The sequence below is a fragment of the Azolla caroliniana genome, unplaced genomic scaffold, assembly GCF_043228905.1.
Source record: "Azolla caroliniana isolate FFs.n. ecotype wild unplaced genomic scaffold, voAzoCaro1.0.p SCAF_14, whole genome shotgun sequence".
NCBI classification, from domain to species: domain Eukaryota; kingdom Viridiplantae; phylum Streptophyta; class Polypodiopsida; order Salviniales; family Salviniaceae; genus Azolla; species Azolla caroliniana.
Window position 1 is genome coordinate 2,402,687 of NW_028230449.1, and position 72,089 is coordinate 2,474,775.

A 72,089-nucleotide genomic window follows, 5' to 3' on the forward strand; every position below is an offset into this window, starting at 1 on the left:
GGTGAGATTTGTGACAAGCATAGCCTGGCTCATTATCATGATTGATTTGGTTGACTCTTACCTTTTACTCCTCGTTCGGGTTTCTTCTGCTCGGTCACTTGTCGTAGTCCCATCTTTGTCCTTAGTGTTCCGAAGCGTTGATCTAGGAGTGGCTTCGTCAGGCAATTGACGATGTTCACCTCAGTGTCGATCTTCCGGAGTTCGAGCCTCTTCTCGGTTATGAGCTCCCGGATGTGATGATACCGCACCTCAATATTCTTTGTCTTTGTGTGATAGACAGGATTGTTGATGTGGTGTATTGCACTTTGTGAGTCACAATAGATGGTAGGCATTGGTTGATTGATTCGGCCTATAGCTGAAAAATCGGCAGACAATCGGTGCAGCTAGAGCGCTTCCTTTGCTGCCTCTAATGCTACTATGTACTCGTCCTATATGGTTGATAGGGCCATACACTCTTGATGTTTCAACCTCCATGATATAGCACCACCACCATAGGTGAAGATATAGCTAGATGTTGACTTCCAATTGTCCGTATTTCCGGCATAGTTGGAGTGAGTGTAGCCTTCGACTTCGGCTGAGGTTGTCAAACCGAAAGTCAGTTGTGTATCTTCGGTCCCTTGCAGGTACCTAAAGATGTGTTTGACGGCCTCCCAATGCTTCCGTCTTGGGTTTGACATGTACCGGCTGACCACGCCTACGACATAGGTTAGGTCGGGTCTGGTCGCCAAGATTGCGTACATGATACTTCCTACTGCCTCAAGACCTTATGGATATAGTTGGACTAGGAGAGTTGAAGAGTCCTGGTCATCTGATTTCACTCGATCCTCATGCCCAATATGTGATGGGCTTGTCCGAGTTCCTTCATCGCAAACTTGTCATGAAGGCTCTGCTTCAACTTTCTAATCTCTGCTTGAATGCTTCCTCCAATCAGCATGTCACCGACATATAGGATCAGATAAATCCTAGACTCTTCGGCCAGTTGCCGAATGTACATACATGGGTCGGAGTCTAATCGGTGGTATCCAAGCTACCTGATGTAGGAGGCAAATTTTTGGTACCACATCCTTGACGCTTGTTTCAAACCATAGAGGCTTTTCTTCAGTCGATATACAAGGTGACTTTCCTCCCCCGTCGTCGTGAAGCTTGCCAGTTGAGACATGTAAATGTCTTCTTCCAAATCCCCGTGTAGGAATGTCGTCTTTACATCCATTCGCTCAAGCTCCAGGTCATCTATTATAGGGTGGTCATTTTGACTACTGGTGAGAATATCTCGTCATAGTCGACCCCATATTCTTGTCTGAATTCTTTTCTGAGGAGCCGAGCTTTGTACTTGGGTTTTTCTTAGTCAGATACATACTTGTATCGGAAAACCCATTTGCAAGGTAGTGGCTTTCTCCTAGATGGTAGTTCTGTCGAATACAAGTGTATAATGGACGTATTCACACTATCCCTTTAGGCCATTTGTGTAATTAGCATAAAGGGTAGTTGCCCTAAGTCGGTCACTATATATATTGACCTTGTAACCTTTTTGTAAGGTTGGGTGTTGTATTATTGCTTTGTGGAATAAGAAAGTCTTTTTGTCTCTCTCTCTCTCTCTCTCTCTCTCTCTCTCTCTGTGCAACGACCTAGAAACTGTCATACGCAGGTATTCAAACACCAATCGAATGCTTCTTGATCTTCCGCATAGACGACCTCGTCCCCAACATCTGGTATCAGAGCCTGCACAGTAGTCGGTCCTTCAATCTGCTGTCGGCCGTCGTCTCAGCCTGCACAGCATTCGGTTTCCTGCGTCATTCGAAGAAGAGAGAAGAAGAAGAGAAACGAGGCTTGCATCTCATCGCGTTAGATCATCTTCGCTTGGAGTAAGCCAGTAGGTTGTACTCTGTCCCTTGTGATCGTAACCACTCGAGGTGAAATCCCCTTGTGCAACATTGACACGATCGTGCTCCACCCGGTTAAACGGCATCCGAAGAGGTAATCAAAGGCCGCTCGTTGTAACCACTCGGTGCAGATCGGTCTCAAGACAACAACCCCAAATTCGTGCTTCATCTGGCTGATCGACATTCGGGAGGATCAGTTGGATCCGTCTCTCTCGTTGCTGCAGTCAACCGAAGCAGAATCGGTCCAGATAATCGGTTTCAATAATCGGTATTCGGCATATATATCCGAAGCGAACCGGGCTCACTCCGACTCGGCAACATTCGGGAAGACCAGTCGGTTCTGTCCCTCAAGCTACCGGAGTCAATTCGAGCAAGTTCCGAAGCCGAACCGACTCGGGTTCAAATCCGACTAGAGCGATATCGGGTGAGCCAACCGGCTGCACTCCAACAAGGCTCGTAGTCAACTCCGAACCGAGCTTCGTCAACCGAAACCAAATTTGATGGCATCAACATCCGGCTCGTCAGAAATGAGTCTACGAAAGTTCGATGGATCGAACTTCAACTTCTGGAAGGAACAAATGCAGGACTATCTCATAGTCAAGGGGCAAATCGATCCCATCGAAAATGAAGAACCTCCAGAAGGATACAAACCAATTGAGTGGCAGAAGCTGGACAGAATCGTCCGCGCCACGATTCGGATGCACCTATCGGAATCGGTATACTTTACGGTGCAATCGTGTACGACAGCATTTGAACTGTGGAAAACACTGTCGGACACTTACGAAAAGAAGGTCGCCGCAACAAAGATGTTTCTGATCCGGCGCCTCTACAACTTGCGGATGAAAGAATCCGACTCGGTTCAAGCACACCTCAATGAGTACGAAAGCATAAGCTCCCAAATCTCGTCACAGGGGACGGCAATCGAGGATGAACTCAGAGCAATGATACTCATGAGCAGCCTTCCCTCATCATGGGAAACTTTCGTTACAACCGTGTGCAACGCGTCAACCACGGCTGTTAAATACTCCGAAGTCACGAGCGCAATCCTGACCGAAGCAGCTCGGAGAAAGTCTTTCGCCAAAGACTCAACAGACGACGCTTATGTAGTACAAGGTTCGACAGACCGATCGAACATACGAGGAAGAGATTCCTCACGACCGCCGAACAATCAACGAAGACGGAGCCAGTCACGGGATAATCGAATCTGCAACTATTGCAAGAAACCCGGACACATCAAAGCCGACTGCCGCGCACTCAAGAACAAGAACAACAAGAAGAGTGGCCGGCATGAGGAGATCAATTACGTCAGCTTCTCAGCTGATGTGCTACCAAACGACCCGAATATACTATCAATCGAAAATCCAGTCGGATCAGAAGTTCTGCTCACGACTGAAGAATCGAGCACATGGCTCTTAGATTCGGGTGCGTCATTTCACGTGACTCCTCATCGATCCCAATTTCGGCAATATACGATCCGTCACTCCGACTCAGTTCGAGTCGGCAACTCACAACACTGTGACATCATCGGAATCGGCACAGTAGAGCTCAACCTTGCAGGTGGCTCTACACTTGTACTCCACAATGTCCGACATGTACCCGAGCTCTCAAGGCCATTGATCTCAGTCGGACAACTAGATGAAGACGGCATTCGTGCCGGTTTTTCTTCGGGAGGGTGGACACTCCACAGGGGGAACCTCCTGCTTGCTAGAGGACCCAAGATACACTCACTGTATCCGTTACATGTTACGCTCAGAGAGGGTAACCTGTTTTTGGTGGATATTCCTGTGTCATCACTATGGCACAGAAGATTAGGACACCTCAGCAAGGCCGGCATTACGCATCTATCTAGAGCCGGATACATCCCTAAACTCTCCTTCTCCGACCATCAATTCTGCGAGCATTGCCAGTATGGCAAACAAGCAGCCGCATCACACCCGACATCAGCACCAAGAGAAACGAGACCTCTCGATTTGGTCCACTCGGACGTCTGTGGCCCAATGCCGCATCAGTCTCTCGGCGGTGCCTCTTACTTCGTCACTTTTATTGACGATTCGACTCGAAAGGTGTGGGCGTATCCAATTCGCACCAAAGATCGTGTCTTCTCGATCTTCTCAGATTGGCTCGCTATGGTAGAAAATCAAACTGACCGAAAACTGAAATGCTTTCGGACCGACAATGGGGGAGAGTTCAAATCAGAAGAATTCGTCAAATTCTGCCGACAACGCGGCATCCGACGTGAATTTACGGCACCACACAGTCCGGAGCAAAACGGGATTGCAGAACGAATGAATCGGACAATCCAAGAAAGGATAGTTTCCATGCTCCAACACTCCGGACTGTCGGATGGCTTCTGGGCAGAGGCTCTACTCACGGCAGTACACATAATCAATATGTCGCCAAGTAGACCTCTAGGACTTCAAATTCCTCAGGAACTATGGATCGGCAGTAAGCCGAATTACGACAAGCTGAGGATCTTCGGATGCGAGGCGTACGCCCTTATTCCGAAAGATGATCGCCGAAAACTTGCACCTCGGTCCAGGAAATGCATTTTCCTTGGATATGGATCAGACGGCGAAATGGGATACCGACTCTGGGACCCCGAACGCAGACAAATCGTTCGAAGTTCGGACGTTGTGTTCAACGAGTCGGCTATGAATCCATCAGTCGAAAAACCGATCGAAGTCCGAAGGGTAACATTTTCCGATGTGCCGACCCTTCAAGAAGGCCCCGCTCTCAACACACGGTCAGCTTCACGGGTAGCTGAACCTTACACTACCGACTCGGACAACTCCGACTCGGCACAGCAGAACAATCCGCTTTCGGACCATCCGACCACGATACCCGATGCGACCAGTCCAATCATACCTCGACGATCCGAGAGACTGTCGCAACCTCCGGAGAGGTACTCTCCTGGAATTTTCTTCACCGACGCCGGCGAACCGACGTCTTACGAAGAAGCATCGACATCTGTCGATTCAGCCACCTGGCATCTGGCGATGGAGTCGGAAATGCACTCCATTCGGGCAAACAAGACTTGGGATCTGGTCGAATTACCTAAGAACCGACGTGCTCTTCCTTGCAAGTGGGTTTATCGACTAAAAGAGACGTCTGATTCGACCACCCCAAAGTACAAGGCCAGATTAGTTGCGAAGGGCTTCCGACAAGAATATGGCGTCGACTTCGACGAGATTTTTTCACCAGTGGTGAAAATGACAACCCTTCGTTTTCTACTCGGCGTAGTGGCAGCCGACAACTTGGAGCTGATTCAGCTAGATGTCAAAACAGCCTTCCTCCATGGTGATCTCGAGGAGGAAATTTATATGGAGCAGCCAAAAGGCTTCGTGGCAACTGGCCAAGAACATCTAGTCTGCCGACTCAGGAAGAGTCTATACGGCCTCAAACAGGCACCACGACAATGGTACAAGAAGTTCGACGACTTCATCCAATCGATCGGCTTCTCCAAAAGCGATGAGGACCATTGTCTCTTCACCAACACAGCTCAAGATGGATCACCCATCTTCCTCATCATTTACGTGGACGACATGCTAATTTCTGGACGCCACGCGGGCGAACTTGCCGATCTCATTCGGCAACTGCGGTTGAAGTTTGCCATGAAGGACCTCGGTCCGGCACGACACATACTTGGCATGAAGATTAGTCGGCATCGCGACAAACGACATCTTTTTTTGTCTCAGACCGACTATATCGGACGTGTCTTGGAATGCTTCAACATGCAATCAGCCAAATCTGCTTCAACCCCGCTCCCAATGAATCTTCGGCTCTCTCAGCGAGACTGCCCGACATCCGGCCCGGAGGGGGAAGATATGAAGTCGGTACCGTATGCACCGGCAGTCGGCTCCCTTATGTACCTGATGGTCGCGACACGGCCTGATATTTCTCATGCCGTAGGAGTCGTTAGCAGATTTATGCACAATCCTGGCCGATCGCATTGGAACGCAGTCAAGCATGTGTTCAGATATCTGGCTGGCACAAAAGACCATGGCATTCTTTTCGGTCCGAACCGAACCTCAGGCGTAGTCGGTTACACCGACTCGGACTTCGCCGGCTGTATAGACAGTCGGAAATCAACAACCGGATACTGCTTCAAATTCGGCAATGGAGCAATCTCGTGGAAGTCGAAACTTCAGGAGTGCACAGCGACCTCAACGACCGAAGCAGAATATGTAGCTGCGTCCGACGCAGCAAAAGAAGCTTTGTGGCTCGGTCGGCTGGCGCACACGTTTCGACAAGTCGACCATGACTCGGCTCCAGTTGTCTACAGCGACAGTCAAGGTGCTGTTGCCTTGTCGAAAAATCCGGTTCACCACAACGCCTCCAAACATATCGACGTTCGATATCACTTCGTTCGGGACTGCGTCATTTCAGGGAAAATCGGTCTAGAGAAAATATCCACAACCGACAATGTCGCAGATGGAATGACCAAGTGTCTTTCGGCAGACCGCTTTCGGTTTCTTCGGCATCAGATGGGCGTAACGACAAACCAGTCCGGTTAGAGCCGGACACAGAGCAGGATGGTTCCCGACAACCGACATCAGTTCCTTAATGATCGGCTTCAACTGTTCCGACCCGACCAGTTCGGTCTTCTGCCTTCGGACCCTGCCGACTCGAACAAAGCTGATATGTCCGAGAACCTAAGTCTATACCTGTAATCTTAGATAACCCATGTATACGCCCATTACGGGGGAGTGTCGAATACAAGTGTATAATGGACGTATTCACACTATCCCTTTAGGCCATTTGTGTAATTAGCATAAAGGGTAGTTGCCCTAAGTCGGTCACTATATATATTGACCTTGTAACCTTTTTGTAAGGTTGGGTGTTGTATTATTGCTTTGTGGAATAAGAAAGTCTTTTTGTGTGTGTGTGTGTGTGTCTCTCTCTCTCTCTCTCTCTCTGTGCAACGACCTAGAAACTGTCATACGCAGGTATTCAAACACCAATCGAATGCTTCTTGATCTTCCGCATAGACGACCTCGTCCCCAACAAGTTCGACCAGTTCCCATGTCTAATTCTTGTGAATCAAGTCCATTTCGGATTTCATGGCTTGCAACCATGTATTGGTATCCGTTGTGGCCATACCTTCTTCATAAGTGCTTGGTTCTCCAACATTGGTTTAGTTGACGTAGTCGAGGCACGGTTGAAAAAACTCTATTGGCCTTTGAGCTCGTCCAGATCTCCTGGGTGCCGAGATAAGTGGTTCAGATTCTTCGATCGATATTTGTTGAACCATTTGTGTTAGGAGTCTTGTTAGGTGACCCGCCCCCAAGATTGGATTTCGGTGGTGTCACGTTATCCTCCCCTATGGACTTTGTCGACTCGATTCTGTTTCCTACTCGCATCTTGTTGACTTTGCCTTGTTCAACTTTAGACGAATCGGCTCAATCTTTGATGGCTTTGCCTTCGAGTTCGACTAGTGGACTTCCTACCAATTCAGAGTCGGTAAGTATGTTGTCCGGCTTGGTCGAGTCCGACCGTTCTGCCACTCCATTCTGTATGGGTGTGTAAGGAACGATCCTTTGATGCAGGATCCCTTTGTCAGAAAGGTACTGTTTGAAGGCTCTGGTGGTATATTTTCCTCCGTTATCGTATCAGAGTGTTTCTCTCTGTGTCCCAACCAGTTCTCCACTTCAGATGTCCACTGAGTGAAGACCTCAAGCGCTTAGTCTTTGGACTTGATGGAGAAGGCCCGAACCTTCCGTGTACAATCATCTACAAAGGTGATGAAGTACCGGGAGCCTCCTAATGATCGCTCTGGCATGGGCCCACATATATCTGTGTGCACGAGCTCTAGGGGTTGTTGTATCGTCTCGCAGTGGAGAGTGTGCGGAGTTCGAGTCTGTTTCCCGTATCAGCAATGCTTGCAGAAGTTCGTCTTTGCTTGGAGTTTAGGGATGTAGCCAACCGCCGATCAAGTCCGGCTTGAGACATATGGCCGAGTCGGCCATGCCATAAGTTCGGGTCAGTCTTTTCGGCCACATTCATGGCCGCTTCTAGATTGATCGCCAAGTCCGGCTTGAGACATATGGTTGAGTCAGCCATGCCATAAGTTCGGGTCGGTCTTTTCGACTACATTCATGGTCGCTTCTGGATTGATCGCCATTAATGGGTACAAGTTATTGTACTTGTGCCCACCTCCTATCTTCAAGTTTCCTCGGTTGATCATCCATGTTGATTCACTGAGAGTCGTTTTTTACCCATCTTCGGCTAACATGCCGATGGAGATCAGACTCCTTTTTAGATCGGGTACGTGTCGCACTCGGTGCAGAATGATCATGTTGCCATTTCGCAATCTAATGGGAACCTCTCCGGTCCCTATGATTTTGCATTCATGCCCGTTGCCTAGTCGGATTGTGCCACTGGCGTCGACTGAATAGTTCCAAAACCAATCAATATTAGGGGTCACGTGAAATGTGGCACCAGAATCCAATAACCACGTGTGTGCATCTTGTGCACTTTAGAGGACTTCTCCGATCACTGAATCCTGTAAGGAAAGGATTTCTCCTGATCGGGTGTCGGCAACATTGATTTGGTTGCCTATAGGAGAGTGGTCCAAGTCGGGTCGTCCTCGATTCTATTTGGAACGCCGACCACTCTCTTTCCTCTTGATTGAAATTTTCTGCAGTCGGAAACATTGTGGCCAAAGTTTCTGCAATGTGTGCAGAATTCACCTGATCGGCCCGTTCTCGACTTCGACCGTTGATAGTCTCCCCTCGTCTTCGATCGGTTGGTGTTACGACCGGTTCTGTCGGCTTGTATTAATGGAACTCGGTGTAGGGTTTTTATGGGCACTTACTTGGTATACTTGGCACCTAGGTTTATGTGGACAATTTACAACTATATGTCCTGGACCGCCACAATACAGGCAGAGGCGATGTGCTCGACGTCGTTGCTTCTCAGCATCTAATAACGGCCCACTTTGTTGTGTTGACTCTATTTCCATTGGAGTTGGGTCATCCCTTGTAATGGGTCTAGAGACTTGTGGAGCCTTTGTGACTACGGAAGTGTAAGTCTGTTCAAGTTGGTGGTGTAACATTTGTTGGCGCTCAGAATGTCGCTCAAATAGGCGATTATCACATCGCATGACTCGACTAATGGCGTCTGTAAGCGACTTCGTATCTTCAAGGAAAGTAAGAAGAAGATCTTTGACATCATTTCACAAACCTTGATGGAATTGATCCATTAAGGCCACCTCATCCCGAGGGATATCGCATGCCAAGAGACGGAAATCGGCTACGTAAGCTGACGCGGGACGATCTCCTTGTCGGAGCCTAGTGATGTCAGTGTCTCCGAAACTAGCTTGAAACTCTTTAACAAATGCCTCGAAATCCTCCATAAATGGTGATTTCTTCTCGAGAAGTTGTGTGAACCATGCTAATGTCGTACCACATAGTAAATTTCTGACTAATCCCACACGAGCAATGTCGGTTGGATACCGATTGGGATGTAGCTGAATAACCAGACGAACATGATTCAAAAAACCTCGAAATAAAGACCTTGTACCATCAAACTTGGCGGGGAGGCTAATCTTTGGCTCTCTAAGGGAGTTCTGAGCCCCCAACACTTGTTCTCGTAATGACAATATAATCGCCTCGAGTTGATGAACCCACTGTGATAACTCTTCATACTATTGAGCTTTTTCGGTGCTCACTTGTTGTAGGTCTCCAAGTAGCCTTTGATTCTCATGCTCTAATGCCACAAATTTATTCGTGAGCATGTCGAGATCAGAAAGAACACACATGTATTCTTGTTTGCTCACGGACTCCATAGCTTATGAGGGGAGAGGAGAAGGAAGAAGAGAACTTGTTAGGGTTTGTGGAAGATGAAGAAATGAAAGAAAATTTGGTTCAAACTGTCAAGAGAGAGAGAGAGAGAGAGAGAGAGAGAAAGAGAGAGAAAGAAGAGAGAGAGAGAGAAAGAAGATAGAGAGATAATTGAAAGGAATTATTATATTGAAGAGTAAATGGATTACAAAGAGTAGGCAACAAAGTACTACAAAATGGCGTTGAACCAATTTAGGTTTGGGATAAGTAATAGAGAACACTCTAGAATATTCTAGGTTATCCTAGAATGTAGAGTACTCTAAAATATTCTAGAAGGTTCTAGTGTATAGAACACTCTAGAATATTCTAGGTCATTCTAGAATGTAGAGTAATATAGAATATTCCTATGATATTAGATTTCATATTCTAAAAATTATACATACAAGAATATTAATACAATGGCTAAGGATTTGACATGTGTACAACAAGGTCGTGGGTTCAAATCCTTTAGAGGCATAATGTGAGTGTCATGATGTGAGTGTTATCATGACATGTGGAAATTGCAAAATACATCGTTTGTAAATGTCTTACAAACGGTTTGTAGATGTTAACGCACAGAAGCGTTAGACAGAACCGGCTCAACCGGATAGCAACAGAGAATAAGATGAAGGTTTAATGGAGAAACTTAATACACAGAGAATACACGTGAGAGAGAGAGAGAGCAGAATATAAACTTAATTCAAAATAACACTCTGAAAACTCTGTGTACATACAACGTGCATAAAGGACTGACAAAAGTACTAACAAGTATTTCAATATTCCTACGTGCGACTGACACTAACTACGAGACAATGATTACCTAGTAGTCTAGGCTACTACTAGGCTTCCGGTTCTCGCTTGAATCCGTCTCCCCGATCCGGTCGGTTGTTTTCGGATACCGATCCAGCTCATCCTTCCGGATGCCGATCCGGCCCAGGCTTCTTCAGTCGATCCAGATCCAGTGGAGTTGGCTCACTCAACACTACCCCTCAAGCTCAACTTGAGGTCTGATCATGGTGTTAGTGTTCGTCGCAGCCGGTCCTTCCAGTTGACTCCTGCTAGCATCATCACGCCTTGCTCGCGCTCCTCATCCGGTCCGGTTCCACTTCCCGCGACCCGTCCGGTACTGCGTGCCTCGACCTCCTCGGTCGGCTTGTCTGCTCAACAGGCCCATTTCAGCTCCCTCATTGTTGTGACTCCAGCGCTTGTCAACCCGTCAATTCCTTCGTGTTGGCGTCAACTTCCGCGGCGTCCATGTCCGCTTGGCCTTTAGTTGATCCGGCTTCTCCGAATCTTGAACCGAATCAGTTTCCTTCAATTCATTCCAGCTCTTGTCTGAATCGGTGTTCTCCAACTCGTCTTCTAGTTTCAGTCCCTTCACCATATGAGACCATGTCCGGGTCTTGGCCTTCTTCCTCTGGTCGGCTCTATCCTTCTTGACTCTGCCGCCGCTGCCGCTCGTTCCAACTTGTTCGGATGTGCCGACTTCCTTCGTCGACTCGGCTTCCTTTTTCCCTTTGTCTCCCCCTTTGTTGGTTCTTTCTTCCTCTCCGACTCCTTGTCCGGTGCCATCCGTTCCCTTTCCTTTTCTCCCCCTCAAGTGTGGCACGTCGAGATGTTGAACACCAAGCATTTCGGTGAAGTGTTGCAACTTGTCCGATCCAAGCGGTTTGGTGAAGATATCGGCAACTTGCCGATCTATCTGAACATACTGAAGTTCAACTTCACCGCTCAAAACCCGCTCACGCACAAAGTGATAGTGGACTTCTATGTGTTTCGTCCAAGCATGGAACATGGGGTTCTTGGCAAGCTGTATGTTGCTCATGTTGTCGCAGTAGATTAGGATCGGGATTGGCACCTCAATCTGGAGATCTCACAGCAGTCTCTGAAGCTAGATGGTTTCATAGGTGGCATTGGTAGTGCCCCGATACTCAGCCTCAATGCTCGACAGAGCCACTATTGGCTGCTTTTTGCTGCTCCACGCAACAGCCGCGCTACCTAGAGAAAACATGTAACCGGACGTGGATCGGCGATCCGATGCATCACCGGCCCAGTCGACATCTGTATATCTGACTAGCTCTTTGGTTATACCATGCCGGTATAAGAGTGTCGGCCCTTTGTGCCGCTCACATACCACAATATTTGATGTGCGCACTGAAGGTGATCCACGATTGGCTTATCACACCGACCTGATAACTTATGTCGGGTCGGGTGATTGTCAAGTATATCAGGCTTCCGACAATTTGTCGAAACCATTTCTCATCGCAGGTTGGTTCGAAGTTGGGACGGAGCTTCTGGTTCCGATCCAAGGGTGTGGAGACAGGTCGGCATTCCGTCATGCCGAACTTGTATAGCATATTCAACACATAGTGTCGTTGTGAGAGCAATATGTCGTCGGGGGTTCAGATCACCTTGATCCCAAGAAAATAATGAATGTCCCCCAGGTCCTTCATTTCAAATGCGTCTGACAGCTGGGACTTTGCTTGGCCGATTTCATTGAGTCTAGGTCCGGTGATGACTAAATTATCAACATAAAGTAGGATGCAAACCAGACCATCCAGACCTTGCCAGATGAACAACGATGAGTCGGATTTAGAGGTCACAAACCCCATCTTATGCAACCGGTGCGTGATCTTCGCATTCCAAGCTCGAGGGGCTTGTTTCAGACCATAAAGCGACTTCTTAAGCCGGCAGACCACCGACTTGTTCATCTCTGACTGAAAACCAAGAGGTTGGATCATATAGACCCGTTCTTCAAGGTCACCTTGAAGTAACGCATTCTTCATGTCCATCTAGTGAAGAAGCCACCCCCTTGCCGTAGCAACCGCCAGTACCACACGAACCGTCGTCATCTTCGCTACCGGAGCGAAGGTCACATTGTAGTCAATTCCGTGGGTCTGTGCATATCACTTCGCCACTAACCAGGCCTTGTACTGGTTAACCAAACCGTCGGCATTGTACTTTACCTTGTACTCCCATTTGCAACCGATCGGTTTACAATGTCGGGGAGGGTCAACGAGGTTCCATGTGTCGTTGGCATCGAGTGCCTGCATTTCTTCCTCCATAGCGGCAGGCCAATTTGCATCCTTTGCCGCTTATGTGTAGCTCTCCAGCTCACGCACTTCCGCCACTTTGGTCATGTACGCATAGTGATGCGCCATGTACTCATTGTACCCGTACCCTGTAACGGGGTTCTTTTGGCGGGATGACCGGCGTAACTTGTCATTACCCGGTTTGAGGCCCTTCTTGGCCGATTCAGACTTCCTTTATGAAGATCCGCCTTCTTCCTTTCCGGAGTCAGATTCACTCCAATCCGACTCAATGTTGTCGATTTCGTATTCCGACATCTTCTTCTTCCCCTTCTCTTTGCGCGTGAACCTTCTCCTCGGTTCCTTGCGCGGGGAGAGCACGACAAAGTCTCCACTACTCGCTAGTTCCTCATCCGACTAGTCATCTCGACTCATCCACTCATTCGGTCCACTTAGCCGGAATGAGATCGGACTCTCTTCTAGAGTGAAGAGTTCTTCATCTTGTACTTGGACCTCTTTGCACTCACTAGCCTCATCTTTCGGAATCGGGAGTACCATGATGCTATCTCATCAAACTCGACATCTCGGCTTACTCGGACCTGCTTAGTCCAGGGGTATAGCCCTTATACCCCTTTTGCTCATGCGAGTAACCGACTAGGATGCACTTCTCCGACTTCGGATCCAGCTTCCTCCGCTTCTCATCCGGTACATGCACATATGCTATGCTACCGAATATCCGAAGGTGTCTCAAATTCGGCTTCCCCCTAAAATACAACTCATGTGCTGACACCTTGTCATCGATCCGGTTTTGGATGTAGACGGCCGTCCGGACCGCCCCAACCCAGTAGAAATGGGGCATGCTCTTCTCCTCTAGCATTGCCCTTGCCGCGTCGACAATCAACCGGTTCTTCATTTCAGCCACATTGTTTTGCTCCGGCGTGTATCTGCAGCTGAATTCTCTCTGAATTCTGTTCTGTTATGTTGAATTGGCCGGAAAAGTATTCTTTTCTGCCATTTGACCGCAAGCACTTGACCTTCCTCTCCGTTTCCCATTCAACTAAGCTTTGTAAGTTCCGGAAACGTTCGAAGACTTCACTCTTCCGTTCAATGAGGTAGATCCACGTGTGCCGGTTGTAGTCATCGATGAAGAAGACGAAGTATCGACTCCCGCCTACACTAACGTTTTGTGCCGGCCCCCATACATCCGAATGGATTAGGTCGAGCTTGTTACGGCTCCGGTTTCGTTCGGTGGGGAATGGAAGCCAGTGTTGCTTCCCAACATTCTTCCTTGTCGTTTCCCTTTTGCAATGAGCTTTCCATTTTTCTCTATAAAGCATCCGCTTTGCTTAAACTTCACTTGCATTCCTTGCTCCACTATCTGTCCAACAGAAATCAGATTTTTTGCAAGGTTTGGAACATGCATCACATTCAGCATATACTTTGTTTTTCCTTTTTCTTCCCACAATGGGATATCTCCAACTTGCTCTATTTGATGAGTAGTATTATCACCTGTCTATACATAACCAGGAATCTCTTATTCCCTTAAACTTTCAAACCAGTTTGCATGTCCTACTCTTCATTGCATCTCTGTGAACATTCAGCCACTATTGTTGTTTCATGTTGCATCACAAATGCACCATCTTTATCACAGTCTTCACTAGTTGAGGCATAATTATTTTGTTGTCTCTTCCCTCTTTTTTCATCATTTTGCTTTTTATAGCATTCAGCTTGTGTATGGCTTGGTTTTCCACAATACCAACAACCATCATCATTCAAATAAGTTTTCTTACCTCTACCTCGATTGCTCCCCCTGCCTCTAATGTTGTTTCTTCCATTTAAAGCCTGTTGTCCTCTTCCTTGATAACTATTGTTGTTGGTTCTAGGTGAACCAAATCTTCCATGGCCTCTTCCTCGGCCTCTTCCAGCACTATTGTAGAGGGCTTGCCCCTTAGTCTCAAAGTTTCCTTTGTTTACATCATCCATCTGATTTCTTTCTTCCACTACAAGCATTGAAACCAGATCTGGAAAACTTGGGATGTTATCCCTTGTGAGAATAGATGTTTTGAAGCTTTTGTATTGAGGTCCTAAACATCTTAAGCATATTTCCACCTTATCATCATCTTCACATTGATAGAAGCAAGTGATTCACATATGCTCTTTATTTTCAAAGCATGCTCATTCACTAACATCTTACCTTTTTCCAAGATATTTAGCTTAGTCTTCAACTGAAGCTTTCTAGCCTTTGTGTTCACTGCAAACAATTTTACTAAACTGTCCCAAACTTCTTTTGGAAGCATAGCATCCTGTATGTGTCCAAGCATCGAATCTAAGATGCTAAGTGAGAGCCAATGCAATACCTTTCTTGCCCCTTGATTCCATTCCTTAAATGCTTTAATCTGTACAGCAGTTGCATTTTCTTCAGGGATCTCTGGAGTCTCTTCTAGGTCTCCTTCAATGTAATCCCAGTATCCTTTTCCCCTCAGGAAATTTGTCATTCTCAATTTCCGCGCCAGGAAATTATTTTTATCCAACTTTTCTATGACTATTTGGCTTCTATTTTCTGTAGCCATTTTCTCTTCCAAATTAGGGTTAACTTCACAGACAACTCTCTCTCTGATCCAGGTCAGCAACTAGAAACAAAATTCACATATATGTATTGTTCTGATCTTCTTTATGAGCAATTCAGCGTTAATACCATGTTACAAAGGCACTACGGCTCTTCTGTGTGCATAGCGGATCGTGATGTGCTAGATCGTTTAGTGCTCAAGACAGAAAGGAGAAGGGGAAGGAGACTTACCTCTGCACAGTCCAAAAACTTCTATTCCATTACACGCAGAGCTCAACTTGCTCTCGTCTGTTTTCTGTTTTCTATTCATACAACTCTCTACACTACTCTCACTCTTCTCACTTTTCTACTTCTACACTTACATTTTACCTAAGTATATAAGTGACTTATTGTTGGGAATATGTCCCTCCAATGGGAGGAAGAACCGACTGATCGGAAAGCCGACAGTCGATGACAGGGAAGATCCGACTGTTCGAAAAACCGACAGTCAAAGAGTCGAAAATAGTGAGACGATTGTTTGAAGATTCGACTATTATTATTATAGTAATAATGATGATGTGTGGAAACAGATCTCTCCGGACAGGGAGAGAGAGGAGCTAAGTAGATGAGGGACTCAGTCGAGGCCGATAGCTTGAGGCCGAAACCGAAATCGTGTAAATAGCCAACTCGGGAGACTATAATTGTAAATAGTCTAAGTGTGCGCCCCACGAGGGCTAGGTATGTAAATAGCCAGAAAGTTGTGTAAGTATATACGCAACTAGGGAAAACTTTAATGTAAGTGGAACAACGTGACGAACAGAGAGTCAGAGAGTGTGCAGAGAGTGAGAGTGTGTGAGAGAAGAAGGAAGAGTCGCGCCATAGCTCTGTGTGTGTAACAGCAGATGCACTCGTGAGAGAGAGTGTTGTAATCTTCTCGGCATTGTATATCCACTATTTGTATAGTGAAGAATCTGTTCCCGTGGTTTTCCCCGTTTTAGGGTTTTCCACGTAAATCTCTGTGTATACTTTTGTTAATCTTGTCTTTCTGTATTTCTGCAATTCGTATTTCAGTGCATAGTTTGTTCATTGTGATTTATATTCCGCAACGATTTCTCAACACTTATATATGCAGTTAATTAGCTGCAAATAGCTAATTAGCTTACTGTAGCTAAATAGCTATGCATAGCTAAATAGTTGTTTCACCTTTATGTCCACTAGTAGCTAATTAGCTTATAGCTACTATACCTTATTTCTCACTAAGCATCACATACCTTTGTTGAGCTTGCTCCTCAACAGTGAGCGCACCAGCACCAGGTACGACTCGACGCCACGGCGGTGGTATGGGACGTCGATCGAGGCTCGAGTCCGTCTCGATCCCTTCGCTCGGGGGTGGTCGGGTGGATCGGCACCTTTCTTTCGCTCTCTCCTTTCTTATTTCATATATCTTTTATCCTTATCATATGCTTACATTCAATCATCACTCTAACACCGGATAGCAATAGAGAATATGCACAGGTTTAATGGAAAGCTTAATCACACAAAGAGTACACGGGAGAGACAGAGAGGGTAGAACAGTAAAACTCAATTTAAAATAAAAACACTCTATAGACTCTTTACATACAATGTGCTCAGTGAGCACTTTTATACAAGTCCTTAAAAGGACTGATAGAAGTACTGACATGTAATTCAATGCTCATACGAGCGACTTACGGTGACTCCTAAAAATATGCCTACGTAGTAAGCTAGATTTCGTAGGCCTCTAATGGCCTACCGGTTAATACTGATCCGAATTACGATCCGGCTCCTAGTTCCGGATACCAATCCGGACATTGATCCGGTTCTTTGATCTGAACTCCGATCTAGCTCTAGCTTATTCAGCCGATCCGGATCCGGTTGAGCTTGTCCGCCCAACAATATTCATTGAAGACATGTCATTTTCTTGAATTCATTATTCTTCCAATGAACATCAATTTTATTACTTTTTAAATAATAATAAATAGAAATGACACTTGTGATGAGTGCTACCCAAACTAATGGGTACAAACTAGCTTTCCATCTGTGCCAGAAAATATAAAGTTTACCAAAAAACCAGATAGTGGAGGAATACCTCCGAGGGATGGTGGACGGAAAATCGAAGAGAGTGTTAGAACATGATCCTTTGTATATGATGGTGTATAATCTCGAATATTATCAGTTCCAATTTGCAAACTAAATAGAGTAACACAAGCAAAAGTTCTAAGGTTAGTGAGTATATAAATAAGGATATAGGTTATAGTACTTGCATAACCATTTTCAGGGTCTGTAGCAATTATTCCAATCAAGATATAGCCAATTTGACTTATATAGGAGTATGCTAGCATACGTTTCATGCTTCTTTGTGTACGATGCCATTATGAAACACCAATCAAATCATTGGTTCGTTGGTCTGGTTTGAAGTAGGGGGGATATTGATTACCATAGATCTACTTATGGTTTTTTTATGCATGACAATAAAAAAACAAAAATCTGTTAGAGTCTCATTTGCAAAACCAAATTTTTAGGAATAACATTGGTCATTAAAGGACTATGGTTGGAGACTCCAGTAAAAGAAAATCAACTATGCAAACCACTACAATCAAATATCTTCAAAGATAATATATCGTGCATATACTTCACAAAGAATCCAAAGCACTCAAAAAAAATGAATCATGTCAATGTAAAATACCACTTCATAAGATAATTGACTGGAAAAAAACAATATTGTATTCGAGTTTACACTAACAAATGATACATGGGTGGTTTCTTGACAACCTTATATCTTGACAATTTAGTATTACAAAGAGTATTGTTTACACTATTGCATCAAAGTCATGAGATTGAGAAAACCCAAGTTTGATCCTTACCCAAAGATCAACCTCATTTCATAGACACAATGACCCTCCCTTAGACATTAAAAGTCTCTGTCATATGCACGCACACTTCCATATTTGTATAGAATTAATTCAAAAATATGTTTCTTTTATTTGACAAAACCACTAATTAATAAGGTGTCAAGTCATACCAAATCTTATTGAAAGAGCTTAAATTGGTCATATTACAAGGAGTGGATTTTGAGATTTTGAACAAGAGACAATGAGTTCAAAAGGTCAATAAATTTGTCGATAAGGCATGGAGGCAAACTAGCAATTACATAAAAAAAAAAAACATAACTATGTTTAAAAGACTTATTCCCAAAGTTTCCCATATTTATGTGTAAATACGCCTATGTTTTCAATTGTTACTATTGAGGCCACTCTTACTCTTTGATTAATGTTAATATCTCTTTGATTACTCCAATTTGATTAACCAACAATTACTTGTTCTAAGGTTAGAGCCAACAAAAGTAAATGAAAAAGGGTTATTTGGGGAATTTTTAGAAACCTAGGGATATCCTATTAGATATTGGACACCTTGAAGCATGCTTTAAAGGTTAACATTTTTAGTAAACAATGTGATTATCATGATAGGTTAGTTTCCTAATTAATTTAACTTTAGTTTTCAATGCCGGTTGTTTACTTGATAACTTGGAAGTAGTAAAACTGAGGGAGACATGTATGTGTGTTTACTTGCACAGACAAAATCAGATGACTATAAAACATGAAAACGAGTCATGATAGAATGATGAACACAAATCCCAAGGAAATACAACCCCCCAAATGTCATAAGGAAAATCCCTTGGATCCAAACCATATGATGCAAACAAACAAGAACAAACACATGAACAAGTGCGCGTAAAACATGCGGTATCCCTCATTTTATAATGTTCTATGACAACAATTGTCAAAACACAAGACCAAATGGATTAGCAAGAACGACATATCATTTTTCTATAGTCGATAAATCAAGGGGAACAATTCTCTGGGTAGCCAATGCCTAAAGTACCACAGGTACTTGAGGTTTCCATGAACGAGTACTAAAACAGGAGAGTTCTAACTCATCATACATTTAATGTTTTATTTCCAACCTAGATTTAGTTTTATGCATGCAAGCTCACAAGCTATGTACCTTTCGGATTGTTTAATATAACGAGAATGATGCCTTTCAAACCATCACTTTGGGTCCCATATTTGATCAATCAAAGGATGCCTTCAAATTCTTTCACTCTGCCAATGGAAGCTCTTGATTATAAGACATGTTTGAGAGTTGCGAAAATATAAGCATTTTGATGGTTCATGACAAAGGAGCAAGAGAATGAGCATGTCAATCTATCTATCAAATTGATTGTCCATGGCCCCACATTTTATCAATTGGAAGGACAACACCGAATCCTTTTGCTCTACCGATGGAACCACTTGCTTATATAAGACAAGTGGAGACGTAAGCTTGTTGATAGTTCACCAATTGGCAAATGGAATCATTAGAACTCCAACATCGGTGGAGTTACGATGTTTTTCATCTAATTAGCTTAGTTTCTATGTGACCCACTTTGTCTTATGCAATGAACACTCTATAGTGATGTACAACCAATATATTTATAGTTGATCATGTTTTCCCAATCCAAAGCAAGACCATGAACATGAAGCTTTGGGTTCCAAATCATTGAATGACATGCACATTTTAAAAAAGAATACATTAAACATGAGGTGTCCAATCTAATCTTCGACAAAGTGACTTGTTATTTCTCATCGTGTTCTTTTCATTTTGGAAAATGGTCAACGTGTAAAAAATTGCAAAAGAGAACTTTGACCATGAATATCAAGAAAGTTCTTGTAGAAAGTATGCAAATGGACTTTTTGATGTTCATAAGAGTCATACCTATCAAATGGCGAATAATCAAATCAAACATATGGGGCATCAACAATGCTCCTCTCAAAATTGATATGACCTTCCTTTTAAGGAATTTATCTCTAAATGTTATGATTCTACTTGCTATGTCCAAATGTTTAAAGGTTAGATAAGATTAGATATTTTTTTGTGTTCACTGAGAGGCCAATAAAGAGGGTAAATACCATAAAAATTCTTACAATTGGTAAAAAGTGTTTGTATGATACCTCAAACTCTAAAAAACTTGTCACATTCTTCCAAACTCATGGTTAAGTCCCTAATCATTATGTAACTTCTACTTTAGTCCCGATTTATAATGCTCACAGTCTTAATCCTATTAATTTCCAGATCACATATCATGGTACTGAAACCATCTTAAATCACCTCCACTCCATGAATCGTTATAACACCTTAATTAATCTCATCTTTATCGACATATTGTTGTGAGACTAGAGGAGTTTCTAGTGATAAACATTCATCTTAATTCACTTGATTGATTAAATTTTATTTTCATTAAAACAACATACAGTTGAAATGATGGGGTACCTTATTCATAAACTATGAATAGGGAAAGAGGATATTGTTCCCCTTAGACATAAGTAAGTTTGGTACAAAACATGAAGATCGAAATTGAAGAACATTTTTGGACATCACAATTAAGCATTTCATGGATACCACTTTTCGTGGTCATTCCTCAAAGAGTCACATAGAAAATAGGTTTTCATGTGAGTCTATAGAGAGGATGTGCCAACAAAACATTTCTTTAACTTATTTTGAATGCAACTTACAGTTCACGACACTTATTAATTGCCCCGCACACATGATGGAGCTTTTTTTTCTTTAGGAACTTCGAGGAGCTTATGTGTAAAATGTGCTCAAGCCATCCCCAACTTGTTACATTCTTTGCTTTTGAGAGAAATTATGTTATTCAAGTTAGAAATCGGAAAGATAGGTTTGCAATATGCTTCATTCGTCCACATTGGAATCGTCTATGACCTAATGCTTCTGCTTCATAAAGATATTTATAATATCCCTCTTTGTAAATCACTAGACTCTAAAGTCAAAAATGCAATGAGATTCGATTTCCAAAATTCCATCATTCTTGAGGTTATATTTCTCCCACGACATGCGTCGAAGGTCAGCCACATAACTTCTAAGAATTCGAACATTGAAAATTTTACAACCTTTCAAGTATGAAGTGATGGTTCTTCCTTGACACATATTTACTGTTAGGGGGGTCCATGATGAGGTGCTTTTTTGATGGTAATGCAAGAGTGACCATGATGAGGTGTCGTGCTCCATTGACAAAATGAGGAAATATTGGAGGATGACACAAAGACAAGACTATCTTACGCGGAAATGGGCATTGATCATAGGCAAAAGTATAGTAAGAATTATTCCACGTTGGTCCAAGTTTGTATTCGATCTCAGTGCAAGTGGTATAAACAAATAAGGACACTGATAAGTTTGATGCTTAACCCTACAAGATCCTTTGTATAGCCTCCACTCCACGTAGGAGAGATATGACATTGATTTTTCAATTATACCATCCAACATATGTATAGTCGGTCATCAAGATGCACACGTGGTATTTTACGGTGCGTGCGCATGGGCCAACTATATTTACATACTAAAATCAAGCTTGGCCCATTCATTGGTTTGTGTCTAGTTCACATTCCCCCCCACCCACCCATAAACCTTAATTGTTGTCGCGTGGCTTACCAAACACCGAGTCCAAAAGGTTGTGAAGAATGCCATCCCTCCCAACACCCGTTGTCCATTAGGCTATTGCCCCATCGGATGCGGCACGACGAATGCCAGACAGACATAAACAGACACACAGGCACAGGAAAAGAGAGGTGTGAAGAATGAAGTTCTCAAGAGAGTGAGAAGAACATTCGTGCGCGCTCGGGCTCCGACTCGAACTCGAGGCCGAAAGTCGGTTTCTGAGTGCTCATAGGCTCAAATTTTAGGGTTTGGAGAGAGTAAGAGAGAGAGAGAGAGAGAGCTAGAGGGACCCACCATGTCTAAACAGAGTGAGAAGAAGAGGAAGAAGTAGAAAAAGGGTAACATGTGGGGCTCTCGAAATGCTCACTCAACTCTCATCTTTCTCTCTCTTTCTCTTTCTCTCTCTCTCTCTCTGAGAGGGCAACAGGTAAGCAAAATCACTCTAATTTACAGCTGAGCTACCACTGTGTATAAGAGAGAGAGAGAGAGAGAGAGAGAGAGAACACCCTCAGCTTGAGATCTGTTACATAGGGAAAAGCATCCATGGCATCAATCTAGTTACTTCCTTGATTCCATTAAGGCTTCATCATATATATATACATATATATATATATATATATATATATATGTATATGTATATGTATATATATCATCATAATTTTATGCACATACCTATTTTGGCACTTACCTTCAAGATTTTCCCACTCTTCTGGTTTTGGGGTAGATGTAAAAGAATGTTCATCTTCCTTTGATGGGCGGCAAAGCTGAGGAACTCCTGCGGGATCCCATCGAGCTCACGAACACCGTCCGCAAAGCCCTAAAAGACTCCAATTCCTTCAAGCAAGAGTGCGCGGAGCTCATCGAGAAGGTGGAGAAGCTCGCGAGCCTCTTATACACGGCCGCCCGCCTCTTCGGCCATAATGGGACGAACCTCTACGAATGCCCGGCCCGACGGATCACAGCCGAGGTGTCCAAGACCCTCGACAAGACCAATGTGCTTCTGAGGAAGTGCAGAAAGAGCCGGAGCGGGGTAGTGACACGATTGGTGAACATGATCTCGAAAGCTCCCGATTTCCGGAAGGCAAGCATGTCATTGGATGCATCGATCGGTAATGTGTCGTGGCTTCTCAATGTGTGTGGATATGTACATGAAGAAGGGGGTAAAGGGGGAGGAAGAGGTATGGAAGGCTTGCCGCCCATTGCAAACATGGATCCGATGCTCGCTTGGGTGTGGGAGCAAATCGCTCTCGTCCACGGAGGAAGCCCGATTGAGAAAGAAGAAGGAGCCCATTGCCTCACTTCATTGGCAACGGATAGTGACAGGAATCGGAAGCTTATCATTGACGAAGGCGGGGTTCGGCCATTGCTAAAGCTCCTTAAAGAAGGAGCTACGATAAAGGGCCGCCTCGCATCGGCCACTGCTCTCGGGACCTTGGCATTGGCCGGCCGTGAATGGGTGCAACGGATGCATGACGATGGGATGTCATTGGTTTTTCTCCATATCCTCCAAGAGGGCCCCATGAAGCTGCAAGCCAAGGTTGCTTGGGCTATAGCCGAAATGGCGTCCCAAGCCCCTGGCCTACAAAATGTGTTCTTCGACGATGATATCGTTCGGCTCCTTGTCTCACTGTTGATCTTTGGAAGCATCGATCGAAGCAATGCACAGAAAGTTACCCTAAGAAGCAACACAATGCATTCGGTCTCATCGAGATTGAATGGAGGAGTCATAGCTTCGATGGCATCACCTCCTCTCGGTAGTAGGCCTTACATGAAGACCATGAGATCTTACAATGGCCGGCTCGAAGGTCCATGCCATGACAACACCTCTATGGATCGGAAATCGGACAATGGGTTTCATCTTCACCGGGAAACTGTATCGATACCTGACATTGTTAAGCTACGGCAAACTGTTAGTCATTCCCGGGGCTTCAGCGACTCGTACTCCCACCTCGAGTTTCTGAAACGGGGCCGGAGAGAAAACGAAGATCCGGAAACGAAAAGAGAGCTCAAGGTCGAGGTTACATTGGCACTATGGAAGTTAGCGAGAGACAATGTCAAGATCAGTCGAAAGATTACCGAGACGAAGGCGCTCATATGTTTGGCGGAGATGATCGAGAAAGAAACAGGGGAGGTGCAGAGGAATGCGGTTATGGCGGTTATGGAAATCGCGGCCTCAGCAGAGGAGGATCCCGAGTTGAGGAGGTTCGCATTCAAGACGAATTCCCGAGCAGCGAGATCGGTGGTAGAGCAGCTACTCCGAATAGTCGAGTCGGGAATCGAGGCATCGGGCGAGGAGCTATTGGTGCCATGTGTGAAAGCGATCGGATGCTTGGCCCGGACATTTCCGGCAAAAGAGGTACACGTAATCGAGACCTTGGTTCATCAATTAGAGAATCCCGAACCCAAAGTTGTGGTCGAAGCGTGCTTGGCCCTCCAAAAGTTTGTGAATCCGACCAACTTCTTGCATGTCGAGCACTCGAAGACCATCTCCGATTCGGTTGCCATCCATCGCATTGTAGAAATCCTCCTCATAGATGGCGTGAATGCAAAGGACTCTTCTCAATTGCCAATGCTCACATTACTGTGCTACCTTGCGCAAAATCTGCCTAGCCACGATGTTTTCTTAGAGACCGACACACTCAAAGTACTCAAGGCCATTCTTATTGCATGCACTTCTTCAGGTAATGTAACACAAGAATTAGAGCGAGTCAAGGAGGATCTCTTGTTAGCAATCCAGAGTCTTGAGCTCTATCAAGGAGTAACACAGCCTTAAGCAAAAATGTGTTATGCTTTTGTTGAAGCCCCCTCATTAAATTTCTTGTATCAAATCCTCTCTCTCTCTATATATATATATAGTTATACATATATATACATATATTGTTGTCTATTCTGTGGATGATAAGAATCCATCCATCTCACTTGTTTTGCTTCTTATGTTCTAATTTTCAACCAAGACAAGTTATGTATTAGAAAGAAACCTCTGTGAGAACAAACACCCTCTCCTACCAATCTAAATTGGAGTTAGGTTTCTACTACTTTGATGTAATAAATGAGTTGTAGATTAGTAATTTTCTTCTGGAAAACATCTATTCACATCCTCCTGCATTAAATTGGCCTATTCTGTGGATGATAACAGTCCACCCATTTCACCTGTTTTGCCTATGTCTTTGAGATCCTTGATTGCTCTGACTTTCAACTAAGATAGGTGTGCATTAGAAACCCTTGCGAGAACTAATACCATTGCCTATCAATTGGAATTTAATTTAGCTGCTTTCTGCTTTGATGTAATAAATGAGTTCTAGATGCATTTCTGTTTCATTACTTAAGGGGAACATTAAATCGCCTTATGCTTGACATTGACAAATTGATGCAATGTACCTTGTGGCGCCAATGCTCCACATACAAATTTCAATTCTATTACAATAGATTATGACAACAATTGTATATCTTATGTTTCAGTTGAATCCTATTTGACATAACCAGGGAATTGTGCCTCTTCTATACATGATTGAGCAATCTCTGGTTTTAACATTGCTTTTCTGTATGTGAAATTTAACCAGGTAATTGTACCTCTTCTATGCATGCTTGAGCAATCTCTAGTTTAACATTGCTTTTCCGTATGTGAAATATAACCAGGCAATTGTGGCTCTTCTTTATATGATTGAGCAATCTCTAGTTTAACATTGCTTTTCTGTATGTGAAATTTAACCAGGCAATTGTGCCTCTTCTATACATGATTGAGCAATCTCTAGTTTAACATTGCTTTACTGTATGTGAAATTTAACCAGGCAATTGTGCCTCTTCTATACATGATTGAACAATCACTAGTTTAACATTGCTTTTCTGTATATGAAACTTTCAGTCACAACACAAAGCTATATAATCCGAAAGGCTATTTGACAGTGATTGTTTAATCATTGCGCCACAGTGAAAGGATTCATTCCCACCTTCAGAGAGGTTCAAAAGTTATTAGGTCAACATAAATCTGTATTTCCTTGCCATAGAATGATGCTACAGTTTAGGTAGCAAAAGCTTTATCTACTTGAACACACTTGCCTGTGATACAGAGATTTGCATGTTCTTAGCTCGCTCATCATATTTCGTCTTCATGATTGGTGACTTAAAATGGAGAAAAAGAGATTGTACACAGAATCAGCGTTCAACGCAGGCCAGATCTCGAGAGTGAACAGTGGAAATCGAGAGTTAAAGGCACAACCGTATCCAAGGATTGGGGAATTAAACCTTCCGATCAATGCTCCTAGACTTGTATAAAGATCATGTCGCCATTACCATTCCAGGAGACCAGATCTTTGGATTAAACGATGTTTTGTGGCTGCAAGAGCTGCACATGGGGCGCTGCTGAACTGAACCCTAACCCTAACCCTAACCCCAACGGTATGGTTGTACGGACGCTGGATTTATCCCTATCCAGCCATGGAATGAGGAGGCGTGCCTTTGGGGGGGACGAATAGACAGAGCAGGAGATAATGCACCTTACTCGATATACCATAGCAAAATCAGAGCATTCGTGTAAACGAAACCACAAACACAGAGAAACAGAAAACAAGCCAAGTAACGGAGACAGGATTACAAAAGAAAAGGCATGTAGCACTTCTATCTCAGGTTCGATCACTTAGAAAACACACAGCAACAAAATGTTTCATCTTGAGGGATGTTGCCCTAATTTTATGAGGACGAAACACAGAGAGAAAGCCTCCTCCTCATCTTCAATGGAGCAAATGCCAAAGCATATCACTGTAGGACCCAAGCGGCAGTCTTTCCGCCATAGCTAAGAAAGGGCAGATAACTGTTGACTCAGAAGATAGGGTCCTCCCGTCTGTGTGTGCATCTCTCTCTCTCTCTCTGTGTCTCTCACTGTTTCTCTCTGTTTCTCGCGGATCTCTGAGATGCAGAGTCCACCTTTCTTATACTCCTAACCCTAACCCTAACCCTAACCCTAATTACTTGAAATGCTTTCACACTCGTGTCTTTTGGGCCCATAACAGTTTTGGATGGAAAATAAGCCATCGGGGGGAATGGCAGTTCTGGTCTTTTGATACCAGAATGTCTCTTAGATGTATTTAGCTGACGGAAAAAAGGCCATTAGTGGACAACACACGAGGAATGAACATGTTTAGAGAGTAGTGGTAGATAATGGTGTCTCTGATGACTATGGTTGGTGGCCTCGCCTAGAATCCAGGGTTCAACCCTTGATTCTAAAGCAAGTACGCAGGCTTCTTATTTTGGGGAATTCCGTAAGTCTAGCCGACATAGCAATTTACAACGGACGTAGAGTACTAGCTGCTTCGAACAATCTCTCTCTTTGAATCCTCCATAAGCTTCTTCATTCCTCCACAATCAAATGTGGTGCTTAGAGTTCATCTTGTATCCAAATAATGGATCCAGTTCTCAACAAAATACATAGTGTTTTGACATAGAGCTCTTTGGAAGTCTATGTAGTCCCTTCTTCGATGGTCTAATGAATCACTCCAGATATATCATCGACCCAAGTTGAGTTGACGATTTGAGAAGTTTCTTCTTTCATCCCTTCTAGCTTGAGCAATCTAAAGATCTTGAATCATGTTGGCCAATTCATCAACAGTTGTGATTCCAATCAACCCTAAACCACCTCATTCTTGGTCTTGTTGTCGTTGGTGGTGTATTTCTTTCATCTCATACTTTTCGTTCAATTGTGTTGAGCGAGCAAGCTCAACATGGGATGGACCGAATGGATAAGCCAGCAGGCCAAACCGGATACGATCTGGTTGGCTAGGCCCACTTAGGCTAATAAGCCTAAGCTTTGGACCGGTTAAAGAATCCGGATGACAGAACAATTGTGGAAGCCGATCCGGAACGTCACATGTGCCGATTAGACCTATTCTAATAAATAGGCCTAATATAGGCAGTTAATGTCAAAGGCTCTTTAAGAGCATTGAAGTACATGTCAATACTTCATGACATACACACACCTTCCGCTAGATAGAATCATACCCAATTCTTTACATGGTATTAGAGTGGTTGGTAGCTTGATCCAAGCCCATCCACGTGCATTGTGTATACGTCGATGTTCACGAAGAACTGTCGGATCGCTATAGTAGCAATTTGCACAGTTCGTATGAAAGAGAAGAAGAAGAAGAAAAATCGCTCCATAAAAATCGATTATCATGAATAATCAGATGGGAAGCCCTCTTCCTACGAAGAAACTCGACAGAAATAACTTTGCATCTTGGGAGTACAAGATGCACAAATACCTTGTCGGCCAAGGCTATTGGAGTTACATCGAAGGAGCACAAGAAAATCAACCCAACCCGGCACATGTCGGCCACATAGCTTGGGAACAAGCGGCGAGTTGCATGTTGTACTACCTTGTATCATGCGTTCATGATCACATGCTCGACTACATCCGAGAGGCCAAAATGTTGAAGGAGGCGTAGGGGAACTTGAAAAAGATATTCGTGGTGAACACAATTGCACGAAAACTTCAACTACGACAAGAGTTGAACGATATCCAATAGAGGATATGTCAATCGACAACTACACCTTGAAGATCAAGGAGTTGTGCGACTCCCTTGGGTCGATCAATGTCAACATTGACGACGATGAAATGGTGCAGATATGCCTCGGTTGTCATGGACACACCAACCACGGACTCGGATGGAGCACGGATGATGGGGCTAAGAGCGTGGAACTTAAGAAGCTAGGAACGACGCAAGAGCATGAAGACAAAGATTAAGATCGAGGAGACAAGATGGGGCGAAATGAGAATACTAGATTGATGTGTCAATGACTAGTGTTGAATCCCTTGAAAGGGACCAAGGAGGTTACAAGTATTTATACATGTTCCGAGATTGAATATCTATAGAATATACTCGAGAAATATCTCTAGAATATACCAGTCTAGAATATGCCGTACAATATTTCTAGAATATACTAACGACTAGAATATTCTGATTCTTAAATGTACTATATGCTAGACTATAGAATACTAAACCATTATATACAAATGCATGCTCATATCAAAATGGTTGAGCATGACATATTGTTGATGTGAGGTTGTGTTGAGCAGGCAAGCTCAAACATATTCAGATCGGTTGAATAAGCCAAAGCCAGATCGATATTCGGAATGGAGAACCGGATAGGTACCCGGATCGGTGTCCGGATCGGTGTCCGGATAGATCGGTATTCGGAACTGAGAGCCGGATCGTACTCTGGAATAGTGAGAACCGGTAGACCGTTGGAGCCTACGATCCAAGCCTAGTACATAGGCATATTCCTTGGAGTTAGTGTTAGTCGCTCGTATGAGCATTGAAGAACATGTCAGTACTTCTGTCAGTCCTTTTAAGGACTTGTATAAAAAGTATTCTGTAGGACATTTGTAAATAGAGTGTTATCTTTTTTGAAATTGTTTTTTTACTGTTATGCTCTCTTTGTCTCGCTTGTGTATTCAAGCTTTCCATTACACCTTCGTTCTGTGTTTTGTTGTTATATGGACTGGCCAATTTTGTCTCGGCTTAGAGTGCGAGGGTTGAGAATCCTCTATTGCTGATGAGTGATGCTCACAAACAAATCCTAAGAGCCGGTAAAGAACATGAAGGAAGGTATGGACAGACGCATGTCGAGCTCACTTCCAATAGAAAAGCTCGACCGGAGAAACTATGCGTCTTGGTTATATAAAATGCACGAGTACCTGCTAGGGCATGGACACCGGAGATACGTGGAAGGAGCGAATGAAGCAGCGCCAGATTCGGCACACAAGGACTTCCCAGTATGGGAGCAAGGAGCGAGCAAAGTGTTATACTGCCTCGCGTCCTGTGTGCTCGACCAGATGCTCAGCTACATCAAGGATGCAAAAACGCCAAAAGAAGCTTGGAAGAATTTGAAGAAGATTTTCGCGACAAGCACAACGACCCAGAAGTTGCAACTCTGACAAGAGCTCAACAATATCCGACAGAGGGAAATGTCGGTTACCTGTCGAATACGAGTGTATAATGGCCGTATTCACACTGTCTCGTTGGACAACCCAAGTTTGGGCTATTTCTGTAAATAGCATAAAGGGCAGTTGCCCTAGGATAGTCACTATATAAAGTGACTTTGTAACCTTTAGAAAAGGTTGTTGGTTGTAATTTTTGTAACTGTTGCTATTGGAATATAACATTTCTTTGTGTGTGTGTGTGTGTCTCTCTCTCTCTCTCTCTCTCTCTCTCTCTCTCTCTCTCTCCGTGTCTATCTTGCTCATGCGCATACACAGTTTCTCCTTCATTACGAATGTTGCTTGCACTTCCGCATTGACGGCCTTGTCCCCAACATTTGGTATCAGAGCGTTGGTGGTTCTTCAACCCACTGCCGGCCGTCCTAGTACACCACACACGTTCTGTTTTCGTTTTCTTTGAAGAACAGAGAAGGGAGAAGAAAAAACAAAAAAGAAGCTCGCATCTCACTGTGATAAATCACAAATTGGAGTAAGCCAACCGGTTGTACTCCGTTCCTGTGATTGTAACCGCTTGAGGGGAGCTCCTTGTGCAACAACCAACCCAATCGTGCTTCATTTGGTTAAACAACATTCGAATAGGTCGCCGGACGCTATTCACCCGCTTGCTGTAACCACCCGCTTCAGATTGGTCTTCAAGCAACAACCAAATTCGTGCTTCACTTGGCTGATCAACATTCGGGAGGATCAGTTGGATCTGTCCCTCTCATCGCTGCAGTCATCCGAAGCAGAATCGGCCCAAACAATCGGTTTCGTGTAATCGGTATTCGGCATACAATCGGAAACTAACCGGGCTCACTCCGACTCGGCAACATTCGGGAAGACCAGCCGGTTCTATCCCTCAAGTTACCGGAGTCACTCCGAGCAAGTTCAGCAACAAGTATCCGAAACCAAACCGACTCGGGTTCAAAACCGACTAGAACGATATCGGGTGAGCCGACTGGTTGCACCCCACTAAGGTTCGTAGTCAACTCCGAACCGAGTCTTCCCAACCAAAACCGAATAAGATGGCATCAACATCCGGCTCATCGGAAATGAGTCTAAGGAGGTTCGACGGCTCAAACTTCAACTTCTGGAAGGAACAAATGTAGGACTATCTCATAGTCGGGCATACTGTCCATAGAGAACCTAGTCGAATCAAAAGTTTTGCTTATGATTGAGGAATCGAGTACATGGCTCCTGGACTCGGGCGCATCGTATCATGTGACACCTCACCGATCTTAGTTTCGGCAATACTCGAACCGGCACTCTGACTCAGTTCGAGTCGGAAACTCGCAGCACTGTGCTATAATCGGAATAAGCACCGTAGAGCTCAACCTTCTGGGTGGCTCTACACTCGTACTACACAACGTCTGACACGTTCCTGAGCTCTCAAGTCCCTTGATCTCAGTCGGACAACTTGATGAAACCAGCATCCGTGCCGAGTTCTCATCAGGAGGGTGGACACTCCACAAAGGGAACCTCCTGCTTGCTCGAGAACCAAAGGTACATTCCTTGTACCCTTTATATGTCACACTCAAAGAGGGTGACTTGTTTTTGGTTGATATTCTTGTGTTATCGTTATGGCACGGATGACTTGGACACCTCAACAAGGCTGGCATAATGCACCTATCCAGAGCTGGTTACATCCCCAAGCTCTCCTTCTCGGATCACCAATTCTGCGAGCATTGCCAGTACGACAAACAGGTAGCCGCATCACACCCGGCATCAGCACGAAGAGCATCGAGCCCACTTGATTTGGTCCACTCGGACGTCTGTGGCCCGATGCCACATCACTCTCTCGGTGGTGCTTCGTACTTTGTCAGTTTTATTGACGACTTGACTTGGAAGGTGTGGGCTTACCCCCTAAGAACCAAAGATCGGGTGTTCTCGATCTTCTTCGAATGGCTTGCAATGGTCGAAAATCAGACCGGTCGGAAACTGAAATGTCTCCGAACTGACAATGGAGGAGAATTCAAGTTAGAAGAATTCGTCAAATTCTTCCAGGAACGCGGCATTCGACGTGAATATACGGCACCCTATAGTCTGGAGTAGAACGGAATTGCTGAACGCATGAATCTAACGATTCAAGAACGCGTAGTATCCATGCTCCAACGCTCTAGACTGTCGGATGGCTTTTGGGCGAAGGCTCTACTTACGACAGTACACATAATAAATATGTCGCCAAGTAGACCTCTAGGACTTCAAATACCTCAGAAAATATGGACCGATAGTAAGCCGAATTATGACAAGCTGAGGATCTTCGGTTGTGAGGCATACGCCCTCATACCGAAAGACGATCGCCGGAAACTCGAACCAAGATCTGTTAGGAAACAGGTCCCTCCGGATAGGAAGTGAGAAGAACAGTACTGATGAGCAAACTCGGTCGAGGCCGAAACCGGATGTGGAGTACCCGGCATGAGCCGGATGGTGCAGACCCAGTGAGAACTGGATGAAGAGTACCCGGCTTGGAAGACCCGGTGAGAACCGGATGAGGAGTACTCGACAACGGAAGACCCAGTGAGAACCGGTGTCGGGGTAGTTGTGGTTCGTGCGGTGAAGTCGTGCGGCGAAGTCGTAGGAACTTTTATAAGGCTTGCGCTCAAATGTTAGGAAGATAAAGGATATGAAGAATAATAGTTTAAAGTAATATGTGTGAGAGAGAGACTAGTATAGATAAAAGATAGAGGCAATGTATGATTCAAGACGCAAGATAGAGACAAAGTATGATTTAAGACAAAAAAGTATATGATATGAACATGATGTGTATTACGAATATAAGATTTTACCAACTTTACAATGTTTGGTAGCAAGATGAACCCTTTCTCTACTGACCCTTGATTCGAACTCTTGACTCCAACTTGGAAACACGAGCCTCTTCACCAACAAGCTAACTTGTTTGTTTTTTTTATTATCTTATTTCTCTAACTTTCTCTTGATTCCCCTCCTTGTTTTCCCTTTCCCCTCTTTATATAAGTGTTGCCATGCATATGGTAATGTATGGGAGCATGGCATGCATGCAATGCATGAGTTACATGTAATGCATGATCGCCATTTGGCGCACATGCATTGCATGTGATGAATGATGGCTATGTATGAAAATAGATATGAGATAATTATAATGATGAAAATGTATTCTAAAATAACTAACCTAGCTTAGTGGTGTATGCTTGGTGCTTGGTATACAAGGTTGAGGGTTCAAGTCCCTCAATTTTACTTAATACAATATATAGCTTCATTCTTATATCATGAAGCACATTTATTACACACTTTTACAAATAAATAGCCTAGCCTAGTGGTATGTACATTGTACATCGTATATAAGGATGTGGGTTCAAGTCTCTCAAATATTATTAAATACAACATTTAAGCTCATTTTTATATCGTGAAGCACATTCTTCACGACAACATGCTACACGGAAACCCCGCCTCAGCAACCACACCTTCTCTTTTCAAGAGTACACGGTAGACTCCACGCTCATTGAATAGAGTGGCTTCGATCACGAAATCTTATTGCTAGATGACCAAAGTAGTGCAAACAAACGCCACAGTAGCCCACACCGTTGTTGTGCCTTTCGGCTCCGGATTGTTACGTGAGTCGGGTGGGAACCACAAAGGTTTTGGACTAGGAGAAAGACGAATACAATATAAGACTAGTTATGAATAGGTAGAAAGAGAAATAAGAAATAAAACTTGTGAATTCCACGTTTTTAGTGTATGTAATCAATATTTAGATTGTAAGAAAGAGAATTTTGATGATAAACTCGTGAAACCCACGAATATATTAGATTGATCAATCCTTGTAAAATAATCAACAACATTATACATCTTTCTCTCCTCCTTATATAAGGATGGAAGAGGCTAAGCATAGCTTCATGCTTTTTCTAAAGTGTTCATGCACACTAAGTTGCTTTTTACACTATGCTTTTATTTCCTAAATATAATGCTTATGCTCGTTAGATGTGCACGAATAATTTTTTATTGGTGTAATTTTTTCTTATAAATAAAGTATTCATGCATTCTAAAAATGCATGACTTACCTTTTAATGAAGGTAGCCGTAAATAAAGGTCTTATACGTATTAAATCTATATTTAGAGCACTTAGAATAAGTTAGTACAATGGTAAGGTTGGGGTCTGTCTACGTGGAGGTACATGGGTTGAATCCTGCCCTATGTATGTAACAATCTTTTCTTCTATTTATAAATTTGTCTCTTCATCCGGTGAGAGACTCTCATGGGCCTTCTTTATCCGGTTGTTGCCGGTTCTGCTTGATCCGGTTCTTACCGGGTCTCTTTACCGGGTCCTCCTTACCGGTTCCTCCTTGTCCCATCTAGAGGAACAAAAATGCAATTTTCACGTAGTGTGCGAATTACACTACGACACTCGCCCCCTCCAAACCCGCACATCCTCCGGTATGTGCCGAAGTTCTCGATGCTCATTATTCACCTTCATCCGTAGCACTCTTTGATTCTCCCCTTATGTCGACTACGAGTTGAAGTCCACTTTCTTCGCTTTCTGCATCACCACGATCTTTGTCCTGTTGCTCCTCGTTGTCGGTCTTGTCTAGGGTTACATAGGGTTCATCGTCAGTCCGCTTCTTGAAGATCTTTACCCGTTTCCCCGCTATAGGCACTCATAGTATCGTCCCATCCAACTCGCATAGTCGGTAAGTTCCGTTGTCGAAAACTTTCCGAACCTCGTATGGCCCAAACCACCTTTTCGCGAACTTCCGTATCGTTGTATGTTGATGATCCAAACTACTGTCATAGACAATCACCCAATCTCTTTAGCTACTACTTATTTCTGGCTTCACACTGCTAGCTGTCCGTCCGAATCAACATTCAACTTCAGCCTTCATACTTAGCCAGCTCCTAGTCGTTTAGCTTATCTCTTTTTCTTCTTTCCACTCCTAAGGGTAACACATGGCACACTCATGGGACAGTGCCTTGCACGACGAACCCACAACATTGTCTTCAGCTTTCCTCCAGAATATCCACTATACTTGGCTCCGGTTTCTTGTTCTCCTTGTCGGCCATTGGCTCCCCTTCCCCTTCGGTTTGGATCGGCTCCTCTATGGCTTTTTCCTCTTCAGATCCCAATTTCGGTTGATGTTCTTTTATCTTCTTGATGAGCTGCTCTACTTGCTTTGTTAGTTTCTCGATTTCGATGTTCAGCATAACTTGCTCTTCCCTTGTCGGTTGTGATGGTTCCGACTGCTTCTCCAAGTGGTTGCTCGTTAGCTACATCCTTCGGTTGTTACTCCTCAGCTCCTTGCTCGACTAGTTTTTCTTCAGTCTACTTGGCAATCTACTCTACCTCATCATTGATCAACACTTGTTCAGGTTGTGTTTTTTCTAGCTGTGCTTGGGAAGTCTTGTCGAATATGGGTACATAATGGACGTATTCACATTGTCCCATTGGATAGACTAAGTTTAGACCATAATTGTAATTGTTGGAAAGAGAAATTCCCCTAGATAAGTTAGTATTTAAAATGAACTTTGTAACCTAGTTGGTGGTTGTTTGTGTTGTACATTGTGCCATTGGAATGTTGAGTAGAATAATACAGTTACATCGTCTTGTACTAACTTTGTTGCTTTTTCTCTACACCTGTTCTTTTGATCTTGTGTTGATTTAGTTGTTTGTCTTGGTATTGAATCTGTTATTACATTTTTTATATGTTGTGTACTTGAAGATCTTCATAAGAAGAGTGTTGGTTTTGTTTCGCACAAGATGGCCATTTCCAACACGTCTGCGTCTGTTCTTTCTCATATGCATCTAACTCCATCGGAATTTACATTTGATCATCATCAAATTCCTCTAGAAACTTCCAGATTTTGTCAAAATGTACTTGAGCCAACGTGTAGAAATCGTCAAGTAAATCTTCCCTAATCGTTGTAATGTTTTTCTTGTCCATTTTATAGAATCCCCTTCTAGTCTTTTGTCAATTTTTGCCATTTTCCCTGAATGTTTGCAATTCAGCCGACCATGCCTTTAATATTGCTGCCGCACTATCCTTGATTCTTTTCTCTAGCCTTTTTCTTTGTCACTCAACGATGACATGAATTCTGTCCATATTCATTCCTCCCTAGGCTTGAGCTGCCTACTTCTCACGTTTGAGCCGCTTTATGGTGTTTGCTGACGATTGTGCTTCTACTGCATAATTTTGCATTTGCATATTGTAACTGACCATGACTCTTTCTAGATGCTTCCTAGATGTCTCGATAGTAACGTCCCATTCCATGGCCAACCATTCTTTTTCTTACTTGGCTTCATTTTGAAGTTTCGTAATATCCATCTTGAACAACTGTTTCTAGTGCTCAAAGCTTCATCACGTTCTTTTAATTCAGCCCTCACATCCTTAAGCTTTTTTCGTTGCAACTTGAAATGGATTCGTAACTCTTTATATTCATTACATGCAATTTCTCAAAGTCGGCCTGTGTTCTTTTAATTTCCTTGTTTTTCTGAACTCTGTATGAAAAATTAGAACATAATGGAATGGAGTGACAATAGAGAAAGAGGGAGAGAGATATTGAAACAATGTATAACAAGGCAGATATAATTAAGACGGGTGTATTACTGTTGAGAATCACCGCTTGGATTCACCTTCTTCCCTCGGCCACAACCGAGTAATCGCGGATCAATGGAGCAGAAAATAGGAACCAAAAGAAGAAATACACGAGACGCGTTTACACAGGGATTAACGTGGAAAACCCTAGATGGGAAAAACCACGGGAGTACGAGACTCCAAACCAACACTATACAGAGAAGTATACAATGGCGAGCTGCAAGGCGACGACCTTGAGCTCGCTGTCCTCGCCACAGGCGGCGGAAATACACAGAGGCGTCTACCTCTTCCTCTCTCGCGCTCTATCTCTCTCTCTCTCTCTCTCTCTCACGACTGCTTTCTCTCTTCACTCCTCTAAAGTGGAAAAACAGAAAAAGATCAGCAAACATAAAACTGTTTGCCCTAAGTCATATTTATACTTATATGACTTTGGGCTATTTACAACTGTAGCCTCAGGGGCCCATAGCGAACATATTCACGGATATGTCCCTGCATCCGGATCGCTCTCCGGGTACATTCGTCATCCGGTGCCGAAACCGGGGTCTTCGTCATCCGGATCCGAAACCGAAACCGGATCCGACCATCCCATCCGAAGGGACCGTAATCCCAACAAACTCCCCCTTCACTTCGGCATGGGATGTCTCTCCAATCCGATCCTCTTCCGGCATGCTTCCAGCTTGTCGGGTGTGAGCACCTTGGTCAGCATATCCGACCCGTTCTCGTCCGTGTGGATCTTCGTCAGCACGAACTCCTTGTCTTCTATCCTTTCCCGGATCCAGTGATATCTTCGCTGGATGTGCTTCGTCCGGGAGTGATAGGCCGCGTTCTTCGCAAGGTGGATTGCACTCTGACTGTCGCAGTAGAGTCGGTACTCCTCCTGCCGGATACCGAGCTCTCTAATGAAGTCCTTCATCCATATTATTTCCTTGCCGGCTTCAACAGCTGCCATGTACTCCGCCTCCGTGGTTGACAACGCAACCGTCTTCTGCAGCCTCGACTGCCACGAAACTGCTCCCCCTGCATACGTCATCACATACCCTGATGTGGACCGGCTGGTATCTGCATCAGCCGACATATCCGAATCGGTGAAGCCGTCGAGTTCGGGCTTACCGGAGCCGAATCGGAGGCACACGTTTGCCGTGCCCTTCAGGTATCGGAGTATCCACTTGGCCGCGTTCCAATGCTCTTTGCCGGGATTGCTCATGTACCGGCTCACCACTCCGACTGCATATCCGATGTCCGGTCTCGTACACACCATGGCGTACATCAAGCTCCCGACGGCTGAGGCATATGGCACTTTCATCATATCCTCCTTTTCAGCCTTTGTCTTGGGACTTTGCTTGTTGGACAGCTTGCAGTTTGCCGGGAGGGTCGATCCGACCGGTCTTGCTTCCGACATGTTGAACCGGTGAAGCACCTTCGTCACGTACTTCTCCTGTGACAGCCACAACTGCTTCTTCTTCCGGTCCCGGATGATATGCATCCCTAGTATTTGCCTCGCCGAACCCAAGTCCTTCATTGAGAAGGTTCGGTGAAGAGCCTTCTTCAGCATCCGTATCTTGACCTGGTCCCGTCCGACGATCAACATGTCGTCCACGTACAGGAGGAGTATTAGGAAGTCTCCTCCTTCGAACTTCTTCACAAACACGCAGTGGTCAGACTGCGTTTTGAGGTACCCTTCGTCGGTCATGAAGGAGTCGAATTTCCGGTACCATTGCCGGGGAGCCTGCTTCAGTCCGTAAAGGCTCTTCTTCAACCGGCATACCAGGTGCTCCTTCCCTTTCTTCTCGAATCCTTCCGGTTGCTGCATGTAGATCTCTTCTTCGAGGTCACCGTGAAGGAATGCTGTCTTCACGTCCATCTGTTCTACCTCGAGGTCCATGCTTGCCGCTATGCTCAGCACCGTCCGGATGGAGGTCATCTTCACTACCGGGGCAAATATCTCGTCGAAGTCGACGCCCTTCTTCTGCTGAAACCCCTTCACCACGATCCTGGCTTTGTATCTCGGGGGGTTTCCGGCATCTCCCGGTTTCAGCTTGAACACCCACTTGTTACGGAGTGCCCGTTTTCCTTTCGGCAACTCCACAAGTTCATATGTGTGGTTCTCATGCAGGGAATCCATCTCGTCCTGCATGGCACTCAACCACCTGCGGCTCTGGGTGTCATGCTTTGCTTCTTCAAAGCTCTCCGGCTCCCCCTCGTCGGTTAGCAGCACATGCTCTGGTTCCGGAAATCTCCGGGGGGCCCTTCTCTCTCTTAGAGGATATCTCCGTTCCGGAGCTTCGGTAACCGGTTCTTCCGATTCTTCTTCTTCATCCGAATCCATTTCGGGATCGGGGCCGGTTCCGGTATCATTTTCATCTTCTTCGGCCGGTTCTGTTTCTTCACCGTCTTCGGCCGGATCCTCGAGTGCTAACCGGTCCCTTGCCGGTCGGGACTGCTCCCCGTAGAGTTGATCCTCACCGGTCGACTTGGAGCTCTTCATCTTCTTCTCCGACTCCCAGTCGGCGAGTGTCTTGTTCTCCATGAAGATGATATCACGACTCCGGAATATCTTCTTGTCAACCGGGTCCCATACTCGGTAGCCGAACTCGTCGTCGCCGTAACCGAGGAATATGCATGGCCGGGTCTTTGGATCTAGCTTTCCTCTCCGGTCCTTTGCCACATGCACGTATGCGAGACACCCGAACACCTTCAGATGCCGGTAGGATACTTCCCTTCCAGTCCACACTCTCTGCGGCGTGTCTCCGTCCAAAGGTACTGAGGGTGATCTGTTTATCACATATGTCGCCGTCGACATTGCCTCAGCCCAAAATCCCTTGGGTAATTTCGCATGTGCCAGCATACTCCGGACCCTCTCCATTATGGTCCGGTTCATCCTCTCGGCCAGCCCGTTCAGTTCCGGCGTCTTCGGCACAGTAAACTCGAGTCGGATTCCCTTCGAGCGACAGTACTCCTGGAACTGCCCCCGGTATTCCCCTCCGTTATCCGCTCGTATCGCTTTCAGCTTCTTGCCGGATTCCCTTTCCACTCTCGCGTGGAGTTCTTTGAAGACGGACAACACTTGGTCCTTTGTCTTCATCGGTGCCGTCCACAGTCTTCGGCTATGATCATCTATGAAAGTTACGAAGTACTGGGCTCCGCCATGTGACTTCGTTTCTACCTGACACACATCGGTGTGCACCAACTCCAATGGTGCGCTACGTCTCGTCGGTGGCCTTGAGTGGAAGGAGGTTCGGTTCTGCTTACCGGCCAGGCAATCGGTGCACTTCTCCAGGTGCACATGCTTCACTGGAATAAGGTTGTCTTCTGCAAGCCTCTTCATCCCCTTCTCACTCATGTGGCACAGTCTTTTGTGCCACAGCTCACCGGCAGTGTCGGCTGCCACATTCAGCTCTTCCGGACATAACCGGGCATTCATCAGGTACAGTGTGTTGTCTTTCCGGGCCCGAGCCACTATCAGGCTCCCCTTGCTGAACTTCATTACGCCGTTCTGGATGCTACCCGTGTAGCCTTCATCATCTAGCCTCCCGGCCGAAATCAGGTTCAGTCGGACCTCCGGAACGTGTCGGACATTCTTCAGCAGCATTTTACATCCGGTCGGGGTTGTCAACCACACATCTCCTATGCCGGCAATTCGGCACGTACCTTCGTTTCCCATCCGAACACAGCCATGCTCACCGGCTGTGTAGGATGAGAAGTATCTTCTCTCCGGGGTCAGGTGGAACGATGCTCCGGAATCGACCACCCAGGTCGTCTCATCGCCGGCAATGTTTAGTTCACCTTCTTCGGTGATGAGCATGATTTCTTCCTCACTTGCCGCGAGTGCCGTTGTTCCTTTCCGGTCCTGCCCTCGCCGATCCGAACCTCTCCGGTCCGTGGCTCCCCGGTATGCACCGTTTCTCTCCGGTGACTTCTTCGAATCGGTGTCGTCGGCTCCGTTGTCTTTTCGGTAATGCCGACAATTCTTTCGGAAGTGCCCCGGCTTCCCACAGTGGAAGCATGTGGGCCTTCCTCTTGACCGCGACCGGGTCCCCGACTTCTCTCGTCTTTGCGGACTCCGGTTCCATTGTCTTCCCCGATCCGATTCGGTAAGCAGCGCCTTCGAGTCGGAGGCCGGTTCTTTATCTCTCCGACGCGCTTCTTCGTTCAAAATACTTGTCTTTACCGTTTGTAAGGACAGGTTGTCTTCGGTGCAGGAGGTGCTGAGAGTCACCACCAAGTTCTCCCAGCTATCCGGCAATGTACACATCAGGATGATGGCTTGCATTGCATCCTCCAACGGGAACTTGATCGCCGCAAGCTGATTCACGAATCCCATGAACGTGCTTACGTGTTCCACCATACTCTCGCCGTCCCGGTACTTGAGATTTACTATCTTCCTCATCAGGGAGGTCCGGTTCAACGCATTCTTCCTCTCGTAGAGGCCCGACAGCTTCTTCCACATCTCATATGCGTTGGTGTCGTTCGCCACATGTTGTAGGACGCTTACATCGACATATTGTCGGATCGTCGCTACGGCTTTCCGGTTCAGGAGCTTCCACTCCGACTCAAGTACCCCTTTCGGTATTTCCGACCTGTCAATCGGTTCATACAGGTCCCGAACGATCAGAAGGTCCTCCATCTTGATCTTCCAATCGGCGTAATTCTGCGCGTTCAGCACCATCATCCCCGGCTGCCCGCTGCCGCCGCCTTCCATTTTCTGCAACAGTCGCTCTGATACCAGATTGTTGTGAATCACCGCTTGGATTCACCTTCTTCCCTCGGCCACAACCGAGTAATCGCGGATCAATGGAGCAGAAAATAGGAACCAAAAGAAGAAATACACGAGACGCGTTTACACAGGGATTAACGTGGAAAACCCTAGATGGGAAAAACCACGGGAGTACGAGACTCCAAACCAACACTATACAGAGAAGTATACAATGGCGAGCTGCAAGGCGACGACCTTGAGCTCGCTGTCCTCGCCACAGGCGGCGGAAATACACAGAGGCGTCTACCTCTTCCTCTCTCGCGCTCTATCTCTCTCTCTCTCTCTCTCTCACGGCTGCTTTCTCTCTTCACTCCTCTAAAGTGGAAAAACAGAAAAAGATCAGCAAACATAAAACTGTTTGCCCTAAGTCATATTTATACTTATATGACTTTGGGCTATTTACAACTGTAGCCTCAGGGGCCCATAGCGAACATATTCACGGATATGTCCCTGCATCCGGATCGCTCTCCGGGTACATTCGTCATCCGGTGCCGAAACCGGGGTCTTCGTCATCCGGATCCGAAACCGAAACCGGATCCGACCATCCCATCCGAAGGGACCGTAATCCCAACAATTACAATGTAAGAACCTACAATAACAACTCCAATGTAGTATCACTCACAGAAAACTAAACAATACTTCATACATACATACATACATACATATATATATACACACACACATAGAAGTAACGGCTAGCCGTTACTTCTTTGTAACAGTTGTTTTGTCTTTTTCTTATTGTTATTGTAATTGATATTTTGTCTTTATCCTCATAACTGATATTTTGTCTTTATCATTTGTGGTGTAAGCAAGTAATCTTAACACCCCCCCCCTTAGTTGTGACACCACCAACTCCTCTATTTGGATGAATACTTAATTCAATATGGTGGCAACAACTCCAATGTTTTGCATTGGGTACTGGCTTGGTAAGAAAATCAACCCACATAGCTTGTGTTGAAGTATGTCCAATAGAAAGGTTAGAGGGTAAAAGCATGCGAGTGGAAACACTATTATAGCTAATTAGCTACTAAAATGGCCACAGCTAATTAGCTATTTGTTTAGCTAGTTTTTTGTGGGCAAATCATATGGAGGGTTTAAGAAATTTTACGTTTTATTAGTTAAATACATGTCATTTAATTTATGAGAATACTCAAATATTTGAACTTTGGTTTTTGACATAATGGAACTTGGGGAACAATGTCATCGTCTAAGGTCAACTTGAATGTCATCAAATTACTCATAATCCTGAGTTTGAGTTCGAACTCCAAACAGATGGAGTACTCTGAGCACAAACGCAAACGAAGCTCCTGTAGCAGTATAACAACTCTGAGATCGACATTGCACCTTTAGAGCTACAACACACGACCAATTTGATCCTTGTCCAGGTATGTATCAGTTACATATTAAAAAATAAATAAATTTTCCCTTTGATAACTATCTGTAACTTTGGTGCTTGTTCATCTTTCCCAAAAATCAAATAGGGCAAAGTTGTTGGAGTCCCAAACAAGGATGTCTTGAAGATCGGGGTGTAGTAGTAGGTGTGTTTTTGATTGATAGAATTTTGTATTACGGTTGATTTCTGCCTTTAGTGATGATTAGGGTTGTTGAGCGGCAAGCTCAACCGGAGCCGGATCGGATGAATAAGCTGGAGCCGGTAAGCGAGACGGATCGAGCGAAACGGATCGGTATGACGGTGAACAACCGAACCGGCAAGCAGTGGAGGCCGGGTGCAATCCGTAACCGGAAGTCCAATCGGAAGCCTAGTATAGGATAGACTACTAGGTAGCTATAGTCTCGTAGTAAGTGTTAGATGCTCGTGTGAGCATTGAAGTACATGGTACTTCTGTCAGTCCCAAAAGGACTTGTATAAATAGTGCTACTTAGCACAGTGTGTGTACAGAGTCTTGATATAATTTTGAAATTGTGTTCTACTCTCTTTGTCTCTCTTGCTGTGTGTGTGTGTGTGTGTTGTTCTCTGTTTTACGCTTCCGCAAACACTTATGTTTACATGGTATCAGAGCGCGAGGGTTCAGAACCTCTGCTGCAGACATTTACTCTTGAGAAGAAAACCCTAACAGGTCGAAAACAGACACAGTAGAAGATATGGATAGAGGCATGGCTACGTCGCTCCCAGTGGAGAAGCTCGACAGGAGCAACTACGCATCCTGGTCTTACAAGATGCACCAGTACCTGCTTGGACACGGGTACTGGAGTTATGTCGAAGGAGCGAACGATGCGGCGCAAGACTTGGCACACAAGGACTTCCCGGTATGGGAACAGGCGGCAAGCAGGGTGATGTACTGCTTCGCGTCCAGTGTCGGCGATAAGCTGCTCAGCCACATCCGTGACGCCAAGACACCGAAGGATGCTTGGGGGAACCTGAAAAAGGTTTTCGCCGCAAGCACCACTGCCCGGAGGCTGCAACTCAGATAGGAGTTGAGCAATGTTCGACAGAAGAACATGTCCGTGGCAGACTACACGGGCCGGATAAAGGAGATCTGCGACTCGCTCGTCTCTATCAATGTTATCGTAGAGGAAGACGAGATGGTGCAGGTATGTCTCGGAGGCCTGGCGTCCAAGTTCGGAGCGCTCCGGATAGCGGTGTGTACAAGGGAGAATACCCCCTCATTCTTCGACTTACAGTCGATGCTCCTTGTAGAGGAGAACCACGCCGGTGCATCTACCAGTGCATCCCCGGACAGCCGAATGCTGTACACGGGAACGGATCGGCTCCGTGGGCGTGGTGGAAAAGGTGGGTCGGCACGCAATGGAGGCGGCCGGCAAGAGCAGGAACGGAGGCACTATGAGCGTGCCGACAGCAGTTCTGGGACTTCCACAAGCAGGGGGAGTCAAGGCGGTGCCGGAGGCCGGCAAGACAAATCCGCTACGAAATGCTGGTACTGTGGAAAAAAAGGTCACAGGGAAAGCGAGTGTTGGAGAAAGCGTGCCAATTCGGACAAATCCAGATCCGGCAAGATCGGTAAGGATGGCCGGCAAAACTTGCACTACGCAAACGGATCAGGAGGATCCGGAACCGGAAAGGCCGGTAAGGGGCCAGCCTTGGTGATGAATCACAAGGCAAACTCAATGAAGAAGACCACTTCCAAAACGGAGGAAGTGTGGTATGTTGATTCCGGTGCATCGAACCACATGACAAGCCACAAAGAGTGGTTCTCCTTTCTGGAGAAACCGGATCAACCAGGAGTAGTCGAAACCGGACACGACACTCCTCACCCAATCGTGCACGTCGGAGAAGTCCCTCTAAGCCACGTCAGACAGAAAGGGAAGCTGATGAACATATTACACGTTCTGACAATCACGAAGAACCTGGTGTCCGTCGGTCAGATTGTCGACCAGGGGATGCAGGTGCGGTTTACGCACCTCGGGTGCTTCATTGAGGATGAGGGCGAAGTTATTGCGCAAGGGCGCAGAGACGGGAGGATGTTTAGCCTCAACACCAATGACTTTGGCACCGCTCTGTTCGCGAAACGACAGAAGGTCAAGTCGGACATCGACCTGTGGCACAAGCGGATAGGCCACGTCAACTATCGGAGGCTTCAAGACCTGCAAACGAAACAAGTCATTTTCGGTTTGCCGAAGTTCAGCGGTCGGAGAGCCGAAATTTGTGAAGCCTGCCAACTTGGGAACCAACACTGGCTTCCATTCCCCACCGAATGGAACCGGAGCCATAATAAGCTCGATCTCATCCATTCGGATGTGTGGGGACCGGCACAAAGTGTAAGCCTTGGCGGGAGCCGATACTTCGTCTCCTTCACCGACGACTATACACGATATACCTGGATCTACCTCATTGAGCGGAAGAGCGAAGTCTTCGACTGTTTCCGGAGCCTCCAGAAGATGGTGGAATGGGAATCGGAGAGGAAGATCAAATGCCTTCGGTCGGATGGCGGAAAGGAATATTTTTCCGGCCAATTCACTAGTTATCTGCAGCAGAAGGGAATTCGGCGAGAGTTCAGCTGCAGATACACACCGGAGCAAAACGGTGTGGCCGAAAGGAAGAACCGGACACTCGTCGAAGCGGCAAGGGCAATGCTGGAGGAGAAGAGCATGCCTCGGTTCTACTAGGCGGAGGCGGTCCAGACGGCCGTCTACATACAAAACCGCATTGGTGACAAGGTGTCAGCTCATGAGCTGTATTTCGGGCGCAAGACACCTTCGGATATTCGGTAGCATAGCGTATGTGCATGTGCCGAATTAGAAGCGGAGAAATCTGGACGCAAAATCGGAAAAATGCATCCTAGTCGGCTATGCTCAAGAGCAAAAGGGGTATAAGTGTTATAACCCCCGGACGAAGGAAGTCCGAGTTAGCCGGGATGTCGAGTTCGATGAATTGGCATCCTGGTACTCCGTACCGACTCCGACTTCCAATCCCGACCCAATGTCGGAAGATCAGGCCAGTGAGCCTGAATCAGCCCTGGCAGAGGATGATGAAGCTGGGACTCAAGATGAGAGTCCGGAATCGTTACGGTTGAGTGGACCGAACGTGCGACTGAGTCGGTTGGACCAGTCGGATGAAGAGATGGCAAGTGGTGGAGACTCTGCCGTGCTCTCCCCGCGCAAGGAACTGAGGAAACGGTTCACGCGCAAAGAGAAGGGGAAGAGGAAGATGCCGGAATTCGAAACCGGCAACGATGAGTCGGATCGGTGCGTATCTGACTCCGGAAAGGAGAAAGGCGGATCTTCGGCAACGAAGACCGAACTGGCCAAGAAGGGCCTCAAATCAGGTGACGGGGCATTGCGTCGATCAACCTGACAGAAGGATCCCGTCATGCGGTATGGGTACAATGAATACATGGCGCATCATTATGCGTACATGACTAAGGTGACAGAAGTGCGTGAGCCGGAGAGCTACGCAGAAGCGGCAAAGGACGCAAGTTGGCGTGCCGCTATGGACGAAGAAATGCGGGCACTCGATGCCAACGAAATTTGGGACCTAGTTGATCCTCCCCGTCACTGTAAACCGGTCGGATGCAAGTGGGTGTACAAGGTCAAGTACAACGCCGACGGTTCTGTTAACCGGTACAAAGCCCGGTTAGTGGCGAAGGGATATGCGCAGACCCACGGAATCGACTACGACGAGACCTTCGCTCCTGTGGCGAAGATGACAATGGTTCGTGTGGTATTGGCGGTTGCTGCGGCAAGGGGGTGGCATCTTCACCAGATGGATGTGAAGAACGCCTTCCTTCAAGGAGAGCTTGAAGAAGAAGTCTTTATGACTCAGCCCCTCGGATTTCAATCGGAGATGAACAAGTCGGCGGTATGCCGATTGAAGAAGTCGCTTTACGGCTTGAAGCAAGCCCCCCGAGCTTGGAACGCGAAGATCACGCACCAGTTGCGTAAGCTGGGGTTTGTTGTCTCTAAGTCGGACTCTTCGTTGTTCATCCGGCAAGGCTCTGACGGTCCGGTATGTATACTCTTGTATGTGGATGATTTAGTCATCACCAGACCGGGTCTTCCCGAAATCAACCGCGTCAAGTCCCAGTTGTCGGACGCATTCGAAATGAAGGACCTGGGGGACCTTCATTATTTTCTTGGGATCGAAGTGATCCGGACCCCCGACGGCATATTGCTCTCACAACGACATACGTGTTGAATATGCTGTATAAGTTCGGCATGACGGATTGCCGACCTGTCTCCACACCTCTGGACCGGAACCAGAAGCTCCGTCCCAACTCTGGACCGGCCTGCAATGAAAAACGGTTCCGACAGGTTGTCGGAAGCTTGATCTACTTAACCATCACCTGACCCGACATCAGCTATCCGGTCGGCATGGTAAGCCAGTTCATGCAGCAGCCGACCGTGGAGCACCTACAGTGCGCGCAACGAATATTACGGTATGTCAGCGACACTAAGGACCGGGGACTGCTATACCGGCGAGGTATACCCGAAGAGCTTGTCGGTTACACAGATGCTGACTGGGCCGGCGATGCGTCTGATCGCCGCTCCACTTCCGGATACATGTTCTCCATAGGTAGCGCGGCCGTTGCGTGGAGCAGCAAGAAGCAGCCCACAGTGGCTTTGTCAAGCACTGAGGATGAGTACCGGGCCGCTACCATTGCCACTTGTGAAGCCATCTGGCTTCGGCGACTGCTGCGAGACTTGCGGATCGGGGTACCGACCCCAATCCCGATTTACTGCGATAACATGAGCAGCCTGCAGCTCGCCAAGAACCCTGTGTTCCATGCTCGCACAAAGCACATCGAGGTGCACTACCACTTCGTGCGTGAGCGGGTCTTGAGCGGTGAAGTTGACCTACGGTATGTTCATACGGATCAGCAAGTTGCCGACATTTTCACCAAGCCGCTCGGATCAGACAAGTTGCAGCACTTTACCGACATGCTTGGTATTCAACATCTCGACGTGCTGCACTTGAGGGGGAGAAGCAAGGGCAAAGTCTCTACAGAAACGGGCAAAGGCCAAAGAACTGTTGAACCCGTCGGTAAGAGGAGAGGCAGAAGAAGAGGAGACAAGAAGATGAAGGAAGCCGAGTCGACGAAGGAAGTTGACACATCCGAACAGGTCGGAGCAAGCGGCTGTGAAGAAGAGTTGTGCACTCAGGAAGAGAAGTGCATGCTGTGCGGAGGTCATCACGACGGTACTGACCATGATGCGGAATCGAATGAAGAATTCGATTTCGGTTCACCGGCTGAAGAAGCCGAGGGAAGCATGGAGAAGGCCAAGACTTGGAAGTGGTCTGATGTGGTGAGAGGCCTAAAGCCGGAAGTCGAATTGGAGTGTACCGATTCGGACAAGAGCTGGAACGAGTCGGAGACAGTTGACTCGGATCAACAGATGGATCCGGATGAGTCGGATCGACTGAAGGCCAAGGGGACACGGACACAGCAGAAGTCGATGCCATCGTGGGAGAACCGACGGATCGGCAAGCACCGGAGTCACAGCAACGTGAGTGCTGAGATGGGCCTATTGAGCAGACATGCCGACCGAGAGGGTCGAGGCGCACAGAACCAAAGGGGTCGCGACAAACCGGACTGGACCGGACGAGGAGCGCGAGCAAGGCGGAGTGACGCCAAGAGAAGTCGGTTGGAAGAACCGACTACCACAGAGGTCGACACTACGACCCCACCTCAGGTTGAGCTTGAGGGGGAGTGTTGAGCGGCAAGCTCAACCGGAGCCGGATCGGCTGAATAAGCCGGAGCCGGTAAGCGAGACGGATCGCGCGAAACGGATCGGTATGACGGTGAACAACCGAACCGGCAAGCAGTGGAGGCCGGGTGCAATCCGTAACCGGAAGTCCAATCGGAAGCCTAGTATAGGATAGACTACTAGGTAGCTATAGTCTCGTAGTAAGTGTTAGATGCTCGTGTGAACATTGAAGTACATGGTACTTCTGTCAGTCCCAAAAGGACTTGTATAAATAGTGCTACTTAGCACAGTGTGTGTACAGAGTCTTGATATAATTTTGAAATTGTGTTCTGCTCTCTCTGTCTCTCTCGCTCTGTGTGTGTGTGTGTGTTGTTCTCTGTTTTACGCTTCCGCAAACACTTACGTTTACAAGGGTTTTTGTTTTCCTTAATTGGTTTAGGGTTTTTGATTACAAATTTTAGATTACAAGTTTTTGGTTACAAATTTCAGATTACTGTCGCAATGTGTTGTAATTTTGCACCAATTCTCATGACAAATTCTGATTAGGGTTTCTGATTTTTTAAGTGGTTGATTTCTGATACATGTTGAAAAGGATAGAGTACAAATTTTAGATTACTGTCTCAAAGTGTTATAATTTTGCACCAAATTCACATTAAAAATTCTGTTTTTGCACCAATTCTAATTACTGATTTTCTATTTCAGGTGGCTAGTTCCTCCCTATCCTAGAGTGCTAAACTTCACAAAATTTTGCAAGACAAAGGAGGACTTTCACAACATATATGGTCTGTCGCTCGAGGGTATTGACCTTGTTGTTCTAATAGATAGATTGATTAGTGATGTAGACTGGATGTCAGTATATAAAGTGCCTAGAGTGAAAGGCAAGGTCAAGGTCAAGCATGTACGACCGGACCTGTATGACGACTGCATGAGATTGCACCAGAAATTACATCAAGATATCCTGGTCAACAACAAGTTGTCTGTTTCATTTGCCAGAGCTTTTGCATACGAGTATTGCAAAACAGTGAAGGAATCTCGTGACTTGCAACTATACGCCACACCGACACACAATGAAAGCCAATGTCGATGATATAGGTGAGACATTGATTAGCTATATGCTAAAAAATGTCCATGAAGCCTGTGAGACATTGAAGTTTTTTAAGACAGATTTAGAGAAAGCAACATTGGCTACTGCAATGGAGAGCAAAGTCACTTTGGTAGTTACAACAATTAGAAATAAGATTCAGGTACCTATTGTTTTGCTAGCATGTAATATGTTATAAATAACTTGTACATGAAAATGTGTTAGTGGGGCACCCGTGGGGCATTATCTGGAACAGGTTGCTCAACATGAGCTTGAAATTGAGGGGTCCTTGGATCCCCAACGGAAAATTTAACTGTAGACAGAGATAAAGATCCAGGTTCTTTCAATGAACCTGGACCTTCTAGGTGTAAATACTATCGCTGATTACAATTTGGACAAGCTACAAGTAAGTTAATGATTCTTGTTTCGTGTTGTTGTATCTTCCTCATTAAGGAATAATTAATCGGTAAATTTCTCAGCTGCGTTGAAGGAACAATACTCCCGTCAAGAACAGGTAGTTAGCTGCCTTAAGAAGCAGCGACAATTTGTGGCGGGGATGGTAAGGAGTAGACAAGAATTGGACTTGAACATTCTTGCTCCCTTACCAAATGAAGGAGAACCAGGAAACGATATATTGACTATTCAAGCCCGTTGCATCGCTTGCGGATTATGTGTACAGGACAAATTGATTGCTACTTTGTTGGTTAACCTAAAACCATGCCAACACACATATCATATCGTTTGTTTTCAATATGTCTGTCGCATTGTTGCATTATGTTTGGCGGATTGTAGTACAACTTTCCCAGATGAGTGGAGAAAACTAACAGGTAAAATTGTTACTTGTGACCATAGTGTAGCTAATTAGTTACATCTTTGCTAATTAGGTAAGCCGTATAAAGTGTGGAAACTATTTAGATGTTATGGTTGTAGTGTAGTAGCTAATTAGCTAACATGTAGTTAATTAGCTAAGTGGTAGCTAATTAGCTACTACCATACTTTAGTTGAGTAGCTAATTAGCTAAGTGGTAGCCAATTAGCTACTACCATAGTTTAGTATAGTAGCTAATTAGCTAAGTGGTAGCTAATTAGCTCTTAGCTAATTAGCTACTACCATAGTTTAGTTGAGTAACTAATTAGCTAAGTGGTAGCTAATTAGCTACTACCATACTTTAGCTGAGTAGCTAATTAGCTACTACCATTGTTTAGTTGAGTAACAATTTAGCTAAGTGGTAGCTAATTAGCTATTACCATACTTTAGTTGAGTAGCTAATTAGCTGCTACCATAGTTTAGTTGAGTAACTAATTAGCCACTACCATAGTTTAGCACAATAGCTAATTAGCTACTACCATACTTTAGTTATAGTGACTAATTAGTACTATACTTTAGTTGAGTAGCTAATTAGCTAGCTGGTAGCTAATTAGCTACTACCATACTTTAGTAGAGTAGCTAATTAGTTACTATTGATGAGGAGATAGCTGCCAACGTGGCTGAAAGTAAGAGTCTTGTTATCACATCTCCTTTAGATCAGCTCCACTTGATTCTTTTGGAAGATTGTACTGAATTAGGCAACGATGTGAAAAGCCATGAAATATTGGAAACAACATGTAAATCTAAGGTTCACAACAATAGTGTTTTTGAACACTTGATGCAACATTTCTTCAAATCCCAAAACCTTGATTCCACCCCACCGAGCCCAACTACTGATAATGTCCAAACAGATCCCACTGTATTGGAAAAGCTAGCGCAAGACGCGACTGATGTGCAACCCGCTACTAAGGTGATGGAAAGGTTGTTGGAGGAGGACACACTTGCGCAATGGGTCAAAGAAGCAAGGCTAAATGGGCAACCGACTAGAAAAAGGCTGAAGAAGGGGCCACCATCGGGGACAAGACCAGTTACTCGGTCAAGGCGCTCTTGAATTGGAGCGAAATACTTATTAGTGGGATATGATCACTAGCGATTTTCCTAGGGTTTTATGATGTTTTACTATGATCTTTTTGGACAAGTAAAACCTCATATTGGTTGTTGCTTGATCCACATTATGTAATGGAACTCTATGATGTTTCTCCAAGATAGTTATGTTCATGTTGTTCTATGATGGAAAATATTTCATGTTCATTATGTTGTTTTCTGAGACTATTCGTTACTTTGTGAGTGTGAATATGTTGGTGTTTTCTGATGTTGCAGAGTCTAAAGGGTTTGAATCTATTGCTCCTAAGGCCAATGGCAGTGTGGAAACTATTGATGTTGTTGCGTATTTAGAGGGCCACATCTTGAAAGTAGATGTAGCAACTGACACAAATGATCTGGTCACGCAAGTTGATCAAGCATGTTGCATAGATGATCTGATTTTGCAAGTAGATGCAACATGTGATACCAATGGGCTGATATCGATCAGTTCAGTATCTACATACACCGAGCTAATGACTAAGTGGACAATACAAGAGCACTAGGATGTGAAGCCAAGCCCAACACAGTCGACCAAGGGTTTGAAGAGGAAAAGGACACCAATTGTGCCAACAGAACTTGAGTTGATTGAAATTGATCATGTGCTACCAATAATTGGTGTAACAGAGGCTCAATTACAAGAAGGGAAACCTAAACCATTAGAAGTCGAAAGAAGAGCCTTGATCTTGGAGCTTGATAAAGTCCTGATGAGTGTGCGATATATGACACCAAGGAGGGACACAAATCAATTTCTAGAGTGGGTTGTGAAAGACTTTGATTTGTTTATTTGGAGTGAAAAACCATGTACAGATGTGTGGAAGTGTGTAGAAAGATTCTTCCCGAACTGGCGACAACATTTCAAGGGTCAGTGGACATGAGAGAATTGTGAGCAAAAGGATGTTAGAAGATTCAAAAGACTTTCTGATTTTTGGGCCACTTGGCTAGATTATAATGCCGACAATACATTGATTCTGGATACAAAACATTTCCGGCATTACTTCAACATTCGCAGATGCTATCACATTCTACCTGAGGAAATGCTTGAACACTACTTGGTGAAAACAATCAGCTGCCAACTAACTGCATGGTTGTGGACTCCATACCGAGCTTGATATGCAGATCATATATGTAGAGAAGTTCCACTGACCTGCAAGAGTTTAACTATTTATAGGCGATTTGAAGACATTGCCAATGGGATGTTATAAATATGTAATTTGATGACAGATTAATCAATGAAGAATTAAATTGCTTGTTTTGAGTAACTTATCTACTGTGTAATTTTAAGAGTACGTTCAGGATTACTCATTTCATGATAGTGCTTTTTCTTAAAATTATGCAAACTATTTTAACTTGTACGTGGTTCACTTGAGTACATCTGTATATCAGAAAGAAGAACCCTAAATGACATTATTAAACTGGTTTTTAAGAAAGAAGACTGTATATAAAAAAGACACGATTTTATTGAGAAAGAAGCACAAAAAGTAGACTGTATATATAAAAAAAAACTCTCAAATAGGTCCATTAAATTGTTTATTTGCAATACATGTGCTTTGTTTGTTTTACAAGAAAACTGGTAATTGCTACTTGTAGCTACAAATTCCATGGCATACTACAGTTGTAAATACATTCATACACATTAGCACTAACTGTGTATAAACCCGAGTAGCTATTGTATTGCGACATTGGGACATTGATGCACCTGACCAAATGAGAGTACATGTACGCCACTGGTTTGTCTTCTAATAGCCTATGCACATAATCGTAATCATCTACTCTTGCATAAAAAATACCTTCGATGTAGAATGTCCCGATAGATACAACATTTCCCCAATCATCTAATATATTCTGTGTTGCACACTGTTTACTAACCTTGCACTTCAATATATAGAAATCAACACCCTCTGAATTGCCTTCTTCTGCATTTACAACGAAATTATCCCCAACATTTAAGACATCACGCAGAGTATCTCCACATCCTTGATATGTGAAGTCAACATTCTTTTCTATTTCTCCATCAACTGCTTCCTTATCGTCCAATGTATGATACTCCCAATTCTGAATATATGCTTTGTTTAAACAATACCTCTAATTTCCTTGCACACAATGGAAGCAAAAACAAGTTAATTCTCTAACCGCAATACAATTATCATCCAACCTAGAATAACCGTGAACAACATGGAGAGATCACATTCGGGAATTCCTTGGCACTCCTAGGTCTTCTCCCTATTTGCTTAATCTATCTTCACTTCCCAAAATTCACGTTTGATATCTCAGACCTGTGAGGAATAAACACTAGTTGCACTTGTTGACATATTAGCTCTTAAAAATTCAACTACATGTACTACACAATTCATTTGCACACCATTTGCCTTTAGTTGTTCATGGGTAAGTACCCTCTTTATAACATCACATGCACCATCATGTTCGCCTTTACCGTGGCCATACCCAAAAAAATTCCATCTCATCTCCAAACCTGTTATGGCAGGACACCTCCCCACAAAATAAAATGGACCTCTAGCCTTGAATTGTGACGCAACTCCATTAGACCAGACCCAATGTTGAGTAAGCTCCAAATGTTTAGCTAATAACCATTGCCAATGTAAGTTAAAACAATGTTGGATGAACAAGGTATCATGCTTCTTATCATCAGAAATAAAAAAATGAATTACTTTTTTAACATCACCTGAAACTTGAAAATATGTTATGTGCACAAAAATGGTTACCTGTGCTGAACACCAATGCATAGATTGAATTTCATTCTGCTGCTTAAAAGTATAATTCTCTACGAAATCTACTACTGAGACTACTACATCATTTGGAAAATCAGATATGCAAGTTTCTCTCGGACACAATACTAAATCTAAAAGACAACTCGTGGAAGAGATAACATGCTCAGATGATTTACAGTGCTCTTGCTGGCTCCATCGACAAATTCGGCACTCACAAGTGCAAACTGCATTAGTTAGGGAGGCGCTATGGTGTGTCGTGACGTAGTAGATTAACAGAGTCCTTTAGAAAACCCATTTGTACATGGTAAATGCAACAACATGTGTATCGATCCTTCAAACGTCTCACAAAGTGTGGCTTAAGAGACTCGAATGTTCGTAGTTGAATTTTGATATTTGGATGCATTCACCTGAACCTAATAAAAAAATCGACATGCGTAATGAAATGGACATACTGATTAGCTGATTGGTTATGCTCCAAACCTGTTATAGCAGCTAATAAGCTATTTTGGTAATAGCAGCTAATAAGCTATTCCAGTAGCTAATTAACTATCGTAGTAGCTAATTAGCTGGTAATAACTAAATTAGCTATTGGGAATAGCTAGTTAGCTAATCTGGTACCTAATTAGCTATAGTCATAGGCAACTAATTAGCTATTATGGTAGCTAAATAGCTATGATTTGTAGCTAATTAGCTATTCTGGTTGCTAATTAGCTATCCTCGCAGTTAAATAGCTGATAATAGCTAAATTAGCTGGTAATAACTAATTAGCTTCTAGATTAGCTAACTAGTTATTCGCAATAGCTAATTTAGCTATAATCATAAGCAACTAATTAGCTATTCTAGTAGCTAAATAGCTATGATTGGTAGCTAATTAGCTATTCTGGTAGCTAATTAACTATCCTAGTAACTAATTAGCTGGTAATAGCTAAATTAGCTATTGCGAATAGCTAGTTGGCTAATCTGGTAGCTAAATTAGCTATTGCGAATAACTAGTTAGCTAATCTGGTAGCTATTTAGCTATAGTCATATGCGGCTAATTAGCTAGTTAGCTATTCTGGTAGCAAATTAACTAGTCATACACAACTAATTAGGTATTCTAGTAGCCAAATAACTATGTTCATATTTTTAAGTAGCTAATTAGCTATTATGGTAGCTAATTAGCTATAGTCATAGGCAACTAATTAGCTATTATGGTAGTTAAATAGCTATTATTGGTAGCTAATTAGCTATTCTGGTTACTAATTAGCTATCCTCGCAGTTAAATAGCTGGTAATAGCTAAATTAGCTGGTAATAACTAATTAGCTACTAGATTAGCTAACTAGTTATTCCCAATAGCTAATTTAGATATAATCATAGGCAACTAATTAGCTATTTTGGTAGCTAAATAGCTATCATTGGTACCTAATTAGTTATTGTGGTAGCTAATTAGCTATCCTAGCAACTAATTAGCTGGTAATAGCTAAATTAGTTATTGCAAATAGCTAGTTAGCTAATCTGGTAGCTAATTAGCTGTGGTTATATGCAACTAATTAGCTAGTTAGCTAGTTAGCTATTCTGGTAGCTAATTAACTAGTCATACACAACTAATTAAGTATTCTGGCAGCTAAATAACTATGATCATATTTTTAGGTAGCTAATTAGCTATTCTGGTAGCTAATTGGCTATAGTCATAGGCATCTAATAAGCTATTATGGTAGCTAAATAGCTATGATTGGTAGCTAATTAGCTATCCTGGCAGTTACATAGCGGGTAATAGCTAAATTAGTTGGTAATAACTAATTAGCTATTGGGAATAATTAGTTAGTTATTCTAGTATCTAATTAGCTATAATCATATGCAACTAATTAGCTATTCTGGTAGCTAATTAGCTATCCTAGCAACTAATTAGTTGGTAATACCTAAATTAGCTATTGGGATAGCTAGTTAGCTAATCTGGTAGCTAATTAGCTATAGTCGTATGTAGCTAATTAGCTAGTTAGCTATTCTTGTAGCTAATTAGCTAGTCATACACAGCTAATTAGCTATTCTGGTAGCTAATTAGCTATGCTCATATTCTTAGGTAGCTAATTAGCTATCCTAGCAGTTAAGTAGCTGGTAATAACTAAATTAGCTATTAGGAATAGCTAGTTAGCTATTATGGTAGTTAATTAGCTAGTCATACACAATTTATTAGCAATTCTGGTAGCTAAATAGCTATGCTCATATTCTTAGGTAGCTAATTAGCTATTCTAGTAGGGCATTAGATATTTTGGTAGCTAATTAGCTATAGTCATATGTAGCTAATTAGCTAGTCTAGTAGGTAATTAACTATTGTCATAGGTAGCTAATTAGCTATTGTGGTAGCTAAATAGCTATGATTGGTAGCTAATTAGCTATTCTGGTAGCTAAATAGCTATGTTCGATATTCTTAGGTAGCTAATTAACTATTCTGGTAGCGAATTGGCAATTGTTATTAAGCTATTACTAGTACCTAGTTAGCTATGGTCATATTCTGAGGTAGCTAATTAGCTATTACTGGTAACTAGTTAACTATGGTCATATTTTGAGGGAGCTAATTAGCTATTCTAGTAGCTAATTAGCTATTACTGGTAGCTAGTTTGCTATGGTCATATTTTGAGGTAGGTAATTAGCTATTCTAGTATGGTCATATTCGGAGGTAGCTAATAAGTTAACTAAGTAAGCTCAAAAGTCAAAGCAAATGTTGAGATAAATGTAAATACCTGAGGTACATCAAGAAGATGAATGGGATGCTCCTTGTATTGACTCCTTCCAACACGTTTCTTGCATAAATCCTTCTTATTGGGTGAAACCCTACTCTCATTAGTCCAAAATATTGTGATTATATCCTTGATTTCTGATGTTATGGGTGTCATTGGCTTACATCTTGTTGTTAGCGTTAGTAGACTAGTTCCTTCACCCGAGGAAACTATCCGGTTCAATGTATTGTACACACTTTTTCTACTAACACCAATTACCTTAAATAACACATTGATGTTAATATCGTCAACATCACTATTAAGTAACATCATTAGACTAGACCTTTTTAAGACAAGATCATCTTCTAACCTGCTTATGGATACGAAACTATTACGGAGATTATTTACTAGTACAAATGTTACAAACAGTTTTGGCAATCTAGGACCGAACAATGGTGGTAACTGAGTGTAGAATGATGGCAATGGAGGAGTGAATTCCGTTGCATCGAACAATGGTAGATGATGCTTTGAACGTATAGTGACGACAACTAAGAGTAGAATGAGAGCAGTGGAGAAGGAGTGAACTCCTTCGGATCGGAAAGTGGTAGTAATACACAACCAAACATCAGTGGCAATTGAGTGTAGAATGATGGCAATGGATGAGTGAACTCCATCAAATCGAAAAGTGGCAGCAATCCAAGACCGAACAATAGTGGCAACTAAGTGTAGAATGATGGCATTGGAGGAGTGAACTCCGTCAGATCGAACAGTGGTAGATGATGCTTGGAACGCACACTGACGACAACTAAGAGTAGAATGACGACAATGGAGAAAGAGTTAACTCCGTCGGATAAAAAAGTGGCAGCAATATACGACCTTCACAGTAACGACAACTGAGTGTAGAGTGGCGACAATGGAGGAGTGAACTTGACACTTGATGCTTGGACTAAATAATGGTGGCAATGGACGAGTGAACTCCGTCGGATCGAACAGTGGCAGATGATACTTGGATCGCATAGTGCCGGTAACTCAGTGTCAAATGGTGGCAATGGAGTAGTGGACGCAATAAGGTTTAGAAATAGTGGTAGTAATATAAGCCAAACTACTCAACCAGAGATAGCCCACGTGATGTGGCAATGGATCATGCATAATGAACCTAGGAATTCGGTATATAATTTGTGGTGCACATATCAATTTATGTTGCACATTTATGGTATTCATTACGACTAAACTTTTTATCAAGTCATGTTGCACATCCCTTTGAGATTCCATTTGAGACTACATTTATATATCACTAACATAATAACATTTATGGAGGTTCTGCAGTCTAGTGGTTAGGACATTGGACTTTGAATCCAAGAGCTTGAGTTCGAATCTCGATGATAGGACCTCAAATGCATATAATGAGAAATGAAGTCCTATACATTGGAATTTGAATCCAAGAGCTTGAGTTCGAATGTGCATAAAACCTCGATTGCCTATAAAAAGTAATGAGCTTTAATCATGAAGATATTAGAACTTAATACTTTCAACCTATGAACGTGAACGCATTGGTTTTGGAAAGAAGAGATTGAGAATTCATGCTCTTCCTCTAGCTACATAGCGCTTTATATGTCCAACACTTATCTAACTAGGAATAAACTTAATCTTGTGAGTAAAGTTATAATCAAATCATGTTGCACATCCCTTTCAGATTCCATCCGCGACTACATTTATATACCACTAACATATTGTTATTTTAACCCAACCGGACTATGATATGTACAAAATACACAATAATGCTGGAATGATCAACGTTTATGGATGTTCTATAGTCTAGTTGTTAGGACATTGGACTTTGAATCCTAGAGCTTGAGTTTGAATCTCAATAGGACCTCAAATGGATATCATCCGAAATGAAGTTCTATACATTGAAAATTGACTCCAAGAGCTTGTGTTCAAATGTACATAAACCTCAACTGCATATCAGAAGTAATGAGCTTTAATGATGAAAATTTTAGAACTCGGTACTTTCAAGCTATGACGTTGAATGCATTGAATTTTGAAAGAAGAGTTTCATAATTTATTGTCTTTCTCCGACGACATAGCGCTGTATCCATCCAACACTTACTTTGGAATAAACTTCGTCTTGTGAGTAAACTTTTAATTAAATCACGTCACACATCACTTTTGAGATTCCATTGGAGATTACATTTATATATCACTAACATATTGTTATTTTAAGCCAACCGGACTATGATATTTACAAAACACACAATAGTGCTAGAATGGTCAACATTTATGGAGGTTCTGTAGTCTAGTGGTTAGGACATTGGACTTTGAATCCAAGAGCTTGAGTTCGAATCTCAATAGGACCTCGAATGCATATCATGAGAAATGAAGTCCTATACATTGGAATTTGACTCCAGGAGCTTGAGTTCGAATGTGCATAAAGCCTCGATTGCCTATAAAAAGTAATGAGCTTTAATGATGAAGATATTAGAACTTAGTCCTTTCAACCTATGAACGTGAGCACATTGGATTTTGAAAGAAGAGATTTAGAATTCATGTTCTTCCTCTAGCTATAGAGCGCTTTAAATGTCCAACACTTATCTAACTAGGAATAAACTTAATCTTGTGAGTAAAGTTTTAATCAAATCATGTTGCACATCCCTTTGAGATTCCATCCGCGACTACATTTATATATCACTAACATATTGTTATTTTAACAGAACCGAACTATGATATGTACAAAACACAAAATAATGTTGGAATGGTCAACGTTTATGGAGGTTCTATAGTCTACGGGTTAGGACATTGGAATATGAATCCAAGAGCTTGAGTTCGAATCTCAATAGCACCTCGAATGGATATCATCAGAAATGAAGTCCTATACATTGAAAATTGACTCCAAGAGTTTAGAGTTCAATTGTACATAAACATCGACTGCATATCAGAAGTAATGAGCTTTAATGATGAAACTTTTAGAACTCGGTACTTTCAACCGATGACGTTGAATGGATTAGATTTTGAAAGAAGAGTATCAGAATTTATGGTCTTTCTCCGATGACATAGCGCTTATCCATCGAACACTTACCTTACTTGGAATAAATTTCGTCTTGTGAGTAAACTTTTAATTAAATCACGTCACACATCACTTTTGAGATTCCATTGGAGATTACATTTATATATCACTAACATATTGTTATTTTAACCCAACCAGACTATGATATGTACAAAATACACGATAGTGCTGGAATGGTTAACAATTATGGAGGTTGTGTTGTCTAGTGGTGAGGACATTGAACTTTGAATCCAAGAGCTTGAGATCGAATCTCAATAGGCCTTCGAATGCATATCATGAGAAATGAAGTCCAATAAATTGGAATTGGACTCCAAAAGCTTGAGTTCGAATGTGCATAAAACCTCAACTGCATATCAAAAGTAATGAGCTTTAGTGTTGAAGATTTTATATATTAGTAGTTTCAACCTATGAACTTGAAGGCATTGGATTTTGAAAGAAGAGATTGAGAATTCATGCTCTTCCTCCAACTACATACCGTGTTATATGTCCAACACTTACATACCTAGGAATAAACTTAATCTTGTGAGTAAAGTTTTAATGAAATCATGTTGCACATCCCTTTGAGATTCTATCTGAGACTACATTTATATATCACTAACATATTGTTATTTTAACCCAACCAGACTATGATATGTACAAAATACACAATAATGCTGAATGTCTACGATTATGGAGGTTCTATACTCTAGTGGTTAGGACATTGGACTTTGAATCCAAGAGCTTGAGTTCGAATCTTAATAGGACCTCGAATGGATATCATGAGAAATGAAGTTCTATACATTGAAAATTGACTCCAAGAGCTTGATTTCTAATGTACATAAACCTCGATTGCATATCAGAAGTAATGAGCTTTAATGATGAAAATTTTAGAACTCGGTACTTTCAACCTATGACGTTGAATGCATTGGATTTTGAAACAAGAGTTTCAGAGTTTATGGTCTTTTTCCGACGACATAGTGCTTTATCCATCGAACACTTACCTTGGAACAAACTTTGTCTTGTGAATAAACTTTTTATTAAATCACGTCACACATCACTTTTGAGATTCCATTGGAGATTACATTTATATATGACTAACATATTGTTATTTTAATCCAACTGGACTATCATATGTACAAAACACACAATAATGATGGAATGGTCAACGTTTATGGAGGTTCTATAGTCTAGTGGTTAGGACATTGGACATTGAATCGAAGAGCTTTATTTCGAATCTCAATAGGGCCTCGAATGGATATAGTGAGAAATTAGAAATTAGAAATTCTATATATTGGAAATTGACTTCAAGAGCTTGAGCTCAAATGGACATAAACCTCGACTACATATCAGAAGTAATGAGCTGTAATGATGAAAAGTTTAGAACTCGGTACTTTCAACCTATGATGTTGAATGCATCGGATTTTAAAAGAAGAGTTTCAAAATTTATTGTCTTTCTCCGACGACATAGCGCTTTATTCATCCAACACTTACCTTTTTTTTTCTTTTTTTTTATACTACTTTAGTATTTTTTTATCTTTGGCTTGCCCAAAGGCTATACCTCACTCGAAGTCATGTTTTATTAGCAGTTCATAGTCCATCGGGGTGTACCGAATGGTACGAGTGAGATACATGCACAGGATGACCTCTAGGATATGATAAGACTCGCAACACGCTCCATCATGCAACTTGTAGATAGGCTACATTTTACCTTCGTCATCGTCGAAACCGTCATTGTTGCCACCGTCACCATCTTCGTCGTCATCACTTACGGGCACAAACCGCCCTTCAATGTCACCATTTTGCGTCCTCGCCACTATCTTTGTCGTCATCACTTACGGGTACAAACCGCCCTTTTTAGGTACCACATGTATGTTGGTGCGGGGAGACTCGAACCTTCAACCTAGCGGTTGGAGTGTCCCCCCATTACCATTACACCATCCAACACTTACCTTACTTGGAATAAACTTCGTCTTGTGAGTAAACTTTTAATTAAATCACATCACACATCAATTTTGAGATTCCATTGGATATTACATTTATATATCACAAACATATTGTTATTTTAAGCCAACCCGACTATGATATTTACAAAACACACAATAGTGTTAGAATGGTCAACATTTATGGAGGTTCTGTAGTCTAGTGGTTAGGACATTGGACTTTGAATCCAAGAGCTTGAGTTCGAATCTCAATAGGACCTCGAATGCATATCATGAGAAATGAAGTCCTTGCACCACGTTCCATCATGCAACTTGTAGATAGGCTACATTATACCTTCTTTACCGTCGAAACCGTCATTGTTGTCACTGTCACCATCTTCATCCTCGTCACTTACGGGCACAAACCGCCCTTCATTGTCACCATTTTGTGTCCTCGCCACTATCTTTGTCGTCATCACTTACGGGCACAAATCACCCTTTTTAGGTAACACATGTATGTTGGTGCGGGGAGACTCGAACCTTCAACCTAGCGGTTGGAGTGTCCCCCCATTACCATTACACCATCCAACACTTACCTTACTTGGAAGTAATAAACTTCATCTTGTGAGTAAATTTTTAATTAAATCACGTCACACATCACTTTTGAGATTCCATTGGAGATTACATTTATATATCACAAACATATTGTTATTTTAAGCCAACCGGACTATGATATTTACAAAACACACAATAGTGCTAGAATGGTCAACATTTATGGAGGTTCTGTAGTCTAGTGGTTAGGACATTGGACTTTGAATCCAAGAGCTTGAGTTCGAATCTCAATGGGACCTCGAATGCATATCATGAGAAATGAAGTCCTATACATTGGAATTTGACTCCAAGAGCTTGAGTTCGAATGTGCATAAAACCTCGATTGCCTATAAAAAGTAATGAGCTTTAATGATGAAGATATTAGAACTTAGTACTTTCAACCTATGAACGTGAACCCATTGGATTTTGAAAAAAGAGATTGAGAATTCATGCTCTTCCTCTAGCTACAGAGCGCTTTAAATGTCCAACACTTATCTAACTAGGAATAAACTCTATCTTGTGAGTAAATTTTAATCAAATCATGTTGCACATCCCTTTGAGATTCCATCTGCAACTACATTTATATATTACTAACATATTGTTTTAAACCCACGTGGACTATGATATGTACAAAACAAACAATAATGTTGGCATGGTCAACGTTTATAGAGGTTCTATAGTCTAGTGGTTAGGACATTGGACTTTGAATCCAAGAGCTTGAGTTCGAATCTCAATAGAACCTTGAATCCATATCATGAGAAATGAAGTGCTATACATTAGAAATTGACTCCAAGAGTTTGAGTTTGAATTTACATAAAACAACGACTACATATCAAAAGTAATCAACCTTTAGAACTTTCTACATTCAAACTAAGAAGTTGAATGAATTGGATTTTGAGACAAGAGTTTGACAATTCGTGGTGTTTCGCTAGCTATATAGCACATTACATACTCTTATTTTAAGCCAATCAGACTTTGATATATACAAGACACACACTAATGCTGGAATGGTCAACGTTTATGAACATTCTATAGTCTAGTGGTTAGGACGTTGGACTTTGAATCCAAGAGTTCAAGAGAACGAATCTCAATAGGACCGTGAATGGATGTCATGAGAAATGAAATTCTATACATTGGAAATTGACTACAAGAGCTTGAGTTCTAATGTGCATAAAACCTCGACTGCATATCAAAAGTAAAGAGTTTTAATGATGAAAATATTAGAACTTAGTACTTTTAACCTATGAATGTGAAGGCATTGGATTTTGAAAGAAGAGATTGAGAATTCATGCTCTTCCTCCAACTACATACCGCGTTCTATGTCCAACACTTACATACCTAGAAATAAACTTAATCTTGTAGGTAAAGTTTTAATCAAATCATGTTGCATATCCCTTTGAAATTCCATCCACGACGACATTTATATATCACTAACATATTGTTATTTTAAACCAACCGGATTATGATATGTACAAAACACACAATAATGCTAGAATGGTCAACGATTATGGAGGTTCTATAGTCTAGTGGTTAGGACATTGGACTTTGAATTCAAGAGCTTGAGTTCGAATCTCAATAGGACCTTGAATCCATATCATGAGAAATGAAGTCCTATACATTCGAATTTGACTCCAAGAGTTTGAGTTTAAATTTACATTAAACAACGACTGCATATCAAAAGTAATCACAACTTGATGACGAAGCCTTTAGAACTTGGTACATTCAACCTAAATTGAATGAATTGGTTCACTAACATATTGTTATTTTAGCCCAACCGGACTATGATATGTACAAAACACACAATAATGTTGGAATGGTCAATGTTTCTGGAGGTTCTGTAGTCTAGTGGTTAGGACATTGGACTTTGAATCCAAGAGGTTGAGTTTGAAATGAAGTCCTATAGATTGGAATTTGACTCCAAGAGCTTGAGTTCGAATGTGCAGAAAACCTCAACTGCCTATAAAAAGTAATGAGCTATAATGATGAAGATATTAGAACTTAGTACTTTCAACCTATGAACGTGAATGCATTGGATTTTGAAAGAAGAAATGTAGAATTCATGCTCTTCCTCCATCTCGCATTGGATTTTGAAAGAAGAAATGTAGAATTCATGCTCTTCCTCCATCTATATAGCGCTTTATATGTCCAACACTTATCTAACTAGGAATAAACTTAATCTTGTGAGTAAAGTTTTAATCAAATCATGTTGCACATCCCTTTGAGATTCCATCGGCAACTACATTTATATATCACTAACATATTGTTTAAAACCCAAGCGGAGTATGATATGTACAAAACAAACAATAATGTTGCCATGGTTAACGTTTATGGAGGTTCTATAGTCTAGTGGTTAGGACATTGGACTTTGAATCCAAGAGCTTGAGTTCGAATCTCAATAGAACCTCGAATCCATATCATGAGAAATGAAATGCTATACATTAGAAATGGACTCCAAGATTTTGAGTTTGAATTTACATAAAACAACGACTACATAACAAAAGTAATCAGCCTTAATGATGAATCCTTTAGAACTTTCTACATTCAACCTAAGAAGTTGAATGAATTGGATTTTGAGACAAGAGTTTGACAATTCGTGGTCTTTCACTAGCTATATAGCACATTACATATTGTTATTTTAAGGCAATCAGACTTTGATATATACAAGACACAAACAAATGCTGGAATGGTCAACGTTTATGAACATTCTATACTCTAGTGGTTAGGACATTGGACTTTGAATCCAAGAGCTCAAGAGAACGAATCTCAATAGGACCGCGAATGGATGTCATGAGAAATGAAATTCTATACATTGGAAATTAACTCCAAGAGCTTGAGTGCTAATGTGCATAAAGCATAAAACCTCGACTGCATATCAAAAGTAAAGAGTTTTAATGATGAAGATATTAGAACCTAGTACTTTTAACCTAAGAACATGAAGGCATTGGATTTTGAAAGAAGAGATTGAGAATTCATGCTCTTCCTCCAACTACATACCGCGTTCTATGTCCAACACTTACATACCTAGGACTAAACTTAATCTTGTGAGTAAAGTTTTAATCAAATCATGTTGCATATCCCTTTGAAATTCCATCCGCGACGACATTTATATATCACTAACATATTGTTATTTAACCCAATCGAATTGTGATATGTGCAAAACACACAATAATGCTGGATGATCAACAATTATGGAGGTTCTAGAGTCTAGTGGTTAGGACATTGGACTTTGAATCCAAGAGCTTGAGTTCGAATCTCAATAGTACCTTTAATCAATATCATGAGAAATGAAGTCCTATACATTAGAATTTCACTCCAAGAGTTTGACTTTGAATTTACATAAAACAACGACTGCATATCAAAAGTAATCACAACTTGATGACGAAGCCTTTAGAACTTGGTACATTCAACCTAAATTGAATGAATTGGATTTTTAGAGAAGAGTTTGAGAATTCGTGGTCTTTCGCTCGCTATATAGCACATTATGCGGCCAACACTTGCGTAATTTTGAACAAATTTCGTGTTGTGAGCATAGTTTTAATCATGTTGCACATCCATTTGAGACTATATTTATATATCACTAACATATTGTTGTTTTAAGCCAATCGTATTTTGATATATACAAGACACACAATAATGCTGGAATGATGAACCTTTATGGAGGTTCTATAGTCTAGTGGTTAGGACATTGGACTTTGAATCCTAGAGGTTGAGTTCGAATGTCAATAGGAGCTCGAATGCATATCATGAGAAATGAAGTCCTATAGATTCGAATTTGACTCCAAAAGCTTGAGTTCGAATGTGCATACAACCTCACTGCCAATCAAAAGTAATCAGTTTTAGTGATGAAGAGTTTAGATCTTAGTAGTTTTAAAAGTAATCAGAACTTGATGACAAAGCCTTTAGAACTTGGTACTCTCAACCTAAATTGAATGAATTGGTTCACTAACATATTGTTATTTTAACCCAACCGAACTATGATATGTACAAAACACACAATAATCCTGGAATCATCAACGTTTATGGAGGTTCTATAGTCTAGTGGTTAGGACATTGGACTTTGAATCCAAGAGCTTGAGTTCGAATCTCAATGGGACCTCGAATCCACATCATGAGAAATGAAGTCCTATACATTAGAATTTCACTCCAAGATTTTTAGTTTGAATTTACATATAACAACGATTGCATATCAAAAGTAATCAGAACTTGATGACGAAGCCTTTAGAACTTGGTACATTCAACCTAAATTGAATGAATTGGATTTTGAGAGAAGAGTTTGACAATTCGTGGTCCTTCGGTTGCTATATAGCACATTCTGCGACCAACACTTGCCTAATTTTGAATAAATTTCGTGTTGTGAGCATAGTTTTAATCAAATCATGTTGCACATCCATTTGAGATTCCCTTTGAGACTACATTTATATATCACTAACATACTGTTGTTTTAAGCCAATCGAATTTTGATATATACAAGATACACAATAATGTTGGAATGATCAACGTTTATGGAGGTTCTATAGTCTAGTGGTTAGGACATTGGACTTTGAATACGAGAGGTTGAGTTCAAATCTCAATAGGACCTCGAATGCATATCATGAGAAATGAAGTCCTATAGATTGGAATTTGACTCCAAGAGCTTGGGCTCAAATGTACATAAACCTTGACTGCATATTAAAAGTAACGAGGTTTAATAATGAAAATTTTAAAACTCGGTACTTTTAACCTATGAACTTGAATGCATTGGATTTTGAAAGAAGAGTTTTAGAATTTGTTGTCTTTCCCCGACGACATAGCACTTTATCCGTTCAACACTTACCTTACTTAAAATAAACTTCGTCTTGTGACTAAACTTTTAATTAGATAACGTTACACATCACTTTTGAGATGCCATTGGAGGTTACATTTATATATCACTAACATATTGTTATTTTAAACCAACCGGACTATGATATGTACAAGACACACAATAGTGCTGGAATGGTCAACATTTATGGAGGTTTTGTAGTCTAGTGGTTAGGACATTGGACTTTGAATACAAGAGCTTGAGTTCAAATCTTAATAGGACCTCGAATGCATATCATGAGAAATGAAGCCCTATAGATTGCAATTTGACACCAAAAGCTTGGATTTTGAAAGAAGAGATTAAGAATTCATGCTCTTCCTCCAACTACATATCGCGTTGTATGTCCAACACTTACAATCCTAGGAATAAACTTAACCTTGTGACTAAAGTTTTAATCAAATCATGTTGCACATCCATTTGAAATTCCCTTTGAGACAACATTTATTTATCACTAACATATTGTTGTTTTAAGCCAATCGTATTATGATATATACAAGAGACTCAATAATGTTGGCATGGTAAACATTTATGGAGGTTCTGTAGTCTAGTGGTTAGGACATTGGACTTTGAATCTAAGAGCTTGAGTTCAAATCTCAATATGACCTAAATTGAATGAATTGGATTTTGAGAGAAGAGTTTGACAATTCGTGGTCTTTCATTGGCTATATAGCACATTATCCGGCCAACACTTGCCTAATTTGGAATAAATTTCATGTTGTGAGTATAGTTTTAATCAAATCATGTTGCACATCCATTTGAGATTCCCTTTGAGACTGCATTTATATATCAATAACATATTGTTTAAAACCCAAGCGGAGTATGATATTCCAAGAGCTTGAGTTCGAATCTCAATGGGACCTCGAATCCACATCATGAGAAATGAAGTCCTATACATTAGAATTTCACTCCAAGATTTTTAGTTTGAATTTACATATAACAACGATTGCATATCAAAAGTAATCAGAACTTGATGACGAAGCCTTTAGAACTTGGTACATTCAACCTAAATTGAATGAATTGGATTTTGAGAGAAGAGTTTGACAATTCGTGGTCCTTCGGTTGCTATATAGCACATTCTGCGACCAACACTTGCCTAATTTTGAATAAATTTCGTGTTGTGAGCATAGTTTTAATCAAATCATGTTGCACATCCATTTGAGATTCCCTTTGAGACTGCATTTATATATCAATAACATATTGTTGTTTTAAGCCAATCGTATTTTGATATATGCAAGACACATAATAATGTTGGCATGGTTAACGTTTATGGAGGTTCTATAGTCTAGTGGTTAGGACATTGGACTTTGAATCCTAGAGCTTTAGTTTGAATCTGAAGAGGACCTCGAATGCATATCATGAGAAATTAGACATTCTATACATTGGAAATTGACTCCAAGAGCTTGAGCTCAAATGTACAGAAACCTCAACTGCATATCAAAAGTAATGTGGTTTAATAATTAAAATTTTAGAACTCGGTACTTTGAACCTATGAACTTGAATGAATTGGATTTTGAAAGAAGAGTTTCAGAATTTGTTGTCTTTCCTCGACAACATAACACTTTATCCAGTCAACACTTACCTTACTTGAAATAAACTTCGTCTTGTGACGAAACTTTTAATTAAATAATCTTACACATCACTTTTAAGATGCCTTTGGAGGTTACATTTATATATCACTAACATATTGTTATTTTAAACCAATCGGACTATGATATGTACAAAACACACAATATTGTTGGAATGATCAACATTTATGGAGGTTGTTTAGTCTAGTGGTTAGGACATTGGACTTTGAATCCAAGAGCTTGAGTTCGAATCTCAATAGGACCTCGAATCCACATCATGAGAAATGAAGTCCTATACATTAGAGTTTGACTCCAAGAGTTTGAGTTTGAATTTACATAAAACAAGGACTCCATATAAAAAGTAATCAGAACTTGATGACGAAGCTTTTAACTTGGTACATTAAACCTAAATTAAATGAATTGGATTTTGAGAGAAGAGTTTGACAATTCGTGGTCTTCTATTGGCTATATAGCACATTATTTGGCCAACACTTGCCTAATTTGGAATAAATTTCGTGTTGTGAGTATAGTTTTAATCAAATCATGTTGCACATCCATTTGAGATTCCCTTTGAGACTACATTTATATATAAAAAAGGATGAGTTTGAATCTAAATAGGACCTCGAATGCATATCATGAGAAAGGAACTTTTATACATTGCAAATTGACTCCAAGTGCTTGAGTTCAAATGTACCTAAACCTCGACTACATATCAAAAGTAATGAGCTTTAATCATGAAAATTTTAGAACTCAATACTTTAAACATATGAACTTGAATGCATTGGATTTTGAAACAAGAATTTCAGAAATTATTGTCTTCCTACGGCGACATAGCGCGTCATCCATCCAACACTTACCTTACTTGGAATAAACTTCGTCTTGTTAGTAAGCTTTTAATTATTTCACGTCACACATCACTTTTGAGATGCCATTGGAGGTTACATTTATATATCACTAACATATTGTTATTTTAAGCCAATCGGACTATGATATGTACAAAACACACAATAGTACTAGAATGGTCAACATTTATGGAGTTTGTGTATTCTAGTGGTTAGGACATTGGACTTTGAATCCAAGAGCTTGAGTTCGAATCACAATAGGACCTCGACTTTGAATCCAAGAGGTTGAGTTTGAAATGAAGTCCTATAGATTGGAATTTGACTCCAAGAGCTTGAGTTCGAATGTGCAGAAAACCTCAACTGCCTATAAAAAGTAATGAGCTATAATGATGAAGATTTTAGAACTTAGTAATTTCAACCTATGAATTGAAGGCATTGGATTTTGAAAGAAGAGATTGAGAATTCATGCTCTTCCTCTAGCTACATAGCGCTTTATATGTCCAACACTTATCTATCTAGGAATAAACTCTATCTTGTGAGTAAAGTTTTAATCAAATCATGTTGCACATTCCTTTGAGATTCAATCTGAGACTACATTTATATATTACTAACATATTGTTATTTTAACCCAACCGGAGTATAATATTTTTAAAATACACAATAATTCTGGAATGCTCCACATAAATGGAGGTTTTATAGTCTAGTGGTTAGGACATTGGATTTTGAATCCAAGAGCTTGAGTTCGAATCTCAATAGGACCTCAAATCCATATTATGAGAAAGGAAGTCCTATACATTAGAATTTGACTCCAAGAGTTTGAGTTTGAATTTACATAAAACAACAACTACATATCAAAATTAATCATCCTACATATGAAAAGTAATCAGCCTTAATGATGAAGCCTGTAGAATGAATTGGATTTTGAGAGAAGAGTTTGACAATTCGTGGTCTTTTGCTAGCTAGATAGCACATTATCCGGCCAACACTTGCCTAATTTGGAATAAATTTCTTCTTGTGAGTATAGTTTTAATCAAATCATGTTGCAGATCCATTTGAAATTCCCTTTGAGACTACATTTATATATCACTAACATATTGTTATTTTAAGCCAATCGTATTTTGATATATACAAGACACACAATAATGCTGGATTGGTTAACATTTATGGAGGTTCTATAGTCTAGTGGTTAGGATATTGGACTTTGAATCCAAGAGCTTGAGTTCGAATCTCAATAGGACCTCGAATGCATATCTTGAGAAATGAAGTCCTATACATTGGAATATTACTCCAAGGGCTCGTGTTCGAAGTAGCTTAGTGGTTAAGGCTTGTAAATATATACAGAGAGGTGTAGAGTTTGAGTCTCTCTTTTGTGATTACAAAATCAAGGACTATTTTGCTCCCCTTCTATTTTTGTGATAAAGGGAAATAAACAAAAAAGCATGTAATGATAATATAGGTGCCTCTCTCCTCTATAGGAGGGGAGGAATAGGGCTTATGTAAAAACGAAGGTGCGGAAGCTTTAGAGAACCGGCTTAGCCCGATAGCATCAGCTCCTATTCTAGCTCATGTTGATCCGAAAAAACCTTTCACCATTGAGGCAGAAGTGTCAGATTTCGTCCTTGATAGCCTTCTATCACAACAAGGCAATGATGAAAAACTACATCTTGTGGCTTTCCACTCGCATAAGTTTGATGCTGTTGAAATCAATTACAAGATACATGACAAGGAGCTATTAGCAATAGTGGACTCTTTTGCATAATGGAGACATTTTGTAGAGAGATCTTCTCATCAAGTCACCGTATTCAGTGATCACAAAAATCTTGCCTACTTCTAGAATGCTTGTGTATTAAATCGACGACAAGTTTGGTGGGCCCAATTTCTCACTCGTTTCAACTTCAAAATTACATATCGTCCTAGGAAGCATCAAGAGAAGGCAAATGCATTATCACGGCGCTCATATCTAGCACCTTGTCCTGATGATCCAACATTTGATAATAAAAAACAAGTAATCTTGGGACCAACACGATTGCAAGCAACATGGGTTTTTGACACTCCATTGGATTCCCGCATTATCAATACGATACGTGAAGACTTGAAGACAGACACTTTTGCTCAAGCCATTCTAGCACAATTTGATCCCTCTCGGACATCCTCTTCACAGTCCCAACAACCAGGTACGGACTATCGACAATTCGAATGTCATGATGGATTACTATTCTTTAAGAAACTCTTGTATGTTCCCAATGGTTCTTGTCGCCTTCGAGTAGTCCAAAATTTTCATGACACATATACAACTGGACATTTCGGTATTACTAAAACGTTGGATTTAGTGCAACAATCATTTTGGTGGCCTCATATGCGACGATTTATCGAAGACTATGTTCGGACATGTGATACATGTTGCAGAGCCAAGATGCCAAGACACCATCCATATGGTTTATTGGAACCATTACCAATTCCAAGCAAGCCATGGCAGTCCATTTCTCTAGATTCTATCACAGATCTTCCAGTTTCAAAGGGATTTGATGCGATATTAACAGTAGTAGATCAATGTGAAAAGAATAGCATGCGGAAGCAATAGAAAATCGAACACAGAAACGCAGGTTTAATGGAGAGCTTGAATATACAAAGTATGCGGGAG

At 42.5% G+C, this 72,089-nt stretch overlaps 1 protein-coding gene and 9 non-coding genes across 10 annotated transcripts; all 10 read left to right on the plus strand.

Annotated features, from left to right (window-relative positions):
• The first annotated feature begins 22,488 nt into the window (after positions 1-22,488).
• LOC147855150 (uncharacterized) lies at positions 22,489-24,657 on the plus strand. The gene has a single exon (XM_087330468.1). The coding sequence runs from the start codon at positions 22,536-22,538 to the stop codon at positions 24,555-24,557; it is 2,022 nt and encodes a 673-aa protein (XP_087186594.1). The 5' UTR covers positions 22,489-22,535; the 3' UTR covers positions 24,558-24,657.
• A 34,276-nt stretch (positions 24,658-58,933) lies between these two features.
• On the plus strand, positions 58,934-59,005 carry TRNAQ-UUG (transfer RNA glutamine (anticodon UUG)). Its single transcript has one exon. It is a non-coding gene; the product is annotated as a tRNA-Gln (tRNA).
• A 2,814-nt stretch (positions 59,006-61,819) lies between these two features.
• Positions 61,820-61,891, plus strand: TRNAQ-UUG (transfer RNA glutamine (anticodon UUG)). Its single transcript has one exon. It is a non-coding gene; the product is annotated as a tRNA-Gln (tRNA).
• A 498-nt stretch (positions 61,892-62,389) lies between these two features.
• On the plus strand, positions 62,390-62,461 carry TRNAQ-UUG (transfer RNA glutamine (anticodon UUG)). Its single transcript has one exon. It is a non-coding gene; the product is annotated as a tRNA-Gln (tRNA).
• Positions 62,462-62,871: 410 nt separating this feature from the next.
• TRNAQ-UUG (transfer RNA glutamine (anticodon UUG)) lies at positions 62,872-62,943 on the plus strand. The gene has a single exon. It is a non-coding gene; the product is annotated as a tRNA-Gln (tRNA).
• A 770-nt stretch (positions 62,944-63,713) lies between these two features.
• TRNAQ-UUG (transfer RNA glutamine (anticodon UUG)) lies at positions 63,714-63,785 on the plus strand. Its single transcript has one exon. It is a non-coding gene; the product is annotated as a tRNA-Gln (tRNA).
• A 748-nt stretch (positions 63,786-64,533) lies between these two features.
• Positions 64,534-64,605, plus strand: TRNAQ-UUG (transfer RNA glutamine (anticodon UUG)). The gene has a single exon. It is a non-coding gene; the product is annotated as a tRNA-Gln (tRNA).
• Positions 64,606-66,225: 1,620 nt separating this feature from the next.
• Positions 66,226-66,297, plus strand: TRNAQ-UUG (transfer RNA glutamine (anticodon UUG)). The gene has a single exon. It is a non-coding gene; the product is annotated as a tRNA-Gln (tRNA).
• A 3,840-nt stretch (positions 66,298-70,137) lies between these two features.
• On the plus strand, positions 70,138-70,209 carry TRNAQ-UUG (transfer RNA glutamine (anticodon UUG)). The gene has a single exon. It is a non-coding gene; the product is annotated as a tRNA-Gln (tRNA).
• A 407-nt stretch (positions 70,210-70,616) lies between these two features.
• Positions 70,617-70,688, plus strand: TRNAQ-UUG (transfer RNA glutamine (anticodon UUG)). The gene has a single exon. It is a non-coding gene; the product is annotated as a tRNA-Gln (tRNA).
• Positions 70,689-72,089: the final 1,401 nt, after the last annotated feature.

Excerpts from the sequence above, each read along its gene's own strand:
- LOC147855150 (XM_087330468.1), top strand. The coding sequence starts at position 22,536 with ATGGGCGGCAAAGCTGAGGAACTCCTGCGGGATCCCATCGAGCTCACG.